At 45.4% G+C, this 72,089-nt stretch overlaps 2 protein-coding genes across 2 annotated transcripts; one reads left to right on the top strand and one right to left on the bottom strand.

Annotated features, from left to right (window-relative positions):
- Positions 1-6,212: 6,212 nt before the first annotated feature.
- Positions 6,213-8,188, bottom strand: LOC8038434 (malate dehydrogenase, cytoplasmic-like). Its single transcript, XM_002412609.3, has 2 exons — positions 7,329-8,188; positions 6,213-6,795 (listed from the first exon to the last, which is right to left on the bottom strand). Exons 1-2 carry the CDS (start codon positions 8,186-8,188, stop codon positions 6,213-6,215), a joined length of 1,443 nt encoding a protein of 480 aa, XP_002412654.2.
- A 45,416-nt stretch (positions 8,189-53,604) lies between these two features.
- On the top strand, positions 53,605-70,811 carry LOC121047615 (signal peptide peptidase-like 2B). Its single transcript, XM_040503002.1, has 5 exons — positions 53,605-53,746; positions 57,093-57,170; positions 60,189-60,343; positions 68,226-68,427; positions 70,510-70,811. The coding sequence occupies exons 1-5, from the start codon at positions 53,605-53,607 to the stop codon at positions 70,809-70,811; spliced, it is 879 nt and encodes a 292-aa protein (XP_040358936.1).
- The last annotated feature ends 1,278 nt before the right edge of the window (positions 70,812-72,089 follow it).

Here is a 72,089-nt window from a genome sequence, read left to right as displayed (position 1 = left end):
CATTACGTTTTTCCGGATCGCTGACAAGTAGCATAAGAAAGACGGGACACAGAAGAAGCAGAACGCAAAACGAGCGCTAACTTGCAACTAAAAGGTTTACTGAAAAATTCTGCCGAGCAAACATACCTAGTGCACACACACGTGGCACAATGCCATAGCTATCTTGATGAATAACAACACAGCCCATTCGGAAAAAAAAAATAAAAATAAATAAACAACAACAAAGTTATTTTCGTGATTCAAGGTGGCAATAGAAACAATTGTCGTGATCCATGTATGTGCACTAAATACAGCGTCATGATGTAACAGGAAGGGCGCAAAATGAGCATTAAAAAGACCAGAACAAGGAAACTGCCTGTACTCTACGCAACCAAAACAGAAAAAAGCCTAATCCCTCTTGATAAAATCACACTCTTTCCATTAAATGAACAAATGCGGCGGCTACACAACACAATTTGCGGCTCGAAATTAGTTTTCTTTCCGCTCGAAAACTGGACGGTTTGAGTCGCACTCACCCTCTTCTCCATGGTCACGTGCCGATTTCTATGGTTGAGACACAATCACCAAAGATAATCAAAGTCGTGGGTAATCGAAGGCACACACCCGATGCTAAATATAGACAAAAAATATGATGCCCATTTTTCGTGGCTTGTAAAAAGCTGCAACTATGTTGAATGAAAAAAAAAAAAGTTGCAAAACCATGTGATTTTTGGTAACTTTCTCTATATTTCTTCTTCCCCAGTCCAGTTTCGGTTTCAAGCAGTTGCATTTTTTTACTTTATAAAAAATATATGTGACGCTGTCGCAAAATATTGATAGGGTAGTCTTCCGACACCATAATGTATTGCCTGGCAAAAAATAAAAGCAATTTTTGGGGGGTGTCACTGTCCCTTTCAGAACTTAAAAGCCATAATACTGTACTCAAGAAACATCACAAAAAAATTGAAGTAATGCCTTATGTACATAAAATATTGCACAGCTTGAAAAGAGTAGCAGCCAAATTCTGTGTGGTTGTCATCATTACGACCCTTTGCAAGTTCTCCAATATCTGCAATGCTCGGGACCAAAGGTTAAGTTGCTGGTTTGTGGTAAGAGGCATGGTAATCAGTGCGGCCTCACTTATCAGTGGTTATGGATCACACCTGCCAATGCACTACAAAGCTTATGGATGTTCATCTGCATTGAACGGTGTGCAAGTGGCAAGGCGTAGGAAAGGAAGTGGAAAGGGAGATGCTAGAAGCGGCTCCGATACATGACTGACCAAGACTCGTGTATTCGCATCGCATCTGTTCTTTTGATAGAAAATAGTATTTTATTTTATTTTAAAATAGTATGATTTTATTGGTAGGAATTAGGCTTTCTTCTTTTTTTTGGTTGCATAGAGTGCAAGGTTTCCTTATTGCGATTTGTTTTTAATGCACTTTTTGTGCCCTTCCTGTTGTCACGACGCTGTTTACTGTGTAGTGCACATACATGAATCACGACAACCTTGTTTCTATTGCCGTCTTCAATAATGAGATAACCATTATTCTTTCGTTATGCTTCATATTTTTTGTTGGGTGTATTTGCACGCCTTGTGTTGCACTGCCAGTGCTCGTGATGTAAACTTGCTTTCGTGCTTGCCTGCTCGCAAGTGCAATGTGCCTGAAATAAATGGATGGATTTCTAAAGTTGTGTGCAGGGAGTTTTGTTGTCGGGTCTGCTGCATATATAGTCGACCATGCTGATCATCTGAGAATGTCTTGCCTCGTATATTTTCCCTACTGGTTTCAGAAAAATTAGGCATTCCATGATTTGACTGCACATGGCCCAGTGGAGGTCATGCAGCGAGAAGTGTCAGTATTCCGTAGTGGAAATTTGGGTTGATGGAACCTCGCAAGTGGTTAACATCACCAAGTTTGGAAAAGAGGACAAACTGAGATGAGAGTGCTTATTTTTGTAGCTGCTGGAAACAGAAACGTCAATGGCAATGTGCCCAACATGTAGTGCATCTTTTTGCGGCTGCATTTTGAAACCCTGTTGCTGAAGCAAAGTTCACGCTGGCTGACCTCGGTTTCCCTTTATGTCTAGACTACCTATTCACCAATGCCAGGTGCCAGTTTGGCCAGCTTTTTGTAGTCGCAAAGAAAGATGGAGGTCAGGCAGGCAAAGCCAGCCCTCGCACCGGGGGGCTATGTTGCACGTTTTGGACTCCCAGGAGATTAGGGAGAAGGAAGTGACGTCAACAATGCTCGCTGGATGTTGATTGGTGTAGTCGCTGATGACAGTATCTGCAGAAGTTGCTAAGACACGTTCATTCACACCTACGTCACTTCCTTCTCCCTAGTCTTCTGGGAGTCCAAAACGTGCAACATAGCCCCCCTGTGTCGAGCACAGGCTCCAAGTCACTCGGGCAAAACTATCCGAGGCTTGCGGACATGTGTGAATACAATCCTTTGAAGATATTCTGAGGTAAGCATAGCTAGGACAAATCTGACACCTGCTGTCTGCAGCATGCGTACGCATAACAGTGGGCATGTGGGCATATCACATTGCAGAGGCTAATTGGTAAGCACAGCGAGGACGACCCTTGACATCAACCAATTCGTTCACACACGTGCCCAGTCGTCGCTGCAGGTGAGGACGATGACAGTAGATGGCCAGTCGGCTTGTGGAATATTTTCTCACTGCCCGCTTCCTTCGCTAAATTTGTAATAATCGCTACGTCACTTCGCGTCACTCCACTGTGGGTGTACGAGTGCGTGCACGCTGCCCGCGGACATGCTTCAACCCCTCGAGTGATCGCGCAAAAAAAAAAAAAAAAGCACTGGTCGAAGCAGCTGCGTTCACGCTTTAGTACCGTTTCCAGTGGAGCACAAAAAAGCTGACATCGGGTATGGATCAATTTCGCCGCAGGGTTACAGGCTTGACAATGCACTTTTCCATTTCGACTAGCTGCGGGGAGCGCGATTGATTCTTGCAGAGGCGTGACAGTGTATATGCAAAGCACAATTCAGACGTGCACTCGCGGTCCAGATCACCGCTTGTGCTCCGTTGGCGTCTCATACGTACCTGGCGCGATTCCTGTTGAGGCCAGCAACGGGCGAATGATGTTACACCCGTGAATAATGCTGCCAAGCGGCGAGTTGGGCATCGCTGTAGGGCAGACTACACAACACCGCAGCGGCGCGTCGTTCGAATGAAATAAAACATTAGCTACACTGGACGTTTTAGCGAAAGCCAAACGAGCTGGGTTTATTTCCAGGCCGTAAATGACTTCGGAACGCTGGCAGCGGTCACGGGTCCTTAGGCCTAAACACACCCTTCCGCCCTGGAGTACGCGAACGTTACGGCAGAAAGCATAAAACGGCCGTAGCGTAGCCGCCCAGTCAGCATTAAGACCTGTGCGCGTATGTTATCCAGTTTCACACTAACGATACCTTCCAATATCTAGGACTGCACCAATGCACTTTTTCGACTGGGGCGTGGAGTGCTCCAAAACAAAACGGCAGGGCGTCTGCTCGCGTCGGCGGTAGCGGGGGGGAGGGGGGCTGCACGCAGCTTAGAACAGCCCGTAGCGCGCGCGTACCACGTGACTGCGCCAGCCAATCGCGGTACTCTTCCCTCCTCCCTTTCCTCCTCTCCCTTCTTCTTTTCTCTCTCGCGGGGCTCTGCCGTGGGGGGTCTCACAATACGCGTCCGGGCCTGGGCTGGGTACCACGGATTGTTTCCGGGCCGGGCACGGGCAGGTTAGCACGGCTTGTTTTCGGGTTCGGATCGGGCTCGGGCAATGGTGTAGCACACTTTCGAAAACGCTGAGAAGAAAATGCTAAAGTATAGATCATTAAGATTTTAAAGAAACCAAAAAGGCCAATAGCGAACTTGCTACGACGCCACCAGAAAATCTTTTGAAATAAAGAAACCTGTCTTGGAATAAGAAAGCCCACAAGAAGATACGGAGAAGGATCCTAAGGATTCCATCAGCCTAGTGGGACAGCTGCCAGCGGGCAAGAAAACGAGGACAAAAATCAAAGTAAAATTAGTCGTTAGTTGCTTATACAGCAGGAGGTTCGTCTGCCAAAACATGGCGGCAGTTACCCACTGTGGTTAAGCAATTTAGCCAGTGCAATACGACTGCTAGCCTGCAATCCGGTCACAAGGGACGGTCCGATTGGCTTTCTCTTTCCCTTTCGAACTTTTGAAGAAGAAAAAAATACGCCCTCTGGCTACCATAGACAAGCTATGTCTTTTGTGTTTGTGTAAACATTCGAAGATTCAACACGTGACTGCGATATGGCGGCATATTTCATGCAAGTTGGTGAACGAATCAATGCACAAACACCTTCCCAGGGCAGCTTTGAATTTAAGCATTGCCTCCTCTATACTCACAAAGCCTGGCAGTTCGATGGCGGAGCCACAGAGCGCCCGGTCGCAGATTTAGAGCGCAAGGATCTGGTAGCACAGAACATTTTTTGGGGAGTCCGGTAGGTAGCGCACAGCTTTTGAACGGCGAGGACCCGAATCACACTGTTCGCTCGGGAGAAACCGAGGCGACTGGCTGCTGATGTTGAGGCTACGGCGATTGCGGCCGCCGAGGCCTGCGGCCTCGGCGGCCGCAATTAAAATGTTTAGTAAAAATATCATTTAACGAATTCTTATTTTCGCACTCATTCTGGTTTCGTTTTCCTTTCCCGGCATGGAAACATTTTGTACTATTCAAAAATCATTCGGGAGGAGACTTTTTTTGGTCTTCCTAAATAAGGGAAACTGAAAACGTCCTCAAGACGTCTTTGAAAGGAACAGAATGTCCCAACAAGTTCCGGACGTTTCGGACTGCCCAGATAAAGCATATTGTTCTGAAGACGTCCTCAGCTGGTCGAAACGTCTTCGTCGGGACGAAGACGTCTTGATCAGCTGAGGACGTCCTCAGGACAATCTGCGTTCTCTGGGCAGTTGTGTGTCCTATGGCGCTTGGACCGCCGAAAACTCGAAGCAGGGGATAGTCTTTAGTCATTAGTCTTTATTTTTCGGCTCTGAAGAGCCGCGGCATCGCGGAAAGGGAGCAGCCCGTACCATGGAGGCCCGCGGTGCCGCGTCTAGTGAACGTGATTATGTGATGAGTATATACATGCATGATGATGACGACATGGATTGCTGGAATTAGGGAAGATGGCAGTCCGATTTGCAGAAGTCCATATTGGTGGAGGTCGGTTGGGCGGCTAAGCAGCCAGCCATGGGTATCTGGCACGTCGTTCGGTCTGTGCATGAAGGAGCCCCAGGAACATGATGGCACTGTTGCTCACTGGGGTCCACTGGGGTCGAAGCATCAGGCTCTAAGGAGGTAGCCCAGCCAAAGTAGAAACTGCCGCCTCCGAGGAACCAGGCCCAAAAGTCATCCTCTCAACGCCCGTCGTCGTCATCTTGCATACTGACCTTTCGACGCTGTTCCCGTGTATCAATATCTGTAATCTGTAATCAATTAGCCCCGGCAGTTTGGCGCACAATTTTGAGCGTAAACGAAACAGTCGAAACCGAAACTGAGGAACGGGGAAGGGGTGGCGTTGCATTCACTGTTCCATTTACCTTCGTCAACGGGAGAAAAATAAGTATGGTATGTTTCGGCGTCTCGCCGCAGCGGGCCGCCCGTTACATGACTCTTCTCTTATGCGTTGCTTACCGCTCTACCTTTTCACTTTTGGCTGCCGCGTCAAGTCACTATCTGCCAGACTTTGTCAGTATAGAGGAGGCTATGATGTAAAAAATGAGGCACGCCTCGGCCTCTCACCAGGCCGGGCCCGGGCCGGGCCTGGGCTGATCAGGTAGGCGCCCCATCAAGCCGGGTCCGGGTCGGGTAAGACAAAGAGTCAGCGGGCCCGGGCCTCAAAAAGTAGACCCGTGCAGGGCTCTATAGTCCCGGTGATTTTGCCAAACACTGACGTCACGCACATCAATCCCCGAAAAGCATCCCTCGTGTGAATATGCCTTTAGTATCAGTATTTTTCGTTAATAATCTCAAAAAGAAAGAGTTGCCAATTTATTTGTGCACCTTTGTCTATCTCCAGATTTTATATTTTTTTACTTAATATTTCTGCTTACGCAATGCGATCATGCTGTCACGCCTACAGGGTTATATTAGGTGTTCACATTGAGCGTGCCTTCATTGTTTTACTGATCCTTTATTCCACCCTGAATGCATGCTGATGGCAGCGGTTGACGTTTTGACAGTACACCCGTTACAAACCGAGCTCAGTACAGATTTCCACAGCCTGATCTCTCTCCTGTTCCAACTCTCTGGACGACTGGTCGAGGCAGGCACGCAAGTTGTCTCCAATGGTTAAGCCCTGGACGATCCTCCAGGTTTGCTTGTTGTCGATGAAGACAGGGTACGTGAACACAATGTCTGTCGCAACGCCGTAGATACCGTCGCTGAAGACGGACATCGACACGAACTGCCCTGGGGGTAGGCCGATCCACCAGTCCCTCATCTGGTCGCACGCAGCCTTGGCCCTGGACATTAGACCCGGTTGTTTGGTCAGTTTCTGGAGTAAGCTCTCTCGAAGGCGGACGTCCTCGGGAAGTCCTTCGTCCAGGTAGTCTTTGCTGATCAGGTCCGAGATTCTGTACCGCCGGGCTTTTTTGACGACAACGCTCCTGCTGTAGTCCGGATAAAGTGTGGTTCCCTTGTTACCCCAGACGATCATGTTGATGATCTTGTTGGGTATCACGCCAAGTTTCTGGGAAAGCATTGTCACGGCACGATTGTGGTTGAGTCGCGCGAGGCCCGTGAAGTTTTCGGATGAAATGGTTTTGGCAAATCTGTAGAAGAAAAACAAGAAAATCTTACTAGTTGCTTTTCTTGCTTCACAAAAATTATTTTACAAAAACATATTTAAATCAAATTAGTTTTAATGATAGAGGATCATTTGAAATGAGTATGCTAGAGTGAAAATGATCAAATAGCGCGTTGATCGAATGCCTCATTTCCCTACCGAAGAACCCAGAATAAATTTTCGCTATCTGGATTATGGAACTGGAAATCTATCTAGCTTCTATGCGAATTTCAGTTTTATTTTTTTTTTAATTATTCCTTTGTCTACATTGTGGATTTTGGGTTTCCAGAAACACATTGTCACTCCCATAGTCTAGATAGTGAAAGGTTATACTGGATTTTTTCGTAAGGTGAAGAATGAACAATACGGCAGCTGACACGTGTATTTGTTGGTATTTGCAGTGAACACTTAAGAGCGGTATTTCATAACCCATTTCTTGAGGGCCCATAGCTTCAGAAGGACGCCTGAACTCTAAAATTTAAACCAAGCACGATTACGTCTTAAAGGGCAATAACCTACTTCACACAGATGAACGTGTTAGTCTGGACGGGACTACCCGAGACAATAACCTTGACCGTCTTCTTAGCGTAGGCGTCAAGGGCCTTGCCATGCCCGGCATACGCTTGCACGATCCTCTCGAATGCGGGCCTGTCACCGTCTGCAGCCATGGAATCGTTAAGGAACGCGAAGTCCACGTTCAGGAAGGCTACCTCGTCTTCCCCCGTCGGAATTACTTGCTTAACGAGAGAGAACGAACAATCTTCGATTTCCATGGCTATTCCGTGGAGGTCCGAGATGGTTTCTCCTTCGTCGTACAGGTGAATAAACATACTCTGGTCGGTGCCGAACACGTCGCCGCGCGCCAGAGGAATGAGCATTAGGTACGAGAGGTCCGAAGTCGCGGCAGTCAACAGAACTCGAATGGGTTCCTTGATTCCCGTCACGTCCATCACAGACTTGGCGAGCGTCGAACTGCCCAACCTGCTGATGAACTCTCGTTCGCTCATGCAAGGAAAGATCTTGCAAATAGGGGATCCTGCCGACGGGGTTGATTCGCCAGATCTGTACTCGCCCTTTGTGCTAGGCACCCCGGAGGGAATGTCTTGATTCGGTACGCTTTCAACATTTTTCGGGGAGAGCGGAGATTTGAGCATGGTACTGGCGGCACCTTGGGCCATCTCTTCGTCGGACACCGGAGAATCGGTGGACATTCGGCGCCCTCTATCACTCGGAGATTTGTCCTTAGCGTCTGGATCATCGGTCTGGCGAAGCGGAGGGTCGGCGTCTTGGGATCCGCCCGGTATCGGTGAATGCGATCCCTCGCTGCCCACTCCCAGCGGCTCATTGGTTCGCTTCGCCGATTCCTGATCCTCGGACATTTTTGTCTTCCTTAGTTTGGGCACGGTGGACGGCGGATGTCACAGTGGCGTTTTCTTGGATGATCCAAATGCCGGCTCGGCAGACGCACCACCGGGCAAAATCTTCCTCTTCTTTTCTTGGTCACGTTGTGCAGAGTCGGTCCCCGCGATTAGTGAAAACGTTTATTGTGGCTGTTAAACCATGATAAATAAGAATTATTCGCAAAAAAGAAACGATTAAAAAGTCATTTGCTAAATTGGATTTCGAGTTTGTAGTTTTACGATGAATATTACTCGTTGATACCTTCCCAGAGCTGATCGAACAGTTATGCCTCCGATTACACGAATCAAGTGAAAGTGCTGCGCTGCCGGCCAGACCAGCGTTGCCCAGACAGGATCGTTGTTAATATTTTCGAGAGCTCAAAACGGACTTTAAAGGGGCGGTGCAACGATATTCAATTGGAATGTTTTTCACTTTACACGAGCTACTGGCACTAGTGGGACTCAACGATACTTGCACGCTACGCCACTGGCCAAGAAACTCTTTTGTTGCGCTGTAATTTCGAGGACAAAACCGAGCGTTTCCATTCAGTCTCTCCTTCGCAAAACCTGATGACGTAGCTGGGCGGTAGCAGTACCGCCCAGTGACGCTATTTGAATGCGGCTCATAGATTGGACCCGAGCATGGTGTGGACACTCGATTTGGGCTCGTGATAATTGATAGCTCGAGAAGCATTCGGGTAGTGTATTGTGTCCAATCGCTGCAATGACGACAACAGCCGAACCAGAACAATGACTGGAACTCAGCGCGTGTCCTGTGCTTTGCCAACCCCAGCGCGTGGCTATGACCACGGCGGCATACAATCGGCTCCAGATCACGTGGCCGCTTGTTCTGGCTGCGAGTTGAGGGAGTGAACTCTGCTCGTTTTTCTTCATTTTTCCCTGCGACTTCGATTGCGTGTGGCGAAAACCGAATGGGTATTTCACACGTCATTAACGTCAGGGATCCGTTCTAATTGATATTTGCGCAAAATACAAAAATCGTTGCGTCGCTTCTTTAAAAAGGCCAAGAGATCGTGCTTTGTCGAGAAGCACAACTTTATAAAACCAGCTTGCGCCTGCTTTTTTGTTTCTTTTTTAACCCGGCAGGCGCGAGCTTTCGGCCACGCATTCATCCCGTTCAACCGGCCGCGGAACATGAAGAAAAAAAACGTTCGAAATAAGTACTTAGCGCAGATAACTGATTTTCTGCAGCGCCTAATATTTTTACGACCCTTGCGCAAAAAGCATGCATGCTTTGAAGAGCACGCAACACGCGCTGAAATTCATCACCAGCAGGTGATGAATTTCAGCGGCAATCGTATTACTACGTATTATATCTGCTTTGGCTGCAGCCAAGGAAAACTCAGTTTCTTCTTTTTCTTTTTTTCTTTTGAGGGAGGCGCGTGTTGGTTCATGCCCTCTGCTGCCGGATAACATTCCACAACAATTATTCAGCTGTGTCGCCACAGTTACGTGAGTATTCTAATATCATTCGATGAGAAATAAAGATAACAATTAAAACAATAGGTTTTTTGTATAATATTAGCTTCATAAAAAACGCTTTCCTTCTCAGAGCGGGAAAATACCTCAGATTCCTAAGTTTATTGAGACTAGTAAAGCACGTTGTAAGCCAAAACGCTATATATTTTATCCAGAGGCCTTGACATCAAGATTAAAATAATATAATCATAGTTGTTCGTTAACACCAAAAAGTTAAAACATTACAAGAAGGGTTGCGCTTTGAATGAATCATCTAAACCTTTTGGGGAGCAAAAAAATAAGGGGGTGGGGGTCATGATGAAAAACAGCGCACAAAGGACAGGACAACAGAAAAGAAAGAGATAGAACACACAGCTCATGTGTGTGCTATGTTTGTTTTTTCAGTCGAGGATCATTCCATGCCAAAAAAGACGAGGCAAGAATTTAAGATAGCCAGAAATCGCGCCAACGTGACGTTGGCGCGATTTCTGTCCTTACGATTTGCTCTGTCCTTACGCTCCTCCCCGTCTGGCAACCTAGCGGTCCACTGTGACAGATGTGCGTGCTCTCCAATGTTTAATGAAATTAAGATTTTAGCCCGACATAAAACTAAGTATGCTCGGGAGATTTACGAAGTTTTTTTTTATTGCCAATCATGACGCAGGCATGTGCATTAGTGTTCCATCACTTGCTCTGGTTAGTGATGAAATGAATTTTATCAGAAAGGCGGGGAAATACGTCTAGCCACGTGTCGGCTTGAAAAGGAGGATGACGTGTTTTCGGGCCGATTGCTTTTATGTTTGTCTCCCTTCAAGTTTACTTGCTGAATGGCGCAGCAGTAAATATTTCAGTTGTAAGTCAGCGCTGTGTCTGTGTGTTTCCTTTTACTGGTCCTTCGTCTTTTTTGCGCTGATTTAACCCATCCAATATGAACATCAACCAACTCGCCCAACTTTCCACCTCGTTGAAAAGCGTAGCTCCCTCCGGTCTCCTTCTCTGCTTGGACAGGCAGGAGTTTTGTTCTTTAATGTCCGACCTCAGGTCCAACAAACCGGCCAGTGGCAACAGCATTGGGATGGGTGAGCTCCGAAGAAACTTTGACGCCTTATGTAGTGTGATACTCATCATTCTAAACGAAAATACTAACTTCTGGTTGCAAACCTGAAGTCTGCAAGAGTTAAGCCGTTATTTCAAGGTAGGACTAGATAAAAGTTTGAAAGTTATCGCCCAATATCAACCTTCCTTTCGTTGTCTACTATTTTGGACAACCATCAGTTCAACGTTATGACCTCAATATTTGAGAATCTTAGCCTTAGGTCATCCTTCCAACGCGGTTTTCTCCAGGGTCGCGGCACACAACCTCTACTGGAGGAGCTATTGGACGTGTTTAACACCAGTTTTGACAATAATCAAATATCCTATGCTTTGCTTCTTGGTGTATCCAAGGCGTTCGACACAGCTAGTCATAAAGTACTGCTTCAGAGACTGAATCTTCATGATTTCAGAGGTCCATTTTGTTTTTACGTCTTACTAACTTTTTTACTAACAGGTCTCAGATGATTTTGGTTGATATTAGAAAATTTGCTTGGCCGAAAGCGCGAGTACCGCAGGGTTATATTTCGTCTCCTCTATTATTTGACATATATATTTTTGACGTGCAATCTTGTATTTAGAACTGTACCCTTTATCAATACGCGGATGACACCCTGCTTTTATCTTGTGATACAATATAGTACTGGAATAGATATGCTGCAGGATGACGCTATACGCCTCTTGGATTGGTTTGCCTATGATGTTATTAATACCAATTGCTCAAAAGAAAACTTGTCTGGTTTTCAAGCCAGCTAAGGAGTGTGTGCTTATATAGGCCCTTGCTTCTCAATACGTCGTGTTGTGCAGATTGTACATGTGTTCCGGCTGAAAATGTTTGTGATGTTAAATTCATCGAAATTGTGTTCGATTCTCATTTATCCTGGATCACGCAGATGGCAAATATTTGCAAAAGAAAAAGTTCGTTTTTGTAAATTAAAAACCAACACGCTCAACCTCCACACAGTAAAATGATAAAAGTATCCCGTATGTTGTATTCTATTAAGGTGTTTGTCACGTTGTCAATTAGGATACTTACTATGCAGACATTGGGATACAGCATTTTACGTAGGGGTTTACACATAAAGTTACATCATTACTAACGCGCTCACTAACAATATAGTATTTTAAGGTATGGCATTACTTTATTTGGACGCGGTTTTAGGCGATAGCATGACGGGATTGATGGTGTCTCGAAAGGTATGCCGAGAAGCGTAGCTTACAACTCGGAATTTCTTGCAGAGGACAACTTGTTTAAATCGCTTCAGTTGCTTAATTTTGAGACTGTATTCAAGCACACCTTTACCACCAGGCACTACTGCAGAAGCTTCTTTAAGAATTTCAAGTGTTTGTTTAGGTCTTTTAGGAGCAATCAACGGTTTGAAATGCCCGGAAAAACAACACGTTACGAAGAAAGCGTAAGATCTTTTTATGTATCAAAGATATTTAATGAGCCTCATGAAGACTTACATAACATAACGTCAGTACAAAAATTAAAAAAAAAGCTTTTAAGTGTGTTTGTTAAGGCATCTCAAGACCGATAGAGAAAAAAATTGTATCTTGAATTTATGTGATGTTTTGTGTATTTCTGCTTTAGATTTGATCGTAGTGTGGTGTCAGATACTGTGAGTAATCACATTGAATTAACGTTTTTTACCTAAGTGTATCCGAATGTTTTTCGTTCGCATTTGTGATTTCTTTTTGACTTCACGAGCAGCATGCTCATCAAGGTGGTGTTCACCATACAAGCCCCTTTGATGAACCCGTGTCTGTACCTGGTTTTGTGTGTTCGTTCAATAAACACTATTATTAATATTCTTCTTCTTGTTATTATTAAATTAGAGACTTTCCAAGTCTCTTATCTCAATTGAATGTTAGGATTCCTAGAGTGCCTACAAGACTGAATTCCCTTTTTTATACATCTTGAAAATTTAGTAATTTGTGCCCAATTCCCATGTTATTGAATTTTTGCAACGGTTACGCTGAAAAACTGGACATATTTGACTCTAGCCGAAATAATATCAACCACTAATTTAAAAACCTTTTCTAATTAAGGCAGAGCTAAAAGTACTCAGATGTTACAGTGAATCGCACGGGGAGTTTTGTTGTTTCTTGTGACTTTGTAGACACGTTGTTTTACTCTTGAAGCTCATGTAATCAGACATTTTATTATCACGTTTGAGCTACCCTATAATAATTACAAATGGTGTGAGGGATACGTGGCCACTGATATTTGCAAGAAACTTTTTCAGTTTAGACATTTTTTTTATTATCACAGCCAAACTAAATCAAAGATATCTAAGTATACTTACAACACATTAGATATTTATGTTTTCAATATTATCTATTTGTTTGCGCTTTAATGTAGCTAAGGCAGCTTAGATTTCAACTGGCATATAATCGGTTTTCGCTGCCATTTTGATTGCAGACAGCACACGGCGCCAATTACCTCGACAGCGGCGTCCTGCTTGTGAAAGCTGAAAACCTTTCCGATGTCATATTCTGCGCGTTTTACGTTCCCGCCATTAAGGATATCCCAAAGAAAGAAGAAGAAGCGGTGAGTAGCCAGAATCTCGTCTGAATGAGAATTTGTTTAACCACCTGTGACTGGGTGAAGAAATAGAAGAATACAAAGTGAAGAAAAAAATAGAATGAGAGGGCAACGACTGATACTCCTTAAACTAGAAGACTCCAAAGTCAAAGAGAAAGGAACAGGATGATAGAAGGATATGTCTCAAAGGCATAAACGAAAATAATCCAAAGTGAAAAAGAATGGAACAGAAGGACAGAAGGCAACGTTTCAAAATTTCCACCCAGCCTCTTGTTTTTTTTTTGTTTTTTTTTTTAAAGGTAGATTTACACCAGCTCCCCTGCGCCATCACTAGTTTATCGTCACTCGTCTGAATTCTGAAGTCCGTAAATTCCACGTTCAGATGTACCAAAAGTTTGGGCAGGCGTGTACTCAGTAGTGTTGGAACCGGGAAGGCAGAGACGGCAATTGCACCCCCACCCCACTGAGCCAAGCAATTTTCCGACATATTTGTGCAGACATTCGGAGGAATGCGAGGTCAATCCTTCTCTCCCACAGCCATAGATGATTGCAGGCGGAGCTCTACGCAGCCTCACCAGCTCTCGCATGAATTCCCTGCACTGGAACGTACTGGGAACGTCAATCGTCAGTCTTTCTTCTATCAGCATAGTTTATTAGAATGACGAGAAGTTTCATGCTCTACCCATATTGCAGTCACATGGCAAAAATCTATTGTCATTTTTGCCATTGAAACTGCATGACTATATATTGGCTACTTGCGCGACCAAAAGCGTCGCTGTGGGCAACTTTCCCCGATTGGTCAAGCGCTCGACTTGAGTACGATCAATACTACTTTCGTTAATGAAAATAAAACGAATGTCCAATCGTGAGCTTTGACGGTGTCGGTTTAAGTACGAGATGACTACAAGTTTACACCGTGCTTTTTAAACACATGACCAAAATTGTCGCTGAGGCTCGATAATCCTGGTCGAGACGTGACGGATAGGAACCATAAGAAGAATCATTAAACTAGTTGGCTCTTTGTTTGAACTGATTAATGCAGGCCCAATAAACGGTGCTCGAATCGCTTCGCAGTGCAGTATTAGTAAATTTTAAAAATAGGCCGACTGCGCATTGGTAGTAGTCGCGCAGTGCACACAAGCAGTAGCAAAAAGTTCCTCTCAGCGCCTACCATTGTGACAGTTGGGTGTGGTTCTTGAAAGCAGTTTATAGTTCGAGCTTCCCTAGGAACACAGCCGGCATCTTCATACCCAGAAACGCCGATATATTTATAACTCCAGCAATTTATTCGCAAGACCAATAAAAACGTTTTTTGTAAAAATAACTGGAAACGAGACAAAAAAAAAAAAAAGGGGGGGGGGGGGGCGTTGGGGAGAGGTAAAAAGTCAAGTCCCGAACTGGAGGTAATTTGACTCAGAATTATTATATTAGTTTGCCCGGACTTCTCTTCTCTAGGACGCGTTCTTCTCAGGCTGTCGAATCATGACTATTTTGTGTCCAGCTGCTTGTCAGTTACGTTATTTATTGTTTTGAAAATTATTTCTTCTTGGGTGCCTTGTAAACGAAGCTCTTTGTTTCTTTCTTGCTTACTCCGACTTTACGCGCTTTTGTTCCCCATGACTCGCCCAGGAATTCCGGCCCGTGCTGAACTTGCTGAACGACTCGGAATGCGACTACCAGAGGCGAGGCTTCGAGGGCAAGATCGTGCTGCTGGAACGCTGCGACAACTCGACCAACGATGACATCTTCCGCCACGCCAAGAGCGCCAAGGCGGCCGCCGTCATCATCGTTGTCACCGGAACAAAAGTAAAGCTGGTCTACCCACTTTCGTTCGCATGAGACGGCCCGTTCACACATTTGCGACTTCTTAGGACCGTGTGCATTGAAACCTCTTGTGATCTCTTACGACGAAGGCAGAGCCGTAGATTGGGAGAGTTTGGCCAATGGGCGGAGCGAAGGCCGCCGCCAGCTCCGAATATTTCCCCCACGATTAGAGCAGAGCGTAAACTAAAACTGCGACACAGCGTCGACCAACCAGCAGACCGCGACGTCACAACATTAGAAACGACAAAGCGCACAATAGAAGCGTTCAATATCGTCGTCTCGGTGACAATGGCTTCAACAGCAAATCAGCAGCAATTATCGCAACTACGCAGTTTGCTTTGGTTTGCAGCGCACGTTCGTTTATTCTATACCGTTGAATAGGGACGCGACGAAAACCTCACATGCGGCAAGTTTTTAGCCACCAAGTGTTATACCTTCTTACTCTAGCGACACTAAAACATCTCAAATTAGTCGAGTCACATTTTTCGAGCTCACGACCATCGCTAGGGGCTGTTTCCCGGCCTGTGGCTGTCCACGAGACGCTGGCCTATTCAAACCAGTGAATGGCCAAACTCTCCCAACAGACCTTATGTTATATTACCCAAGCGCCAAGAAGAATGCAGGGATTGGTGTTCCACGCGCCACACGTGCTGACTTCAGCAGTAGTAGTTTTCTAAAGCAAATACCTAAAACAAACGGCATCTTCCACGCGCGTTCATCAACGCTTTATTTTGGTTATTTACTTCGAATCTGTTATACGGGGAAGGCCTGCGCGTGTGGCGCGTGGAACACCAATCTCTGCATTCTCCTTGATGCTTGGGTAATATAGCAAATGGTCTATATACGGCTCTGGACAAAGGCAATAAACGGCTCTGGACGAAGGAATACAGTGACGCCACCTATAGGTACCCGGGGAACACTGGATGGTTCCGCATATTTCATATTCTTTTAGAACATTATTCTTTATTTTCTGGTTTGAAAAACTCTTGTCAATTTATAAACGACCATTTTTCATAAGTATAGAACGTAGATTTGACCTCGTAAATACCTCGAAACCCCCTTTCTGGTGAAATACAGTTTAAGGGCCACCGCATAGATGGCGCCAATCTGACGGTGTGTTCGCTCGTCGTAAGAGATTTTAAGAAGTTTTAAGGCACCCGGTCCTAAGGAGTCGCAAGTGTGTGAACATCGTGATGTTTATGATGAGAGAACACACTGGCATGCGCCGCCATCCACTGGGTGGCCTTGGAACTGCATCTTGCTAGGGCAAACGCTTTGCAGTACACTCTCAAAATTTTTGTAATGCCAATCAAGAAAGAATGATTTGCGGAAAAAAGTATACAATATGCGAAAATCGAAAGTGTTCCACGGCTACCCGATACATGGTGCCAGTGTGTTCTCTCGTCGTAAGAGATCACAAGAGGGTTTAGCACACTCGGTCGTAACTAGTCGCAAGTGTGTGAACCGGCTCCTTATGAGCATTACTGTGCGAGTCAAAGAAATCGTTAGCCCTTTGAAGGGAGCGCATAAATTTGTTTCTTAACCTATCGAGCTACGACTTTGTCCATGGGTGCCGAAGATAATGCATTTAGTCCGTCAATAGTTTGAAGATTAAGCTCACCTGAGTAAAAAGTAACGAAGTAAGAGCGCGAATTTGCCGCCTGCAGCTCCGTCTGCTAACGAAAGGCGTCTGATTAGCGCAATAGCGGATAGATGGCGGCAGCTGTTTACGTGTAGCCGAAAAAGGTCGCAAAAAAAAAAATCGTGTTTGCTTTGTGTTTTCTTGCAAAAGTAACAAAGTCATGCACTACAGCAAAAACACTCACGCCGGAATTAAGTAAAAAAAAATTGCTATCGGGGATCAGTTTGCGCCCTCTTTCTCACTTGCCTCCGTCTATCGGCTCTTGTGCCAATCACACGCTGGTGATTGCTGCGCCGCTAGGTGAGACAGCGGCGGGGGCGGGAAGCTCGGCACGGCCCGTGCTTAAATCACGTGTCCTGTCATCATCATCATCGCCCTAGCTGCGGCCCGCGGATACCGGTTGACGACGTTAGACCACAAAAGCCTAACGTTAGGCCTAACGTCAGGCCAGCGCATACCCGCGTTCCCCTCTCCCGCTGCGCCGCCAGCAGTTCGGCTGGCTCTTTTCTGCTCCGACGTCAAGCGCGGCGAACGCAGCGTAGCGAAGAAGGTGCGCCTTTCATTGGTTGGCAAGCAGGAACTTGATATAGGCCACCAATTAGCATCTGTGCGCGCTGCGCTGCGCCGCGCTTGCAACGCTCGACGTCCAAGTGAAGGAGATCATTTCGCAACGATGCCGTTGTTGCTCTGGATTCACATGACGCGTCACAGCCAATGGGAGTTTAGGTCCCGTTTCGCTGAGAGGAATTTAGGCGCCGTTTATCACTGCTACAGACAACGATAACGCCGGCTTCACTCAGATAAAGCCGGATCACTCCACGAGCCATTTAATGCTTTCGCATTTAATCAATATTTTAATAAGTTTGGCAAATACAAAGTGCGAGCGGTGTCAAGAGCCGTTGGCCCCTTTTGCGATTGGTACTTTATGACAAGTGGAGCCCGATTCCGATTGCTCCTTTCATTGGTTAAAGTAGTTAAAGAAATATAATGATCTACGCTGGATTTTGAGTTTATGGCAGAGATGTACGTATATATAGGCAGAAGCGTCTGCCAAGAGCCGCCAACTCTGCTCCATTTCCCTTTAGGTTCGACCGACTCACTGTGGTGATTGGACTAGTCGTTGATAGCGAACGTACAAAGACGACGGGCGCCGTGACGATACAGTTTTGGAGCTGCTTGATTGATTTGATCGGATCATAGCCTCGGCTGTGGTCGAACTTGGCGTGAGGTGGACTATCATTATAGGGATCTCCTTTGTGACCGTTCGAACACCTTAGCTTGTCGCTTTAAGGAATGAAACGCTTTTTCTACGCTACGCTTTAATCTATTTAACTTTGTGTGTCCATCCATCGGTCCTTCCGTGGATTTCCCGCTGATTTTAGCGGGAAAATTGATGTCATGTGACCTATACACCAATGTAGTTTCCCCTCTACATTTTGCGGGGAATTGGCGTCGGGTAACATGACTTTGCGTGACCAAGACAGCAATGGAGTTTACCCGCTAAATATAGCGGGAAAATTGACGTCACGTGACCCAGCGTCACCTGACCTTTACTTTATATATATACATATTGATGCAACGTGACCTATACAAGACTCTATATTGTCTTAGAAACAAATGAAAATAATCACTGCTTAAATTCGGGATTTTATGCATTATAGAACTTGGAAGGTAAAGGACGCTGCGAATTTGTTTCTTTCTAGCAATTTCAGAAGGAGTCGATGGAGACCGACATACAGAAGCTAGACGTCGAGGCGGTCTTTACCTCGAACGCAACAGCACATCGAATTGCGGTGAGTGTCACCGGCATTTTGGACACCGCATCGCGCTACAATAGAGGCATGTTCATGTCGTCTTTTTTTAGCGAGTTATGTAAGATACTTTAGGTGAGACGCCCCAGCTGCTTCTGGTACACCTTGTAAAAGCTACGTGATGGAGTAGCCATGTCTCGAAAGAGAGAGCTAGCTTTTCCACTCAGCTGAGCAAATATTGTCATTCGCAGCTGTGGCGGCGAGGTATGCGGAGACCTAGCTACGGGCCTTTGTGTATGTAACGAGGTGTCGTAACCTCAATAAGTGATAAGTTGGAGGTGCGTGGTAACTGGATATCCGTCGTTGCACTAAAGATTATTTTACCTTTTCTTTTGGGGTGCGGCACTCAGACGCATTCTTTCTGAAAGTTTGATGTAAAGCGGCAGGTAATGTACGCTTGCCTATCGCCACCACGGCGATCATAATTATTTTTTTCCCCCAGATTTGTCAGCAACGTAAAATAGAGCACAAGTGATAATTCTTTGCACTATACCATGCCAAAGGCTACCATACCTGCGCAAAAAGTCCCTGGCATGAAGAAGTGATCCCTTATCGAAACAAAAAGTCTGACTTCAGTTAGTATAATAATTAGTAAAAAACAAATAAATCAATACAAGATACTATGGTACTATATCAATGAAAAGTGTTTTGTCACGTGCGAGGCTTTCATATAGCAAGCTTCAATGTGCATGTACTCTTGTCGTTGTTGCTTAGGCCACGCCAGGGTTTAGTCGTATGAATAATATGAAACATATATTCGATTGCACTAGGCATTCAGCTTGACTGGCAATAAATATTGGCAATCATTTAAACACTTACCGTTGCTCAGTCTTATCTTAAAAAAAACAAACAAGCAGAGTTTGGTATCTTGAGTGTTCATGAGGATTGCCATAAAAAAAAAAAAAATCTTATCAACTATGAAACAAACATGCCGCTAACAAGCGATCGCGCGTGTAAGAATTAAAATAGGCGGGAAACACTTGCCTTCAAGTATATAAACTACTACATTACAGAAAAACCCGGTATAAATTACTGGGTTTTGGCACTGGAAATCTAACTGGAATTGTTTCTAAAAGCCTGAAATTCAAATTGCAGAAAAAGAAACTATTTCTAAAAAATTTAAATTCATACAGAATTCAGATAGCTTTTAAAGTTCCTTAATCCGAATAAGGAAATGTTATAGTGGGTTTTTAGGTAGAGTAACCGGGACTCAGTGAATGCCTACTACCACGTTCAACTATACATATATTTGTTTTAAATTCTACAATTGAAAGGGACAAAAGAAATTAAAAAAAAAAGTTGTTGGAGGTCATTCACGTAGTCAGTGTCGAACACTGTGTTTCTTGGCTGGATCCCAGGAGCGCTTTGTATTTCCCTAAAATAAGCTGTCATATCTTAATTCCAGCGATGTTCCTTTGCGTAATACCACACGTTTCTTCTTTTTCCAGATAGGCTTCAAGAAATCTTTACTATACGAGGAACTGTTCAGTTTTCGTGAAGAAGTTTGTATTGAGTCATCAGTCGCACTGATCTTAGCCGAAGTTTACCTAAACTCTCTGGATCGTGCAGTGCACGGTAATTTACGGGAGTTGTCTGCCACTGCTGCTGGGAGACTCGTCGCCACAACGGGCGACGAGTCTCCCAGCTGTAGATGAGCAATTTAGCCAGTGCAGTACAACCGCTAGCCTGGGGTCTTTAACGTGCATCACGTAGTCTGCACGCCGGTACGATTCTCATCCAGATCGAAACGGGCAGGGGTGGGGATTGAACTCAGTATCCTGGGTTCTGCAGCGCGAGCTTTCGCCCCACGTGCTCCAAGCTGGTGTGCGCTAGCCCCCTCAGCCACCGATCCCCCTTTTTTATCTAGTTTACTGATCGTTCGGAAGATTTTTTTAACAAATACAGAGAGCCGACATGTCGGCTGTTTTCTTTTAGACAATGAGCAGCCTGCCCGTTACATCATTCTACGTTAACACTTCACATGCACCATTTCTGGAGACGTCCCCCTATGGTAATAGTGAGAAGATATGTAGACTACATCCCGGTATGTACGTTTACGGAATGTCTATCAGAAATGATATAAGGTGCGATAAGGTCAACGGCCCTAGATGTAAAATTTACAGCGGAAACACCGGAAGAAGATGTTCTGCAGTTTCTGGATTAACGTATTCACATAAATAGAGGGTTATGTTGGCAATACGGAAAAGGAAATTCGAAACCGGTTTGACAAGAATGAGTTGGCATTCGAAGACCGTAAAGGCTGGGATCGTAAAATCATTGGTCAGGAACGCGTCAGAAAGGTCGTGTGTTCATCATTTGTCCCAAATGACAAGGTGAAGGAAAAAGCAACAACTGAGGAAACTGAAAAGTTTAATGGGACGAACTTGCGCCCAAAATAAAAAGGAAACAGAAGCTAACAACAGAGCGCCGCGGGCGTCGAAGTCGGCGTAACAGCAGGATCGAACGCTGGGGTGAGACTGACGGCGGCTAGCCACGCGGAGCACCTTATGTACACGCGTTGGCTTCTCGAACAATCGGCGTCCAAGGCTCGGCGACTAGAACATTCGGACCTCGAACAAACCACAGCGTTCTCGAATTTACCAGAACATTAAACTCAAAGAATAAATAAAAAACGCGTAACTCCCAAGAATCCAGCCCTGGGCCTCCGCACAAAAGTCAAGCGCGGTAACTACTCGGCCACGCACGCGCTTGCTCGCCCACGCGCGTGGCAATATCACTGAATTGGTAGAAAGTCGGCGGAAAAGAATGATTAGTGCAGGATACGATGACAGTTTTATCAAGCGGCAATTAGAATTGTGTATCAAAGGCGGAGAGAAATAGAACAGAAATAGAGGAACCGCTTTTGCTGTAATCCCATATTTTATGAGATTTCTCACAACCCAAAGGCAGTTTGGATTGTACACGACCTTTAGTTCCGATTTTTGGTTAAGTAAATTGTCGCGATTTTAAACAGGTGTGATTGAGTGAAAAAAGAACCATCGGGAAAAATCGGTACGTTGCGAGAATGGTGTTGTGTATACAATACCATTGGAATGTGGGCTTAAGAGCGTAGGACAGACGTCACGCTGCATCAATGATAGACTAAACGAACATAAAAAAAAATTGCGAAGAACAATGCACAAAGCTCGGAAATCGCAAAACATATCCACGAATGTAACAAATGCACGGCGCTCTGTTCGGAGTCTGCAAACATACACGAAGAAAGGAACGATGTAGAAAGAGTAGTAAGAGAGACTGTGCTGATAAAATCTCTTGGTAATTGTATAAGTGAGACTTCGACACAGTTTGGAAGCAATTCAAAAAGCTTTTTTTTAAAAATTTAATGTCAATTTCTTTTGTGAGTGTTTTAAAGTGTGAACTGAACACGGAATTCTAACTATAAAAAAGAACATCGTGTGAACTCGAACATCGGCCGTCGTGCCCGCCGTTCCACAAGTCGTGGGCGTTCCGAGTACTCCGAGGAGCAGTGTAAGTAAGCGAGAACTTATTGTCAGCACAAATGCATTGAAGGAAGTAGCGCAGTCTGTGCATCCTGAATACCACTCATATTGTTTTTTTGTTCTTCTGGATCGCACTTGCAGCGCATGGATGAGAAATACAACGGTACGCTGGTGGCCAAGATCTTCGGACGGCCTGCCACAGTAGACTGGGGATTCGTGTTCATCTGGCTCATGGCTGTAGTCACCGTGGTTGGCGGTGGTTTTTGGGCAGGCAACATTCAGTATGACGAGTACGTTCACATTTTTGCTATGAAATAGTTAAAGGGCTAGTTGAAACACTGCGCCACACTGTTAGCGCTGTCATAACTTGGACATTTCTTCGCATTTTATTTCTAGAAGGTGCTGGCTCAATCGAGCACTTTACGCGACACTAGTAGGTTTGATAACTACCTTTCAATTAAAAAAAAAAAACAAAAAAAAAACAAGAACTCCGGCGACTGCTTGTTCGCTCTAACAGTACCGTGCTGGGGATATACCGGGAAGCGATTAACATAAACACACACGCACGCACACACTGTAAATAAGGAATATTTTGTTGAAGCACTAATTGCTTGCGGCATTTTCGAGAAGTGGCGGTAACGAACGTATGGCGAATAATAGTCGTAAAAAGTTAAGGAGTTTTATAAAGCAAGGACGTGTGCTAGCCAAATGCGTGTACTTTTATTAGAGTGTAGAAGATTCTAGATAGCAGCATGGTTATTTATGAGATTAAAATAGAAGAGGGTTGTAACAGCAAAAGCTTCTCATCACTGCCCCAAATGTGTGGTCATATTATGGAAGTGACACAATAAACAGCCGTTCCGTTCAAATATTTCAAATCGTACGCGAAATGTGCGTTTCTAATATGGACACTGATTGAAGGCATCTACGCTTAATTGTTTAAGGCTATACTGCCGCGGAAGTTCTCCTGTCCTTTCCTGAATACTGTAATAAAACGGCAATTTCAAGGCATAAATCCAGTGAAGGAATACTAATTCAAAGTGTACGAAATTTATTCTCGTCAAAAGTTCAAAATAAAAGGCTTCAGAGTCTTGTGACAAGACGCGAACTTGTCCTAAAGAAGAATTGAGTAGCCACCGAACATGCGGTGTCGGCAACGAGCCACAGACTGCCGGACTTATGGGGTGGCCCGGTTTTTTAATGCGATAGCATTCTTTAGCTACTTCACCCGGTTTTCACGATACGGTTTCGGGCCACGAATGCGCCGGGCGTATGCGCGCCTTGCGTTTGCGCTGTGTGCGTATGCGCCGCCGTATACGCAGAACGTATGCGGGCGTCGTTCTCGATGCCCGTCCTATACTCCGTTCACCCTTAAGGGCTGTTTATACTCCGACGTTGAGCGCAGTGAACGCAGCGTAGCGCAGAACGCGCGCCTTTCATTGGCCGGCGACCAGGAACTCGATATCTGCGACCAATCAGTATCTGTGTGCGCTGCACTACGCCGCTCCCGTCGACGTTACGTTGGAGTATAAACGCACCTTTAAGCTGACACTGCAACCAATCCGACAAGCACCAGAGCACGAGGTCCCTGATTTGAAACGTTCATCCGCAGCATGAGCGCTTGTGCTAAAAATGCACGTCTCAAAGCCATGAAGCGCGGGCAAGCTCGCGCTCATATATCTTTGGCTGTAGCCTCAGTTTAAGGGTGAACAGAGTAGAGGTCATCCTAGACGTCATCTAGGACGTCGTCCTCGACGTTTTCCTAGACGTCGTTCTTGAGGTCGTCCTAGAGATTGCCCTAAAGGTAGTTCTAGAGGTCTTTGACGTCGTCCTCTAGGACATCGTCCCAGACATCGTCCTAAATGTCCTTCAGGTCGTTCTAGAGGTCGTCCTTGCGATCGCCCTAGAGGTCGTCCTAGAGGTCGTCCTAGAGGTGGTCCTAGACGTCGTCGGCAAGACGCACACATACACATATGCACCCAAGCTGCCAAAGCATCACTCATTGCTGCGACGCGAGCAGATAAACCTTCGCCCCGCATACACGGGCCGGCAGTAAGCAAACATTCACATTTTCGCCCAAACTACGAGGCGATTATCGGTTTGAGTTGAGCTAGTTCGTACATGCTCAATGATGGTGGTGAAACAGCTTGAACATTAAACGATTTCACAGAGACAGTACATGAAATACACAGGAAACTGCAATGAGTTTGAGGAAACGGCTGGAACATCAAACGATTACACGAAGACAGAAGATTAAACGATTACACAGAGACGAAGCAATCGCTCAATTTCGAAGTAACGCGGTGCAGTCGCGCTAACTTTAATGATTGCGTCGAAAATCATTCATAAAATAAAGCGTTTACTCAAACACAAATAAAATGTTTACTCACAGTGAGCTGCGTCACGAGTTTCATGACGAATGCTCTCGCGATTCATTGACAACCAACAATAGTGGTTTCGGCTACCAGTTTGTCTTTCTCCGGTCGAGGAGTTCCCGGGTTCGCAACACTTTTATATTTTTGCGGTTAGTATGGACAGTCGGAAAAATGGTATAAGTATTAGACGGTATGCTGAGGGATGCCTTATGCGTGCTTGCAAGCACGTGCATAAAGCGAGAGAAAGAAACCTTTGGCAGGCCGCGCAATTGCACATGCATGCTCACACGAGCAGAGCCATTGCGGCTGCCAAATACACTGCTTGCTATTCTGTAGACTGTCGCCTCGGTGATATGGTTAAAAAAATTCCTACCTTAGAGGTATCTTAGAAGAAGACACGTGTTTGGGTTACGCATGAAAAAAAAAGAAAAAAGATATATTTATATTTGAGAGCATTTAACCTAATCGCGGATGTTGCCGGGGACATGCCTTGATCTTTGTTTTAATTCTACTTCATTGAAACAACGGAGCACAGAATACGACTCATCCGGGCACCCCTCTTTTATTTTTAAGAGTGATTTCTTGTCACTCCAAGCAATAGGCCTGATATCGTGCCTATATTCTAAATTTGTCAACTTGAATGCTACACTTTGTTTTGTTCTGCGCTGCTAGAGTTTACAATCTGAGACGAAGAAGAATGACATTCACATACAAAAGGCGCAGCTAACAACTGGTTTATTTTTACTTTCCAAGCATGACTGAAAGAAAAAAATACCACTTTGAAAAGATAAAATAGAGACAGACATAATCAGATCTAACGCAGTCATGGAAGCGCAAATACGTCTCTTGACTAGACCCTGGCTGCGGCGGCCAATGCACGTGTCCACTACCCATCATGATGCGGTATATTTTTACAGCGAAGCTGCTTATGGCTAGGGTTCCATGGATTTTCATGTGCGTCAACAAAACCTCTACGCTCGCACCGCACGGCTTTCCCGTATAAAAGATTTGAAGTACATTTTTAAAAGAAAGCGTTGACGAACGCGCGTGCAAGATGTCAGTTGTTTTAGGTTTTTGCTTTAGAACAATTGACCGTTTGCTATATTACCCAAGCATCAAGGAGAATGCAGGGATTGGTGTTCCACGCGCCACGCGCGCACGCCTTCTCCGTACATAGGGTTTTAAGTAAATAACCAAAATAAAGCGCCGAAGAGCGCGCGTGCAAGATGCCATTTGTTTTAGGTATTTGCTTTAGAAAAGTTACTACTGCTGAGGCCAGCACGTGCAGCGCGTGGAACACCAATCCCCGCATTCTCTTAGATGCTTGGGTAATCTAGCAATAGGTCTGCATACGCCGGCGCCGCACGCGCACGCCTTCCCCGCATAAAAGGTTCGAAGTAAATAATAAAAAAGGCGTTGACGAACGCGCGTGCAAGGTGCCATTTTTTCGGTTTTCGCTTTAGAACAGTTACTGTTGCAGACGCCGGCACATGCGGCGCGTGGAATACCATTCCTCGCATTCTCTTTGATGCTTGGGTAATTTAGCAATAGGTCTATTCAGTAGATTAGTTATCAATAGGTACCATTTCCAAGATCAGTAGACTCTTAGGTAGATAATAAAGGTTTCTCAAAGGTTAGCCGCTGTGCGACCCGCGTCGGCCATGTCTACGCTCGCACCGCCCTCTCTTTGACGTCCTTCCAAGCGCTTGCGTGCCTAGTTTCCTTTCCTTCCGTTCTCCCAGGGTAGCGGCCCCGTGCAGGTGCCTTACTTTCCACCGGGTGGCGGTCCCGTCGCGCGTGTCTAATTTCCTCTGGCTCCTCGGGGCGGCGATAGTCGTCCGCGCGAAATAATGACCACCGGTCGAGGCAGCAATAAATCTGTGTGAATACCTTTCGTCACGATGACCACCGATCAAGGCAATAAATGTGTTCGTGCCTTTGTTCAAAATTCTGTGTCACACTTGTCGTGTGCTAAACAGCTTCGCTGGTCATCCACCTCCGCAGAGTGGAATGGCTCATGATTTCTTAGCAAGTCTATTTATTTTTTTGTTAAGAGAAACCGACGGTTCACTAACGCACGTTCCGTGCTTTCCTGACGTCGTAAAAAATATATCCATGATTTCTCGCTTCATCCTTTCACGCCATCCTTCTGTGATAGACGTTGCTCCAAATAACGCATCGCAGAGTCATCTAGTACAATGTGCTGCGAGATTCCCTGGAGCTTGCAACGGCACACGTATTTGTGCTCCCGTAGCCTCCCATTTAAGCACCTGCCCGTCTGCTTTGTGTAAGATTTTTCACATGATAAAGGTATTTTGTACACCACACCCTCAACGCACTCCACAAACAGGCACCGATGTCAAGTACGACACCAGTGCCAGTTTGTAGAGTGCGTTGAGGGAAAACGGGCAGGTGCTAGAAGGGGCTATACAACTTAAAATTATTCCTTGGCATTTATTATCTAAGAAACACCGGTTGGTTTTTATCTATACGCAAAGGCAATCGCAGAAAAAATCCAAGAAAAACGAGCACCATTTATCCCCTGAACTTGCAGCCAGAAAAGCCGGCCACGTGATCTGGAGCCGATTATTTGCCGCCATTATTTTTAACATAGCTACGCTCGGGGGTTGGCAGAGCACAGGCCACGGGCTGAGTTCCACGCATTGTTAAGGATCGGCCATTCCCGTCGTCCCAGCGATTGGGCACGACCAATACCCGAATGCATGTCGAGGCATTCCTTGTCTCATTGTCACGAGCCAAAATCGAATGCCTTCGCAGACTTTGTGTCTACTGTATGAACAGCATTCAAATATCGTCACAGCGGTGATCGCATAGCTTGATGACGCACTCGTGGGGATGGCATTGTGGTCATTAGACAGTTTTAGTATAGCGTTGCTGAATCTTACGTACGCAATGCGCAATAGTATAGCGTACGCTAAAAATGACCTGCTCGAACCGAATTTAGTTGTGCGTTACGTTTTCGAGTGAACACCGCGCATGATCTTGGTTAAATTTGCTAGAGCCGTAGGATCCCGCGTGCTTATAGCGCAACCATGCTCCTGGAAAGAAATATTAAAAAAAAAAAAAGTGTCCAATCATTTTATTTCAGATTAAACCCAGCCACAGCGGCCTCGTCAAGCGCGCTTTTCTGCGGGGTAGAGAGGCTACGAGTACGAGTGCGTAGCCAAATTCGATCACGGAGCCTCCGTCAGTCGTCCCGTGGAAACGGCACCTTTTATCAATGCTATCGCGGAATGAAATTCGTGACCCTGATGTCGAGTGCATAGCGAAACTTCGGCGATTTCTTTTAGAGTAGTTCGTCCGTCGGCGATGAACTGTGGGAATAGGCTTAGCGTTAAGCAGATCGCAGCGTCGACGCACACTGCGAGCGGCAAACATTTCCACTGTGCACTCCTTCAGCTGCGGGGCGATCTGATTCGACCGCGGTAGGTCCTAGAAAGAATCGCCGAGCTGAACACTACGCAATTTCACGTAACACAGAGCTTCGAAAACACCACGTCACCCTTGCTGCGCCAGTCCAGGCAACCGCCATCTTGAAACTGGCGCTCTCGTTGGGTCCGAGATCTCTCGAGAGCGTCCCGCAAGGCCCGCTATAGCCAGCAACGCAAAATCCCCAGCGTTGCGTGCGTACGCAATACGCTAGCCCTTCTATTGCGTTCTGCGCATGCGCACTCACGACCCGCAATCTCCTTGCGTACTCAAAGCTATAGCGTACGGTCCACTAAAACTGTCTATTGTCCCCACAGCTCCGTCAAAAAGTTTCGCGAACGAGAGACTGGAAGAAAAGCTCCGCTTTAATCCTTGAAATTCCACCTCGACGAAGACGCTTCTTGTTCACTGGCGTTGCGTTCGAGTATTCTTGGGTCTTACTAGTGCCAGTAAGATGACGTAAGTTGAAAAACTTTCCTACCCAATATTGTTGCACATCCCCTTTAAATGAGAGGCAACGGGAGCACAAATACGGGTATGAGCAGTTGCAAGCTCCAGGGAATCTCGCAGCGCATTGTACTAGATGCCTCTGTGAGGGGGATCGGTGGCCGAGTGGTCTAGCGCACATTTTAACGCACACCAGATCGAAGCACGTGTAGCGAAAGCTCGCGCTGTAGAGCCTAGGGATCCTGGGCTCAATCCCCACTTCTTCCCGTTTCGATCTAGATGAGCATCGTACCGGCGTGCGGTCGTGTATCACTACTGCGTGGAGCACGTTAAAGACCCCAGGCTAGCGGAATTGTACTGCACTGGCTAAATTGCTCATTTACAGCGAGTGACTTGTCGCAACTTTGAAATGATGGCTGACCGTTTACACGCTGTATAAATATCCACACAATTCCCATTATTTATGCCTCTGCAATGCGTTACTTGGAGAAACGTCTATCTTAGAAAGATCGCGTGAAAGGAGGAGGCGAGAAATCATGGAGGCATTTTTAGTGACGCCAGGTAAGCACGGAACGTTCGCTAGTGAACCGTCGGTTTGTTTTAACAAAAGAGCACTAGACTTAGTAAAAACTATAATAAATCATGATGGGTAGCGGACACCTGCATTGACCGCCGCTGCCAGGATCCAATAGAGAAACGTGTTTACACTTGCATGACTGCGTTAGATCTGATTATGTCTGTCCCTCTTTTATATTTTCAATCTGTTTACTATTGCAACCATGCTTGTTTGATAGGAAAAATAAACAAGTTGTTAGTTGCGCCTTTCGTGCGTGAGTGTCGTCCGCCTTCGTCCCAGATTGTAAACTTAAGCCGCGCGGAACAAAAAATAATGAAAAAAATTACCGTATCTCCACGTGGTGAATGATGTTGATTGCGACGAAGCTCTGGTGGTGCTTGTCTGCGTAGACGCTGAGCCGCAGCATGCCGAGCCTTTCGTTCGTTTACATTCATGTCAGAAAGAGAATGTGTGGTATGGAACGTGGTTATATACGCATTTGAGCGTTTGACCGCAGCCCCCTCTCGTCTATAAACGTTGAGCCAATGCACGCAAAGTTTAACGTGATTATATACACATTTTACCGCAGCGCCCTCAGCTGTTATAGACGTTGAGCGGCTACATGCAACGTTTCATCCATGACATCCCCAGCTCTTGAGTTTGTACCACATCTCAGAGCCCCCTACTCGTCCCGCAGTCGTGGCCGAGTGGTTAAGGCGATGAGCTAGAAATCCATTGGGGTCTCCCCGCATAAGATCGAATCGCGCTGCGATCTTTCTTTTTCATCGTTTTTTTATTCTTTAAAATATTTTGCCCTACACGAGCACATGAGCACGTGAGCTCACGAGCACGATCCCAAGCACGAGCACCAGGAAGATCGATGTGAGCGCGGACGCCGAACGGACAAGGCTAGACCCTAAGGAGCTTCGCCCCTAAAACTAACTAGCCCAAACCCAAGCTTTATTGAGCGCTGCCATTGCCCCAGTCAAATACGTGAATCATGTGAAGCAATACCGTTAGATGCAGAGCTCGAGGGGGTTGATTGTACAACGCAGTCACTATAATTGAAAGCAATTTCGTAAAATAAATGCATAAATGTAAGAAAAGGAAGAGAAAAGAAAAACTAATTGAGATTGGAAAAACAAATGGTGAGGATATGGGTTTCATTTTTATTCACTCGTTCGCATAATTTCCCCAGTGAAGTCAGGAGGCCAGTTACTGCGATCTATGGATCAACGAATGAATACACACAAAAACTATTTTTGCAAGAAAGCGTTTTTTCTTCCTTTCCGATTGACTGAGCACACGCTCAATTAATTTCCAGTTTCTAAATGCTGCTCGGGGAAAGTAAGCGCACAAAATGTTTTTAAGAAAAAAAAATATTACCTTTTTCTAGTTATCAAACAGCACACTGTTTGCAAGCGTCACAGTTATTTGCTGTAAATATACATACAACTCGGTAAAACACGCACCAATGTCTGTGCTGCATCAAAAAGTTTTAAACGAATACTTTTGTAGTATATCCTTTATAAATTTGACCAAGAAAGCAGTGTGTGAAGATCCACACTCTCCAGGGATCTCAATTCGCTACCTCAGTTCGATTAAAGCCTCCAGGCTTTAATCGTCAAGTGAACAGCAAGTGATTAATATACCACACTTTGCCTAAGCTTTCCTAGGTAAATTTTTGTTTTGCCTGGAGCATATATTTTTGACAGGCAGCAATGATTCGAAGGCATAGGCCATAAGAATACGTAAAGCCCAAGGTTGCAAGAACGTGCAATTCGTCGTAATGCTTGGCAACTTGAATCGTGCTAAGTGGTCCCATTCTTCGTAATTCGCGTTTTTAGCAAACAATATAAGATTACGTTTGAGTAAAACGATTGTTTTTTTTTTCAGGCCAGTGAAATCATAATTATTTTTAAGTTTTTGTTTCCAGTTTCTTTCTAAGCTATAGCTTCTGCCTAATTGGGGCCTGACAGTGATGGCCATAAAAATAATGATCGCTTTAACTAATTGAGAGCAAATAGTGTGGATGCATGCTGATTTCAAGATTAAAAAAAAGAGTTATACTACAAAGACCTAGAGAGCTGAAGGCTGCTCCCACAAATGTTTCCTAGATACCAGCTGTATTTACAACAGAAAAGTCCGCAATATACGAAATTCCGAAAGCTTCTAAAACATTTTTCATGTTACCTTATTTTTTTTATATGTTGCCAACGAACACAACTTAAAAATAAAATATTGCGTGAACGATTACACGACGTGATTCGATTGGAGGGTGCCAGCTGATGCGACATTTCAATGATATTGCTTCGTGGGAATTTCGGTGATGTTGCGTCGCGCGATTATAAACCGTTTCGTTTTTGTTTTGTTTTTTGCTTCACGTTCTGATAGCTACGTGTGTGCAACGTGCCTACGCACGAACAACAACCTTGTGGCAAGCCGCCGGCAATGACACCGGGTTTCGCGCAAACCACAACCGGTCACACACAGACCAACATGCACCAAACAGGTTCTCGCGGAAGCGCAGCACAAATTGATCGGTCGGACCAGCGTGTCCGTTCTTCGCTCGCTAACGTCCTCCCCTGTGTGGCGCTTCACGTTCACGCACAGCACGATCTTGACGTCGAATGCGTTTCATCCCAACACCTGGGGTTAGACCGTCGGTGCTTACACAGCGACGACGTTTTCTCTCACGGGTGTGTTTACGCCGTTGAGCAGCCGCCGCTTGCTCCGGCGTATGCTTCGCCCGCCCTATTCTTGCGCGCGAAAGCTTAGAGCGCCGAGGGAACTGGCGACCGAAGACAATAAAGAGCAGGCGGCGAGTGACGCGATCTCGTCACCCCCAGCGCAATCGTGATTGGCCGAACGCGTTGCGCCTCAACCGCGACTATTATCAACGAAAGACCGAGGGTACCACTGCTCTATACTCGTGCTCTGCTGGCGCCAAAGCCACCTGCGATAAACGCTCACCTGCTACGTTCGTTTTCGGCAACGCTCGCTCAGTACAAGCCCTGTACAGGCCGTAAAAAAATCTGGCCAGTTATCGACTATTTCCAAGTTTTAGGCCATACACGATGACCTATAGTCAGTGACAGCCGATAAGAATTGCCGAAGGACAAATCACGGTGTCAGAAACGTCAACATAATAAACTCCGCCTTGCTTTCTTTGCACTGTCGGGGACGATACAGAATAGTTTCTTTTTTAGTTGCACCCAATTTTTAAATGAAGAAAAAAAACGTTATATGAATGCGGTTTTCGCAGCGTGTTTATACGCCTCGGCGGATATTAGACCTGAATGTAACCATTCCTATTATCAAACTAGTTAACTAAAGTTCGTCAATTAACTTTTTATTCACTCTAATTAGAATATATGTTTATGTTACAAACTTTAAGGCGGTCGTATGCCAAGACTGTTCAATTTTGTAGAATTCGCGTACCAAGCGCGTGTCCCGAGGTATCTGCCACTGAATTTCTATTTGATCCGATTTTTTCCCCACCCAATCAGGTAAACCCGCGAAAGGGGGCAGGCACTATAGCCGAACTTTGCTACGTTAGCCGGATAAAATTGCGAAATATGGGGACGAATATCGCTGAACACGGGCTGGTTGCAAAAATTCTTCACAATAAAACAGTCTTGACATACGACCGCGTCAAAGTTTGTCCTTATTATAGTATTTAAAAAGTTAATCAACGAATTTTTGTGAATTATTCCCAGGATAGTGATGGTTACATTCTCATCTTATGTCCGTCAAACCATATAAACACCCGGTGAAAACTGAATTCATATAACGTTTTCCCCTTTTATTTCGAAAATCGGTGCAGCTAAACAAAAACACCTAGTGGAATTTATGCAAAATTGGCGCCACTTTCGCCTTGTTTGGAGCGCTTAGTGTTGAGCTTGAGTGACGGATCCTTCGTCGAAAACAAGGAGGCGATGTTGTTTACCAAATACGTGCTAAGCTTTTTGCCTGCCAGTTTACTCCGTAGACTCTTAAAAGCGCTGTCACTGTACTCGAGTACTTCTTCCGCTCGAGGAAGTTGCAAACAGGGTCTATAAAGCTCATCGAATTGCTCGAATCCCCTCATTGTCTTAAAACCCTGAACCAGTAGACACCGGACGTGCTGTCTGCGTGTCGGCTCCCATGGGAGCCAGGGCTTTCATGCACATCGCGACGGCTTTTGTTAAAATTTCTGACATGGCTCCTCGGCTTCGGTGAACAGCGCCGTCATTGTTTGCTATCCGAGTCCTCGGCCGTATCAGTCTTCAACGCGTGCGTCGAAACAAGCTGTTTGTCAAAGATAGATTCTCGAGCATAGTTAATTTAAGAAATTCAATAAATAATTTGAGCAGACATGCTTAAACATGAAATTTTACTGACGTGTCGCGCACAGTCCTGAGGGGTAACAACGATATATAAAAACAATTTGATAAAAAAAAAAAAACGGAAATATATGTTTGGCTTTGCGCAGCGCCAAATACACTCCGAGAAGCTCCTCCACTATTACATTGTCCCACTTTGAACTGGTAATATCATTCAGTGGTATTCATTCTAATGCGAAAGCATCAAATGTCTGATGGAGCAAAGCCGGTGTCGTCTGTAAGAGTCTGTAGCAGTGAAACGGCAGTTGAATTTTCATTGGCCGGCGAAATGACAGCTAAATTCCCATCGGTCAGAAGCATAGCAACGCGAATACTTCGCCACAGAAACCGGCGAGGCCGCTCGAGGTCCAAAGCGGACGCTCCTCAGAAATAAAACACAAAGAAAAGCACAGCAGCGCAGATGCATAGTCACCGAAGCCGTGGAGCGGGCGGGGTTCACCGCGCCTGCGCAATGGGGAAGTGTGATGTCACCGCCAGAGCGCCGTGTGAAAAAAGGAAGACATGGCACGCTGCTTTTAGGAATGCGCTGTGTGTAAGAATGCTTTCGCGTTACTACATGTAAACAGTCTTAAATGTCTTCTTTAGTCTTTTATTAAGTTATAAGTCTCCTGTAGCTTACAGACTAAGTAAAACTTACCACCCATAAACGTGACGTAGCCGTTGCAATTATGACTCGAAAAAGCGATCCTTCAATTTTTTAATCCTTTAATGTGTAACCGACAACCTCCCACGTTTGGCAGTACGCTCTATTCAACTTTAAGTTCGACCACAGCCGAAGCTAACGATCTGACGCGCCAATCAAGCAGCAACGAAAGTGCATCGTCACGAAACTCGTTGTCTTTGTGCGCTCGCCATCACAGACAAAAACAAAACACGTCATTAAATGCTCCGTAATCCGCGCTTACGTTTTCTGCTTCTTATAGATCGTCCGCATACAATCCGTGTACATTAAAGTGGGGATGCATAGATCGCGCGTGTATATCTAGTGGTACGCACAAATTCGTTATCTTAATTATTATTTCATAGCGTCGACTAAACAAGAACAAAAAGGAATTGACACACGCCGCTGTGTTGCTGTGCGAATGGCCATGCGACTATGACACGCTTTATTATACTCGATGAATAACGAAAATAACCTCGGTAGTTTGAAACACATAAATAAAGCTTCGTGTTTTTTCAATAAAATGCATAATGATAAACTATAGAACTACGACCTGAGGCCATGTGACACGCCGTCCGTTCTTATGTTGTTATGTCTAGGCGACGCGCAGCAGTTGTTCATCTTTAATTGAGAATAAAAAAAAAAATTGACCAGGCCATGATTTCTTTCTGTAACAACATGTGTGTGAAAACAACTAAGGAGTCGTTCAAACTTTAAAACTGTAACCCTAATTTAAAACAAAATTTTGCAAATGTCAAAATTAATCTTAAAAATTTGATAAACATCATATAATGGAATACATACTTATCAAAAAAAAAGCATGATCTTTTTTTTGTTGAAGTAAAACTGCAATGAGCTACATCATTCAGACACGTAGCCAAAATTTTTTTTCGGGGGGGGGGGGGGGGGGTGGGAGAGGCCGGGCCCCATCCCCCCCCCCCCCCCCCCCCCTTGGCTACGTGCCTGGCTACATTGTAGAACACGGTGGTCACGTGATGAACGATTGCCTGGTCACGGTTATCTTTCATTGACATCGGTTAATCTGGTGGTACTATGGTATCTTGTGTATAGAAATGCGCGTGTTTGAAAACTAAAATAAAAAGGTGTATTTAATTCGAATATTGCCTCGCATAGTATTCTTTTCTCTGCTTAAGATCACGTTGATCAATAATTAAATTCGTTCATCACAAGAGCCCTCAACTTCAGGTATCGGCCGAAAGCGGAGCCAAAGACCAGAAAGAAGCAGAAGCGTACCAGTAGAAGTTCTCACAAGACCAGCGAGCCTTCCTCCAACAAGTAAGTCAAGCGCAGGTCCGCGGTGAATGAAGTGTCCTGGTATTCTTTAAAAATGCCTGCGTGTCCACTGTTCCGCAGGGCAATCAGACAGCGAATTACTGCGATGTTCAAAGTGATTTCGGCGAATGACTACGTTGAAAATATCTCCAGCCCTTGCGCCACATTTGTTTTTTATATTTCTTTAGGAGGACAGGTTTAAATTGATTTAGGGAATTTATTGAGCTTATAAATATTGTATGACAAAGTTAAGCCGGCGAAGTTGACGTTCTTTTACTTCGAGAGGGACGCGCGTTCTAGGAGATTCCACGTTTATTTTTTAACTTCTCGCAAGGTATGAGCGAAATAAATCTGTTGTGGCATTCGCGTGACACGTAATGTGACAAGGAATGGCACAGGCGCACACCTTTCCTAGAGGTGTGAAGTGTCGTTTCGCGTTTTATTTGGAATGCACATCATTAAAAACACTTGCATCGAAAAAAAAAAAAAAACTGGAGAATTAGAGGGAGGCACAAAGCCTATAGATACAATTTTTTTCTTCCAAAAGTGGCAGGTGGTGCGGCGGTTATAAACGCGCTACCCCATATCTGTGGTGCAGAGCTCAGTGTATTTTTATTTAGAGTAGCAGCAACGGGACATAGGAAAAAAAAACAGCTAAAAAAAGGCGGGACACAAAATGTAAGATGGACACAGGGTATATGCTTTTTCCCGTCTTTTTTGCGCTATTTTTCACTATGCCGTTCCTTCAACCAGCCCAGCAAGCTACCCTGTTACAATCACTGGAATTTTATTCACAAAATATGTTTGTTTTGACCACAGTGGTCGACTCTTTGCATCCTGGGAAAAATAGTGTAGATTTGCATAATTCTATTAAAACACGAGTGTTCCGAGAAGTTGCTCGTGGCTGTCGTTTGCGCAGGAAGTCGAGCGTGTCGGTGGCCGTGCCCGTCGAGGTGTCCGACTTCTCGGAGAGCGTGCAGGAGATGGACGAAGAGTTCGCCGTGGCCCTATCGCCGCGACTCGTGCTCATGTTCGTCATCCACATGAGCGTGATGCTCATGCTTCTCTACTACTTCTACTCCTACCTAGGTAACGATGGGCGCTGCATGCTTTCATGTCTCTCTGTCCAGTTTGGTATTTTTCAGCATTCTTGCCAGCTTTAACAGTTTACTCGACACACAGAGAATAAAACAAACTGTGAAGTCAGCTATACCAACACGCTCTACTGTTCATTTGGAATTAAAGAATGTCATTTGTATCCCGTACTAATGAAATGTGTGTGAACCTGTTTAAAGTGTAAACTAGAAGTTTGCCGAACATGGCCCAAAACGGCCCATGTCTGTTTGTCTTTCTCTCTCTCTCTCTATCTGCCTACCTTAAAACCTTCCTTCCCTGTATCATAATGCTCTACTTTGTTGGGAGATGTTAACTGTGAGTTCCTTCTTCAAGAAAGTGTACACTTTCTGATAAGTATTTATTATCATCATGAAAGTCAAGAACGGACAAAAAGCTGCAGCAGTAGCGAAGGTTTTGTTTTTGACACATGATTCTGACCGGAGACGACGGACGACAAAGAGGACAAGGGACAAACACACGTCACAATTGAGACGTGGGGGAGTTTTTTCCTTCTCCCCTTTGTCGACCGTCGTCTCCGGTTAGAATCGTGTGTCACGTTAACCCACTCGCCTGTTTAATAATATTCTCTTTTAGGTTTTATTTACCAGATTTTTAGCGAAAAGATTGTTTCTTTAGATAGGAATGCCTCTTACGAAAACTTCTAGAAAAACATGCGAGAAAACTGCACTTACAAACGTATTCGTATTTGCTAAATCATCCCTTAAGAACCATGGGACCCTCGAGCATTAGTCTTCTATTGATATAACGAAGGTCCATAGCAGGCACGTAGCCAGGATTTTGTTTGTTGTATGTTGTTGTATGAAGGAAGGGGGGAGAGGAGGCCCCAGCAAAATGAAAGATGGTCCATGGTTATATTTATTTCTGGTGCACTGCGGGTAGCTGAGATATCGGCTGCACACTGAAGATTCCCCAAACGTTTCAAAGAGACCCATAACTAAAACAAAAACAGCGCGAAGACGACAAAGTAAAAGGCTACCGACAAAACACAGCGCTGACTCTCAACTGATGTTTATTCATGTTGGGTTCATCTGTTACCTTTTAGTTTGTCGTCGTATTCGCGCTGTTTTTGTTTTTATTATATCGGTATACGAACTAGCCCAAACTAAACGCTAAACAAAAATAAATAATTTTTTTTTGCTGGGGTGTGCGAGATTTTTTTCGTTGGTATTGCACCCCCCCATTATTTTAATATTATTTGTATCTTGCTTCCACAAGAAAGGAGTCCCGTTCGCAAGGCTGGAAATATGCCATGTTTAGCGTTAATCTGTCAGCAGTGTGGCTGCTGCAGAGAATTTCTATGTTTCGTGAACGCGCTGTTACTTTAGGCTGTCTGCGCGGAAAAGGATAAACCCAGGGACGCCTGAATCTTATTTTCGCGAAGATATCACTTTTGATGGCATACATAACTCTAAGAGCGCGCCAAAAACAATAATATAACAGCGTGTGCCACTACTGTGGCCACGCCTCGACTTATAATAAGAGCGCCAGGATAATTTCTTTTCAAGCTCTTTGAAGCAAATGCAAAAAAAAAAAGGAAGTCGCATCTAATTCAATAATTAGATGACAGCATTATAGGACATTCGTTTACTCATTAAGGTACACATATCAAGTGGCAAATTTTAACATAGACTGTGTTCTATAGCTAACGTTTTGCGGTTGCGCAGCCTTGCAAAGGAAGACCGTCACACTAGCGCCGCGTTTGGCTGAAGCTCGTGTCTCGACTGATTGGCGCCAGGCAAAGCGTTGACGCAGAACTGGTGTCTTTATCCCCGCGATGAGCTCCGGTATGTTACCTACAGAAAATCCAGCACTGCGCCCTTGTCAAGGCCACACAGCAGCGTTTGACTAGGTTACGTCATATGTGTTTCAAATCTTTCTCGAGTAGATGCGAGCTCCCGAAATACGTGACAACAGCGATTGGGCGACGCTGGACGCGAACACGTTTCTGAACGCCAAAGTAGAAACATTTTTACTCTGGAGCACGCTCTGGAGTGAGATCGAGTAAATATTGTAACACCGTCGAAGTCATGAAACTACGAGTCGCCAGCACTTCCGTGCTTCACATGTTACGTGTCAAGCTGTCGTTGACTGATAAAAAATTCTACTATTTGAAGAACCAATGACGCTGGCATTTGAGGGGGGGGGGGGGGGTGTTTTTAGACCATATCTTTAGTGTTGTGCCAAGTGTGCCTGCTTTTATATTTTATATCTTTTTAAAATTCTGCCATCTAAATAAACAATTCAGTTGAAAGTTACACCGCGTCCTGTCTAGTTCTCCCTCCGTTTTTTGTCCCTGTTGTTTTGGCGTATTACACTATCAAGCGATACAGCCTTTCAGCTTGTAGGCAAGCTTCATGCGAAGCACGGATGTTCCGATGACTCGCGGTCGCAGCCCGACGTTATCCTCATAACATAGCCTAACGGTACTTCGTGAATGGGATTTAAATTGGGAAGTGAGCGAAGGCGCTCGGCAGACAGGATGAGACATTGCCGAGAAAGCGAGAGGTAAGTGAATAATTACTGACTTGGGGCAAAACGTACAGTCAAGAAATAGCAGAGAAAAAGCTGAGGTGTGCGACAGCAAGAGACGCAAATTTTGCGTCTCTATAGGATATAGGATCGCTCGGGGACGCCATTTGGTACGGTCACGTAATATTGTGCCAATTATAGACCACCGATGTTTGTCATAGCCGCGCGCTAGGGTTGGCAAAGCCCAGGAAACTTGTTGAGCTCTGGATATTGTTAGGGTTCCGCTATTACCGTCACCGCAGCGAATGGACACGAGCTACTACCCGAGTGTTTGCCTGGGCGTTGATCCAACCCAAGAGCCGCATTCGACTATTATCACCAAGAGATAAATCCCATCACAACGTCATCACCGCAATCTTCGAAACTAAGTCATCAAGTTTTGCCAAGGGGAAACTGAAAGAGATAGACCGCTTTTATCCTCGCAATAACACCGCGACAAAGAAGCTCCTGGGCTGAGGCTGGACAAACTGCGTCGTGTGCCAGTATACTTGGGGAGCACAGTACTTCATTTCACCCACCTAAAGTCCAGACGCAGCCGACGCTACCAGCTGATGGAATCAATCAGACAGGGTGAAAAGCGTACCGTCATGGTTTTCGTCGTGTTTCTGTACGTGCTTTACCATCGCTGAACCGATCATAAACAGAAAAGGCCCAGTGATTTGCACTTTTGACGCTGCTTGATTAGTCCCATTGGGTCGTAGCGTCCGCTGCATTTGAACTTGAGCTGAAATAAATCATAGTGTCAGTATTCTGTAAACTCTGTGGGTTTCTTCTTTCTTGGGGGTACCACGTAGGAACACAGTTGGTCTGTGGGTCCATAGAGTGGCGTGTTTATTGACTCGGCCTGCCAACACGTTTTGCTCTCAATAGGTCCGAAGTATCGGCGCTCAATCAATGTGACAGGATCGCCGGTCGGACTCTGTGCTGTCGCAATGCGTAACGTCCAGTTCGTCTGCTACTCTTGCAGGAGTTGTGGTGACGTCAGAATGTCAAGCTCAGATTGGCTCTGATTGAAGAATAGTGGGTAGACCTTAAAGCAAGTTGCCTTGAGGTCTACCCACTATCCTTCAATCAGGGTCAATTGGAACTCGGCATTTTGACGTCACCACAACCCATGCAAAAGTAGCAGACGAAATCGCGCTTCGCATTGACAGAATCACAGAAAGGGGAAGAGCCTCAAATAGTGCTCCGTGGAGCATGGCCCTCTCCCGACGAGAGCCCCCGGCCGTTCTTTTTGGCTGGCTTATAGACCAACTCATGTTTACAAACAAACCGTAGCGCCCCTAGCGGGCGCCACCTGTGCCGCGCATGCGCGATGGAATAGGGGCAAGAAGCTCGCCGTCACCCATTAAGAAACCACTGAAATGCGATGTTGTAGGTGTCAGCGTGAGTCCCCGTGCTCTTTTTCGCGTTGGAGTTGTTGATTCTATGCCTTCCTGGCAATGTCTGACTGCTCGAGTGGCGTCAGCGAAATTACCGAGGCTCGTTACACCGTAAAACTTCGCGTGAATAATGTGACATGCGGCGATTCATTCCGCGTGGACGCCGCAGAATGGATGCTAAAGCCTGAATCGCAAGATGAGATTCCGCTCGCTGTCTTGTCGCGACGTCGCTCGGGTTGCAAAAGCGTGAACCGTAGCTGAGATAGCCGACGTAAATACTGCATATCGCAAGCAGGATCGGACCAAGTGAATCAGGAATAACAAGTCGATTATGGCCACTAGTAACAATGATCAACATCTCCTGGTATCTACTGTTTCAACAGAGTATGGTTACACCAACCAACCTTCCAGCTTAAAAGTATTTTGAGGCCTGCACTTACTTTTTATCGCAATTAATGGGCCAACGTTTGGTCTATGGGCCAGTGTCGTCTGAAAGAGCAGACGACAAGTAGAAATGTTTGAAAGAGTAGACGACAGTTCAATCAATCAAGTGGTAGTTCAACTTGAAGACGCACTGAACGTAGTCCTCAGGTGGTCCGTTAAACTGGACAGTTTTCCCACGTTCATGTTGGAACTAAACAAATAGATCTGATGACCACAAGTATCCGTGAGTTCAACCTAAAGTGCTTCCCGCCCAAGCAATCGGGGCCCGACGGCGTCTGGTTTTCCATTTTCACGGCACATACCCACGTTCTCGGACAATCCGAGCACATGAAAACTGACCTTCAAACCTCTCTCGACTCTTTTGGTACAGCTTCAGTAGCAGTGTCTTGACGAAAAAGCAGGCTTTTGTCTTCTTTCTTTCTAAACAACGCAGAAATGCACGTCTCGCATGGTGACTTTCACCCACAGCCCCAGACCGGAAGTGCGCTCGACGCGCCACCACCACGCCGTGACGTAACAGAGTTGAGTTCGTGTATAACCTGCGGGAATGGACGCGCCCGGGTTGTCGGTAGTAGGTTGGCTCCCCGGAGGGGCGGATGCGTCCAAATATTAAGGTCCCAAAGAGTGTGCTTGAAGCAAATCACCCGAGAGGTCGAGGGAGGGCCGTCCACGAGGGAATACGGCCTCGCCTCGCATCCGTGAAGCGCCCCGACAAGGTGACGCCACGCGGCCTGCCTGAGTTAAGCCTAGATAGGGATGCGGGGAACGCGTGTTTCCCACAAGTGAAACAAAACAAAGCTATCGAATTTAGTATGGTTGCACTACCCCTTTAACAAAAGACGAACGTTTTCGTAAACCTTCTACGAGGTCTACGAAGTAGACCTCGTAGAAGTACGAAGTAGAAGTCAGGAAGTAGACCTTCTACGAGGTCTACTTTCTGAGGATCCTCCTCCCTGTATCCACTGTGGCGACCACCCAAATACACATCACATCTTATGGACCTGCCATCCCCCGCCTCCACCCCTCCCTAACCCCACCTTCCTGTCCTTCCCCCCCAAGCCCGAGTGGCTGACTACGGCCACCACATTATCGGACCAAATTTACCTGGCTGTGTACATCCAGTCCTCTCTGGAGTACGCCACCAGAGGGGGCCTGGACTGAGGCTCCCTGCTCATATTCTTTGGGCATAATAAAGTTTCATCTCTCTCTCTCTCTCTCTCGAAAAACACAACGCACTTTTTTTTTTCTTTTTTTGTGAAGTTGGTTTGTTATAACTTCCGCTTATCGGCCAAACTCGCATAATAATCGGCTTTTCTATCAAGTCGTCAAGAGTATTGACATAAGGGTAATGGCGCAGGCTAGCTTGTGAACGATCACACTTATAATTGCCTATGCTTATACTTTAGAGTATATATGGTTACTTTAACATCCCCTAGACTAAACATGGCCTATATGCTCCAATATTGATGCCATCCTGCTACGACGGAATGCATTCACATATTACTTGAGCACGAGTGTTGAATAAACGCACTTCAGGCACTTGGATGCAGTCACTGCTTAGGAGGCCGGTCGACATCGAGATCGGGCTCAGTCGTTGAGGAAGTGCCGTCGTGGTGTGGTGACGTTTCATAGCTGCACAGTTCAAACAGAACAAAAAGAAACACAAAAAACGCGGCATTTGTAATTAATGGGGACTTTTAGCATACCGTTACCGTGTTCCTTGTAACGCACCAGTGGAGGCTTTTAAAGGGATACGGAATCGAAACTTGAAATATAGAGAAAACATCAAGAAATGAGTTCAATATGATCAGCTAAGCCTGTAATGAATAATCGCACGGTCGTATTTTGAGCAGATGGCTATATTTTATGCTCTAAATGCCGCGATTTTGGCAAGCGCTTCAAAATCAGCCATGGAGGAGCGCGATGCATCTCGGGAGATCCGGCAGACGTCTTGACGTCATCATGCCTCGGACGACCAAGCGTACCGTAGTGACGAGTTTTGCCACTTGGAGGCGTCAACGCGTTACAATCTCGCTTTGTCGAAGTACCCAAGGGCTGTAGAGATCGCGGGGCCAGCACGCGCACCAAACCTGAGAACAACCGAAGCACGCGTTTGCACGTCGCGCGAGAGCTGAAACCAAGGTGGCTCACTTCGTTTTGGCTCTTTCCACCAAGACGCCTCGGTATTGCGTTCAGGCCTAGGCAATCTATACCAGTGAGCGGACATACCGCTGCGGCGCTGCTTTCAGAGGCATGTTGTCGTCACGACATTCCATTGAAGCTTCATAACCAACTACCAGGTGGTTTTTGATTATCGTTTAATTCACTTTAAAATATGTTTTCTTGCGTTTTCTAGCGCAATATTTATGTTTCTGTGGTTGTGCTGCTACCTGCGTCGTGTTGAAACAAAGAAATGAGCTCCAGAATTTGGTTTCCGTACCCCTTTAAGCATGCTTTTAAGCGCGCGCCCCGCGGTCACGGTATCACCCGGGCGCGCGCTTAAAAGCATGCTTCAAAGGCTGCTATATAGTGCGGTACGCGGAACACGGTAATGGTTTGCTAAAAGTTCCTAGTAAAAGCGAGAGTGTTTTCGGTCGCTTGATTACGACGCACGAGGAAATAATTTCTATTAATCTGTCTGGCGCTTTTTTTTTTTCTTTCTTCCCTACAGCAGATCTACAAAAACGCCGATCATAGATTCATTCTTTTGCAGTGTATCTAATCCTTTTCGTGTTCGCTATGGCGTCGTCTACTGCCCTCATTTCCTGCCTGGAACCTATTGTGAACCGCATCAATATCGGAACTTCGAAGTAAGCATTTTTTTCGATATTAACTCCTAAACTACCGTTTATATTTTATATTGTTTTTGTTAATTTTATAAAGATGCTCTGAGGCTTGACTTGTTAGGAACTCTGCCTACGAGGTCAATTAAAATCAAGCGCGAATTAAAGTCTCTCACGGCTTAAGAAATACAGGGTGTGGCGAGTCCCGGGTAGCTTGATATGATTCCGCAGCCAATGAGATCGTGGCGTTAGCTAATATGAACGCCGAAGATCCAATCAGAAAGCGAGAAAAGAGAACCTACTAGGCCACCCCATTCATTTCTTAATCTGTACGCGTGACTCTGCGTAGAGCAAGTCGTCTGCTTCTTGCGCAGGAGTTACGGTGACGTCAGAAAGACGCCGGGCTCTGATTGGCTCTGAATGAAGGATAGTGGGTAGACCCCAAAGCAAGCTGCCTTGAGGTCTACCCACTATCCTCCATTCAGAACCAATCAGAGCTGAGCGTTCTGACTTCACCACAACCCCTTCACAAGAAGCAGACGAACTTGCACTGTGCATAGAGTCGTTTATTTTTGTTCAAGACTGCGTTCCAGATACTATGTACAATTTACATGTTTGACTGACATGACCTCTTAACATTGTAATAATTTTTTTCAGCATGCCGAGGGCCTTGACCTTGTGCTGTCAGGCGCCCATAGAAATTCGCCAGGCCGTCCTGATCGTCTTTTGCGCTAGTGTCGGCCTATTCTGGGTCTTCACACGCAACTACTCTTACGGCTGGGTGCTTCAAGATGTCCTGGGCATCATGTTTTGCATCAACATGCTCAAGGGAATTCACCTGCCAAACTTTAAGGTAGAAAGACGAAAAGACAAATAGGCGTTAGCCCGTACATTGGCAGTCATAAACTTCGAGCAATTATTCTTTCCTAAATTACACGCAAACGCTCGCTAACAAAAGAACAAACAAATCAATTAAACAATTTATATAAAACTTTTACAGCATCAATCTTCATAACTTCTGGATTTAGACAAAGTATACAACTTTTTTTTTGTTATTAATTTTGGAATTGCAATTGTGGAGTTCGTTTGCTGTAAGTGGCACTAGCCTTATCTGCGAGAGCGCTAATCTCAATAACACACGCATACCTGTCTTTGTAAAAAGTCCATCCCGCAGATTTCTACAAAGTTGTGCCAATCAAGGCTGAGGCACGTGAGCCTAGTACAGTCGAATACCATTGTTTGCTTAAAGGGCAACTCCGGTCTATACTTTCGATTTTGGGATTATGGCTGTTTTTAGTGCAGTTAGCGCCCCCGAATTGCAAGGTGTAATTTTTTTCTCGTTATTGTGCGTAGTTTTAAAGATATCGACGTCTCAAAGTTTTGTTTGGGGCACGGCCGACAAAACCGAAACTAGCCGCTCGAGGTTCCGGCAACACTGGAAATCAGCCGCTATGTCGACGTGACGCCAAGATCGTTCTCGTTCAGCGAGTACGCAGTCCAAGCGGCACCTACCTCTGTTGCGCTAGCCGTCTAAAGATAGAAGGTAAGCTGATTTTGTTTTAATTCTGTATACGTGGTAGTTATCCAGCATATGTAGCAAGAGTTAGTGCGTATACCCAAGAGCTAGCAACTGGAAAACCCGTCAACTCGTTCGGTGGCGTACTCGGCGGCCGCCGCCGCTCGTGCGCTATGCCGTGCCGTATCCGTTACTTGTATACCCAAAAGCTAGTGACTGGAAAACGAGTGAACTCGTTCGGTGCCGTACTCGGCAGCTGTCGGCGTGCGTGCGGTCTTCCGTACTCGTCGCTAGGCCTAAATTGTCATCGGGGCTCCGTGGATGGAGCGGCGTTGCTCTACGCCGCGCTGCCAGTGAAGTACAGTGCTGGCGCTTTCGCGCGGCGGGTCAGTCCCAGACACGAAGCTTTGAGGCTCTCCGGCGCGTTCCGCAACAACCGAACAGACGTGTGTCAAGCTGTAGACGTCTGTTTTTTCGTTATATTTTCCTCAGGCGCGTAAATGCCGAATTTGTAAGCTACGACACTAATTCACCACATAAGTTCGTCCAGGTAGTAAATCTTTGTACAAATAAAAAAAAAAAAAAACTTGCCGCACTAAAAAAAAAAGTTCTATGGGCTGTCATTTTCTTCTCAAAGCTAGCAAAAGTTTTTGTGGGTGATAAAGAAAAACAGAGAACGTTAGCAAGGTGAGAACACTTTCTTTCCCTTCCGCATTCCCACCCCCACGCAAAACTATTTTTTTTATTAGAATACATAGGATTTTAAGTTTTCCTTCGTAAATTTTAACTAAGGCAAGTGTTGTTTTTTTTTTGCATTTTTAAATATTATATTTACCTGCAGCCGAACTCGGGCAAATTAGAGAGTTGTAACTTACAAATCCGAACTTTCGCGATTTCTTTAAAGTCGCTTGTGGTATTCACAAGCGCAATGTTAATTAATGCTAAAAAATAGTCAGAGTGCAGGCGAGCTGGTGTAAGTTGAACATGATTGTAAACCTGAGACTGGGGCAGAAAAGAGACCACAACAGAAGGTAGTAAAAGAGGAGGCAACGTCTCAAGCAGAAGGTAGAAAAAGAGGAGGCAACGTCTCAAAACGTTGCCTCCTCTTTTACTACCTTCTGTTGTGTTCTCTTTTCTGCCCCAGTCTCAGATTTACAATCATATTTAATTAATACTGCTGCGTAACGGGTTCGAACGATTGGGAGGCGAATGTTTATATCGCATGAGCTTCACGCGCCGGCTATTCGCTAGTGGTCGTCACGGACCTGAATACTACGCACGAGATTGCGTAGTAAACAAGCACTGACGCAAAGCAGAACATTGTTTTCGTTTTCATTACAAACTTCAGTGTCTGGAGCTAGTTAGTGGTTGTACTCTACATGCCCACCATTCCCCATTCAACAAACATTCAATGGAGCGTGAATGCTCAATCTTCAACTCTGCACTTGACAATGACTGTTTTCTCTATTGATCAGGATACTTTTATCATGTTTACCTTTTCTGTACATGTACGATGGGCAAAGAGCGACGGCACGGCATCTTTTTTAAGCCTCGACCCTTTCGCTGACAAGCCACAAGCAACCAACACCTGTAGGTTTTGTTCGTAACTCTCCGGCGAAAAATGATCGGAGCAGAGCTTCGATCAGGGGGTCGACGTCCAAGGCTATCCAAAGTCCACTGGTCGAACAGCGTTCACCCACACCTTCTCCAATTTTCGATCCGTTGGAAACTTGTGAAAAAGCACCTCCGGGTTGCGCAGCAGCTTGTTTGAGCAGCCCACAGCGCTACAAGTTGCACTCGACATCTTTCGAGGAACAGCTGGGCAGTCTTGACGCACCGAGTTGCTCGCTAAAACGAGTCTAGGAGTCCTCACAAGGAAATTAACAAAAGGCTATACCGAAGCTACACGGGCTACAGGTAAAAGCAACGGCTAAACACACAATTACAAGCCGAAGTAGCGGTAATAGCGGCACAAAGAAGCGCGCGCGACGGCTGCGCCGTGCGCCCGTCCGGAACGGAGGAAAAAAAGAGACGATGTTGACATCACGGCCCAATGTTGCTTTAGCGATCGGCAACCCGCTGGCTGCCCGCTAAGGAGCAGCGGCTCGCGGCGGGTCGCGTTTTTATTATCGGCATTAGTTGAGAATGCGGCGTCCCACGGACGTGAAATTTTGGCTGGGGTCGTATTTTGTGTCACTAAAGCGATACCAGTAATTTAATTCATATTGAGTTTTGGCCGGAGTTGCCCTTTAACAACTCGCGATCGCAAGAAGGACATCTGGCTGCCGCAATACTTCTGTTCATGTCGGCGAGCACATGCAGTTGTAAGCCTTTCAAAGGTCTCTTCACGCCTCTACCGCACGCGCTGGCCCTCATGAGATACCTGCCGCAACGCCATGAGGCGTGCGGCTGCTACCTCATCGTAACAACATCGAGATCTTGCGACGGTTGTTAAGGCCACGGTCCCACTGAATGTGGCAGTTTAGGTACTTTTTGGCAGGTCATTACTCAACTCCTTTTGAATACTGTTTTGTGGGATTGATGTCATTCGAAAAGCAATGCAATCCTCTTTCATTTGATATTATGTGTGTGTTGGTGTTTACTGTTCATGCGCATTTGTAGCGTTGCGAATATGATGGCGCGGACCCTCACTTGCTCCGCTAGTTCATGTTTTATGAACGGTCCATTAAAGATAACACGGTTCCAATATTGCAGTTTTGTTGAGATGATGTCGGAGCAGAATGTAACGATACACTTTTTTGGTATTTGCACTACTTTGTTTTTTTCATCCCTCCAAATATTGCCCTAAAATTGACATTTTTCAGCACAAATATTTTTTTAATGCCAAGAGTTAGGACAATGAAATTAGCTGGAGATGTAGTGCTTATAATTGGTAATGTGCAGAAAAAAATTTAATGTTGTGTAAAATTTTTTTGTTTAGATATTTTATATCAAACGTAGCGCTTTTTTGTGCTTCGAGTCATGGTACTTCAAATGCCGCTGGGGAAATAATTAAACTATCATAAAATGTTTTATAAGATTTGGAGCTACAATGGTTGCCCAAGAGGTGGACGATGGCTTTTTTTCATTTTTGAAAGTCAAAACGCTCCAGGAGCCCCTCAAACTTACCTGTTTTTGACGCATATCTTTTTTGGACATCAAACAGATTTGTTGGCATCTAATAACATTTATTGTTTGGAATAGATATACATTGCGATGTATTAGATTCTCAGAATGATCTTGCTTTGGTTTTTATAGGTGTAGAGCTTAGCTAATTTGAAAAAGGATTAAGAACTGTTTGGGTGTTTTGCTGCGCTACCTGGTGGATGGCAGACAAACTGCTGATTTCTACTGTTCAAAAAATTTCCGAGGGCGGCGTTGGCGTCTGTATCATCATCAATCTCCGTGTCTTTTCACCTTCACATTAAAAAAATATATTGGAAGATTTACTATCGATAAATGAATGGTTTAAGTACTGGGTCAGGTTAATAAATCTAAGACAAATAATTACACAAGCGTAGCGTGATATAATGTGTTCATTATTCCATATGATTAAATCAATAAACAATAAAGACGAAGAGGAAAAAAATACACCGGAGTTCACTTCATGCCTAGAGTCACTAAATGACCTCTAAAGTATCGGCACTCCGTTCCCCAAAATTGTTTTAGGCGCCGCCATTTTGGGTCTTGTTCAGAGCAAACGCAACTGCCGATTGTCGTGATCCAAAAGTACGACTTCCTCAGCGTTAGATGCGGTGCAAGGAAGCTGATGCAATATCCAATGCTCTGTCGCGGGTTGTCTAAACATTTGTGGGGGACGGAAAAGCGTTTCCTGTGATTTTAGATAAAGCTTTAGATAACTGGCAACCATGATTTTAGGCCACAATATGGCCAAGTGTCGTTACTCTGAACCGTAGCTAATTTACTGGCACAAGCGGGAACAATGAGGAAGAGGCAGGTGTCAAAAGGTAGTGGCTTGTAGAATCCACGGGGCTTACGTCATGGCTCCTCCAGGTATTGCAAGCCTCTTGAACAAGTGCATGAATAGTGTCATTAAATAAGCTACGCTTCAGGGTAGCGACACTTGGCCATACTGTGGCTTAAAATCATGGTTGCCAGTTATTTGAAGCTTTATCTGAAATCACAAGAAACGCTTTTCCGTCCTCTACTTTAAACAGTTTGCGACAAAGCAAAGCAACATAAATGAGCTTCCTAACACCGAATCTAATGCTGAGGATGTCGCACTTTTGAATCATGACGATCGGCAGTTGCGCCTGCTCTGCTCATGCACGAAAATGGCAGCGTTCACAACACTGTCGGCGAAGAGAGTGCCGATACTCTAAGCGCAGCTCATTTATTGGCTCTACTTCCCTCAAATCACCTTTCCCCTGACTGAAACTGAAACTAAATATGAATAATACACTATTATTATACCTTATTTAGTTATAACCAACTACACATAATGAGAGGAGGAAGCGGCCGGGTAGGAAAAACGCGGGTTTTATGTGCAACCGTTCTTACCGTCTCAACAGAAAGAACGCGCGAGCTTGCGCTGGTTTAAAAAAATACGATCCAAAGAAAGGAGGCGGCTTGCTGTGTTCTTTGTGATTGTGCGTCTAATTGCAAATTGTTGCGGGTATGTTTATACAGCCGGAAGTTAGTCTGCCTTAGTGGGCGTCTGGTGTCTCGGCTGTATATGAACAATTTAGCCAGTGCGATACAATCGCAAACCTGGGCTCTTTAACGTGCACCACGCAGTAGTGATACACGACCGCACGCCGGTACGATGCTCTTCCAGATCAAAACGGGCAGGGGCGGGGTGGGTTCTGCAGTGCGAGCTCAGAGAAGACTAGAAGCGCGAGCTCATAGCGTTGGTAGCTGCTCTTAACATACGAGAGCTTGCGCCGCCGAGATGTGCCCCAGAGCAAGGAGCTCGCGCTTGTACCTTTTATTGCGGTACATCATAAAGTGAAACAGAGTAGAGACCATTCACTTGGCCACCGATCCCCCCCCCCCCCCCCTTTGTGCATCTAATTTATATACAGGTAGGAGTATTTGAAGATCGACGATGGGCGTCGATCGTCTCGAGGTGATGTAAGGTAATAACATTATATAAACGAGAAACATATTGCAGGACTGAACGACTCAATTTTTGAATTCATGGATTGCAATAAAGTGGTAGCCTATTGTACTTACTGTTGATGAGGAGCAATATGAGGTGACGCGGTAATGATTAAATGATGAGGCTCTATAAGGACGATGACATTAGCGGTTGTCGAACCACAACGTGCATTGCCAGACTTGTTTCAAGTATCGTGTACCCAAAGACCTTTCTTCACCCGCAATAGATTATGGTAGAATCAATGACGATGCTGCTTTACAACTGTATGTGGAACAGGAAAACTGCACTGTGCAGAAGTGCGGCTTATTCGTTAATATGAGAGACGGATTTCTTGCAGCACTCCCTGATTGACTGCTTGGAACAAATGGCTTCGTTGACGGGAAGTGTCCCCGTTCCAAAATATTCTTGAAGCCTGCTGAAACCGCAAACGAGTATGAGGCGAAAAATAAGAAAAATGAGCCTGGTGTGAAAGGTCCAAATCACCACTATAGCTTCTACTACCAAATACAAGGGTAGTTACACAATACACAAAGAGAGTTTTGTGATTTCTTTATATTTACACTGAAGGGCATTGATATCGAACGTATTCAGAGGGATGACGCCTTCTGGTCAACCAACAAAGAGCCTTTTCTACTCAAGTTTTACACGGAAGGCCCAACTTCCGCTGAAATTCCTCAGGTAGACGAGTTGTCCGACCGAATAAACTGCCATTACTCCCGATGTGGGAATCTCTCGATCTTCGTTCGCAGGCCATAGTATCATGAGATCGAGGGGTGTGACTTTTCGTCCGCCGAACATTGCTTCGGCGGGTGTTTTTACCGTGTAAGATGAGACCATCGCGTGTTGCTGGAACAAAAAAATGGCGATTCTTCACTGAAGTGTTTCTTCCGTAAGCTGCAAGAGGGCTTTCTTCGTTTCGCACACCATCTGTTCTGCTTGCCTGTTGGAGGATGGTATGGTACACTAAGGTGATGCCTGATGCCGGTTTTCTTCTTTTTTTTTTTCAAAACCTTGTTTAGTTTATTTGAAGCAAGATTTGGAGCGTTATCAGAGAAAAGTATTTTCGGTAGGGTAAAAGTAGGAAAAACAGCGTAGAACGTCAATGACGCGTTTGGCCGTCGTGGCAGGCATCGTGTAAACTTCCAATTACTTAGAGTACGCATCGACAATGACTCCGCAGATGCGGATACGTTTCGCCACCCATCGACCGAATAATGGATCGTTTTCAATTACTGTTTATGATGGCGCTAGGCTCGAGGAAGACTTTGAGTCTTTCCACAAAGTTAGCCCAGCACTTTTGTTAGAAGCGGTAAGTGTTCGAAAAGTCGACAACGTCGGTAGCCACGTGCTGTGCTTGATACTGGACGCTTACCATTCGCTGAGAAGAAACTTGCTTGTTCGTCTGCCACGAGTCGTCCGATATCAGGTCATCACCGCTACTCCATCTCCCGACAAAACAGGTCTTCATTGTCCGCATGTCCATAGTTAGCAATCACGTGAACTGATAAATTCCCGAACGCTCATAACTTAGCGTCGCTAAACGCCGTTCATTCATACAATCTTCATTGCAAATAAACGCCTTCCTATTTATTCTGATGGTTTCCATCACATTCCTCCTGAGCTGTACTTACAACATTATGTGTCGGTCCTTCCGAACATATTGGAACGGCGTTTGTTTTCAGGGAACTATAATGTAACAACCTTTACAACACCTTACGGATCCCGTGAAACACAATACTTTGTGACGTCACTATTCAGTCGTCATTATAATGGTGAGGTAAGTACTGTAAATCGCGAAGCAGTTTACTTGACGTCCGTGTCCACTGGTATTTTGGAAGATTGAGTCAACTGAGCGTGCATTCCTGCAACGAAGTTTTCAATGATATAATATTGATACGTCAATCAACAAGTGATTCCTTCTTGGTAATATTTATTGCGAAAACCCGTGACAACCGCCGAACCGCATTTATACCCAACCTGACATTCTCGCATACATCCGTTTGATGGGCCACGCTACTTGAACCAGCTGAGCTCAGCCAGGCTCAGCTGGCAGCGGCGCGAGCAAGGCCACGAGGGGAACGTGATGGTGCTCGAGCCATCCCACCGTGAACCAATGTTTTGGCCACCCCACTAAAGCCCCTTGATAAAGGTGTTTTCACAAGTACCGCCAACCATTGTTGCGGAAATGCGCAAGACACGTGCCACAAGCGGGTGCTCCGCCGCCATTCGCTTCCAAGGGCCGCTCATTTCAGTGCTGCGCCGCCATTTGCTTCCAAGGGCCGCTCGAGACCTGGACCACGTGGCTTGCGCATTTGGCGCTACTTGCAAAGGCAAACGAAAACATATCGAGGGGCTTTACACCCCACGGGTGCGTGTCGCCACCTATTGGTTGAACTAACGCCTTGTTCAAGATGGCTGCCGTGGGACCGCAGCCTTAAGGTGTCTGATTTGCCGTTCATTTAATCAGCCTTTGACCTCGAGTCTGATTCTGCGACTATTTCCTACCCTGTTGGCACGTCCTCTTAGCCTCATCACGAGAGAAATCTAAAAAAAAAAAAAAAAACAAGTTTAACGCCTTGAATCCAAAAGTCGGCAAAATCAAAGGGCACGTTGCAATACGCGTTTTTGTTATGGTTTCCGTCTTTCTGGTGTCTACTTCACGGCGCAGGTAAAGCCAGACCTCCACGTTTCCCCGGGACATTCTCTTACCCCTTCCTGCTCTCCCTTTTTTATTTCTTATCTACCAACAGCGATTGATAGTAGAAGGTGTAATTCGGTTAACCAATTATTGAAACTAACCCTTCACGACAAGTCGGCACGCGAGCAGTGAGAGAAAGTTTAGGTGAGAGTAAAGCAAAAGGAAATTTCTTGACTGATTTTTTTTTTTTCAAAATAAACTTTTATCGTAGTCAAAAATTGCTCAAACCTTTAAAAATCACTCACAAAACGCAGAAAAGAAGCGCGAGAATTAGAGGCTTCATAAAAGTTTGTCTAATGCCCTATATTTATTTTTTGTTAAAATATTTGCACATAGAGAAAAAACTTTACAACTTGATCGGTTCTCTATCGCTAGGACACTTCCACCCATGCTGATATGCTTCCACTAACGTACAATTGAGTTAATAAAACTAATTACGTGTCAGAATACTGTTCAAGCTCATCGCCAGTTATACTACCGTTCTTTTGTTTTACTGGCGTGCTTAAAAATGTGGTAAAACAATTCGCACATCTAATTTATTGTATTTGTGGTTCTTCCTAGATTGTTTGCTTGTTTTTGACACTACTCCTGGTGTATGACGTCTTCTTCGTTTTCGTAACGCCGTGGCTCCAAGCGGTGAGTGAACCCGGGGATAAACAAAGGTTTTGTGGTCGTCTTTCCTCCGCTGATATTATTCCGGTTCCTGAAACGCATGTATCGTGTCCTGTTTTCGCGTTGACATCAGAACCGCGAAAGCGTGATGGTCGAAGTGGCCAAAGGAGGCAAGTCCACAGAGCAGCTCCCGATGATCCTCAAGTTTCCGAGGCTGAATCGGTACAAGTACAAGCAGTGCTTTCCCTTGAAGTTCTCCATCCTTGGTCTCGGAGACATTCTGGCTCCAGGTAAATTTCCCACCACGGGATTATATGCAGTATTAGTGTATCGACGACCCGGTCTTATTTGCGTAAGAAAACACTGAATTCTGTTCTTCGACTAAACCAAAATTGTGTTTTTTGGTGCACGGAAAGCTCTTATGGAGTACTAGGTGTTCACATTTACTTTTTTTTTTTATCGCTCAGTCCTTTGCGTTTAAGTGCAAACATGGCTGATATAATAAATTTTAAACGTGCCGGCAAGTAATATTTGAAGTCCGTTCGCCTTAACGTGTTAAAAAAAATTTAATATGATTATGAAATAACTTGTGCACCTTATCCGCGAGTTAAAATAATAATAATCGACGCAGGTAATGACGTATTGTCCCGTCAAAAATACTGCTCTCATTGAATCAAGTAGAAGTAAACATTGTCGAGTTGAAAATGTTTCTTTCTGTCATACGTAATTGATGTCACATTTCTATAGAACATTCCAATTAGCGTATAGACTATAGGGTAACGTTTTCGTTTTAAATTTTTTTTTCACTTTTTTTTACTTTTAGATGTTGCACGAATCTCATTGTGGACACGCCACTACATTTTCTTATTTACTTAGGTGTCTATGTTGCGCGCGTTTTTCTTGTCTGCCAAAATTCTGGGTTCACGCGTGTTTGGCTGGGATTTTTGCACGGTCGACATCGATTCAGCGAGCACTGGCTCAGGAGATAGCTTCCAGCTGCGGCCATTTTCAGTGTTGTTGCGTTGTGTGTCTGCCGCATGCACAGTCCTTGCGAAGTAATCAACTCGGGTTTTAGGTCGATCCGTGACGTTCAAACGCTGGACTATTTTGAAGCGTCGGAAACACCCGTTAGCCGCGGGTCGTTTGCAAAAATCTGCCCGGAAGTTTACGGGGCGCGACGCCCTCTCAAGTGCTGTCTCGAACCTCCAAACTAGAGCTGCTTCGAATTTTTTGATTGCGGGAGAGAAAACACAAGACCCGAGTGAGGCCCGTAAACCTTCTGCACTGCGTCTAAAAAATGATGCGCGGCACAGCCGAAGAAACGCGAGTGCGCGCTTAGATCAGCAAGATGCTTTATTACAACGAGCACGCGCGCAAAGGGAGCACATTCTTAAGCAACCAACCCTCACCCGTTCTTCCTCCGACTCCGCCCACAACTCTTGAGATAAAGTGCAGGCACCGCGAAAATGAAATCGCCGACTGCCCAGAGTCAGAAAACATAAGGTATCTGCCGGACATTTTGAATGTCACCGCTTTTGTAAGGATGCAAAGCGCGCGTCTATACGGAGCGCAAGTTTGTCTGCTTCTTGCAGAAAGGCGACAGTGACGTCAGAACGTCGAGCTCTGATTGGCTCTGATTGGAAGGATAGTGGGTAGGCCTCAAGGCAGCTAGCATTGAGGTCTACCCACTATCCTTCTAATCGGAGCCAATCACAGCTTGGCATTTTGACGTCCCCGTGCGCTCGCGTCTCCTCCTCTCCCTCACTTTTTTGGTGCATAGAGAAGCCTGGCGAGAATAGACGGCGTCAATATTTTAATTTACGTGCGAGAAATTCTATTTTTTTCATGCAATTTGTTGACTTTTTTTTGTCTGTTAGGTGATCTTACATTGCGCTATACAGTAAGTGGTGAACTCAACGTCGGCGTGTTAACTGCATTTTAATCAGACAAAGTATTGACAAGGCACTGAACTTTGCCGTCTGGGTTACTGCCATTTATGACATTTTTCGGCCACACTAGTAATTTTTATGGAGCCCTTAAATTAAAATGAAAAAATTGGCAACTGCTGGTTTGCGTTATCAGTGTCGCGCAGTCGATTTTGTCGATTTTTATAAAATAAGCTTTTTTAAAAAAATATTAAAGCGTATTTATCTAGTCAATAGAGACTTTTAGTAAACCGTACGCTAGAACTTGGCGCTGAGCGGGAGCTCGTGTCGTCACTTAGAAGCCTGAATTAAGAACGCGCCCGCCGGGCCTGCAATCCGGAGCGTAGAATCTGATAAAAGTTTCTAATGACTACGAAATATTGCAAGTACGAACCGCGTATTGCGTTTGTTTTAAGCATTGTATCATTTCATTTCGGTCTCAGTTAACTTAAAGAACCTATCAAGCAAATAAGATAGGTTCGATTTGGGGCCGGGTGGATAAAACGAGTCCAGAATATGCGGAACATTGCAATGGGCTCCAGTGTGTTTCCCGCTTTGGAACTCACTTAAAGTTAACTTTGGTACGTAACGTGCCGAACCAGCAAAGTGCATCTGGCACACTCTAGTATAGAAATGATAAGGTGTGTTGGACGTGCAACTTAAAGCTAAGTAAAAGGGAGCTTTCTCCGCAACAAGCCTCTGTAAAACTGCCGACACCTTGGCCGGGATCGCATACCCGTCGTCCGTAGACTAGTGTTTTGCCTGGGAGCCACCGATGTGGCTAACAACAGAGACTATTTCCTTCGGAAAAAACAAGCAAATAAAATATTTGCCTGTATTTATCGAACAGAGTCGATCTTTCCGTTACTGACCTTTTGTTCAAAAATCAAGGCCTACGAGAAAAAAAAAAGAATGCAAAGAGCAAGCGAAAACTTCTAATTTGGCAATTAATATATTTAAAAAAAAATTCGTTGTAGTATCAATCAGTGAAATCCTTCCCGCTTAAGTTCCAGCTATTCTTCGGCCCCGATAATGCTCAAAGAACAAATCAATACGCTTTCTTGGACATCTTATATTTGTTGTTTTACTCTCCCTCTTTCTTTTCCTACTCCAGGGGAGATCGACTCTTTGATCGATAAAGAAGAAACCCTTCCTCCTATCCACCTGGATTATACGCCTCGATAAAACGGGAAAAAAAGAAACATTAAAGGCAGCGAACAAAAATATTTCATCGTGACGTTCTTCGATGCTTTTAACGCGTTTCTAAGAAAATCGTTTTAGCGCAGATTAGCTTCAGTCTCAGGAGAGACGCGGCGGCAGAAAATGCGACCAAGCTCTTAGCAAGATTTTTTTTCTCTCCTTTCGCTCCCGCACAGCTTTCATGTTTTGAAAACATTTCCTTTTTTTTCCCCCTTCATATTCCCCCTCACTGCCAATTAACCAGAAGCTCTTTTCGTGCGCAGATATATTAGCGTTTGTTGTTCTTGTCGTTGATGTTGTTTTCCCGGTGGTGGAATCTAGCGGAGTGCTGCCGTCGTCGGCGCGGTCATTGCTGTTGTGCTTCGTGTTGCCCCCTCGACGTTGAAGCCTCGTCGTCTGGGCTTAAAGCCCCCGAAGCGTTGTTTTAAGGCTAGAACAGCGCTCAGGAGAGTGGGGTACTGGTCGCCCACGCTCATGTTTTATTCAGACAACCTCCGCGCGTTCTTCGCAGGCCTGCTAATTTCCTTTTGCCACGCTTTCGATCTGTTGGCCCTGGGAAAAAGGTTCTACTACTACGTAGCCTGCGTTGGTAAGTAAGCAGGTCCACAGTCTCGACCCTAAGGGTACTTCGCCAAACACAAGCACGCTGCACCCCCCTCCCCCCTCCCTTTCCCCTTCTTTTAAGCGGAAGTCAGACTGCCTACACGTCGGCAAAAGAAGAGACGGTGTTAGATACAGACATGACGACTGAAGTTTCTGGGGACACGCCCGGTGCATGTTGGAAGCAGGCTTGCTTCGTACGTAACATGCTCTGAACAAGTCTGCAGACCGTTTTTTGTATTAGCAATGTGACAAAACTGATATGCGAGAAAGAAACACGCCTTCGCGAAGTAGCTGCAGACTGTCTGATGTATTACGTATTAGCAGTGTGATAACGGCTCTGGTCTATCGGTTTCATTTCTGTTTTGTTGACTGTGAGCTTGTAGTTACGTTCTATTCTATGTTGGCTACTACTAGAAAAGAGGGGGTGGGGGGAACACACACTTTTATTTTAGTAAGATAGTTGACCGAGATAAAACGATGGTTCTCAAAGGATGCCCGGGTGTGGAACCTGGGGCCGCTTGTGCCGATTTAGTTTATTCGACTCTACGCACATCGAATGCTTGACGACTGCGGCTTTTGCGGAGCTCTTTTTGGTAAATAAGACAGCTTGCCACGAGAAATCTTCGTTTAAAGGGGGAAATAGTGAATCAAAACAATCACGAACTTGGCGTCTTTTCGAGCGCTTCGGCAAATTATGATCGAATAAGACGTGTGCGCTGCACGTCAGTTAAGAATTATTTGCGCTTGATCATCGGCTCATCGAAAAGAAAAATTTTCGATTCACAGTGCGCTTTTTTTTTTACTCGCGAATTTGCATTTGCAACTTCGCTCACGTGACAAAACGAGCGTATTAAAAACGCCGGTGGTCAACGTGGCAGATGAAAAATTGTACGAAAGGTGTCACCGTATGAAGCAGGCTGAAAACATATATTCGTACTTTACAGTCGCTATCTTTTCAAACGCAATTAACATGACGCGATTTTGCTTGCGATTTCGCAAGTGCGACGATAAGCGCCGTAGCTTCCATCGCTTCTTTTTGCTGCACGAGCGACGTCGCAACTGCGAGATCGCAAGTAAAATCGCACCCTGTGAATCAGGCACACAGATCTCTACGGCAATTTCCTGGATCGCATATCCCCGCTTGGTCGCTGCAGGGAAAGGGCGTCCACCAGAAGTTTCCGAGTCTGCCAGGAGAATCGATGCAGAGGCTGGGTAGCTGCGTGCTGAAATACACGCGTTCTGCTTATTCGCCATCAGTCGCCGAAAAAGCTTTTTTTAAAAAACAACGTGTAAACTGTCTCAATTGCCTTCGAGAACCAGTGGGAGTTTTTATGAAAGCTCAGCACCGCTGGAAAAAGGCTCAACTCGTGAAACGCAAGTCTCGCAGTCAGGCGGCGGTCGCGCCTTGGAACCACGAAGTGCTCCGCGTCTCTGTGCCTTCGCGCGCTTGGATACCGATTAAGAATCGACACCCCGTTAAAAATTCAGAAAAACAAAATCGCAAGTGCAACGTGCATGAAGGTGTATGTGCCTCTGGAGCAGCGTTTTACTTTACTTCGACGACTGTTTTTGTAACCTTCGGCATTCGCGTACTACAAACGAGGTTGGTGCAGTGGCGTTTGAAAACGTATCTCCCGTCAAGCGCTGCTCTACCGCTTTTCTCTCTCTGTGCTTCCACGTGACGTGAGTAATTCGGATTCATCAAGTAAATTTCGAACATAACCATGGTTGATAGTGCATAATAGCAACCACAGATTTTTTATTTATTTAATAATACCAAGTATTGTTAAGTAGCTTATCAGAACAGATGGGCGATAAAGAACTCCGCGACCGATATGTATGCAGTAAACACATGTACGCGTAACAAAGCTTTAAAAACTTTCCCGAAGGGTTAGCACATTTACACGGCGTCAATTCTTGATCGGTTTCTAAGATTGCGAAGGCGCAATGACGCAGCACTTTCGCGTGCCAGGGCATGCCATTTGATTACGCCACCTGACCTCGAGACGCGTTCGATGTGCTGAACCTTTTGTCTCTAGTGCTTCGTTTTCATCAAAACAACGTCATGTTCTCAAAGGCAACTATGACGGTTTACACAGGGTTTTTAAAAACTTCTTTGGCAAATGACGGCGAACGTAGAGAAAATTTGTCTTTCAGTACGCAGCCGCCCAGCCTCAACACTTCACCCGTTATATTTACACAGGCCCAAGATGGCTGATTTTGAACTTCCGGTGGCCGTATTCGCGGTGCGGAGAAGCGCGATCCCGCCATAGAGTTAATATAGTGCGCGCTAGAGGTTCAAATGGCGCTAGTGTCCATGGGACATCCGGTTTCTACATGAAGCAGACGGCAAGCAGTCCACTTTCGCAGTACACTCCTACGGGAAAACACCCGTACATGTCGTCTATTTGCTAAAGAATAACAAGATTACCCTTCGTTACTTGAGTCTTAGCGTATAGTAGGTAACTTTATTAACATTATAAAAGTGAAATTACTTTAGTTACAATATTTGTGCGATTTGTGAGCGATGTTTACCTTCCCAGTATTCCGGGTCCGGTCAAACGTTCCACGGCGACTGTGTAAAGACAAGCGGCGAATCTAAGTGAGAATAACAATCTAAAAGAACGTAGGACTTGTTTGAGAGGCGCAAGCATCCCGATGACGCTAATAGTAATAATCTGCGAGGCTTATATGCAACTAAAATGACCCCCATTTGCGAGAGTCCTATTATCGCTCAGCCGCCAATGAGTGCATCAGCCGATGAGAAGTCCCAATGACAAATCATCAAGTCAGAAGCGTGATTACAATAGGCCAGGTCAAGAGATTCTTGAGCGTTCATTGACTACAGTGCCCGGAGAAAAGTAGTTTATTTTGAGAGATAAGCTGTTTGGATCTCGTGTCTTATCGGAACCGTTGTCCCTCCTTTACTCTGTGCCGAGAACAAAACTTGCGAAGACTTCGAAGTGTGTCGTTCTTATGAACGCCCTTGTCGGGGCCTGTGCAGCCTACGGGGTGGGCATGGTGATCACGTTCCTGGCGCTGCATCTGATGCACATTGCGCAACCCGCCCTCCTCTACCTGGTGCCGTGCACCGTTGTGGCTGTCGTCGTGTTGGCCTGGTACAAGGGACATCTGTACGCCATGTGGAACGGCGTCAGGGTACGCTTTCTAACAAACTTAGCAAACTTCGCTAAAAAAAAGAAAGAAAAAGTACGCGAGCTCATTTTTCTGCAGAACATTAAGACGGTTAATCACGGCGAACAATAGAAGCATCCCAGCAAATGAAGAAGCGCAGAAAAGATCTGGGAAAAGGCGATGCGCGCAGGGACAGTGAGCAAGACGTTTCACTCGCTGAATGTCCCTTTGCGCATCACATTTTTAACACAGAATGTTTTATATGGCTGGCACCTAACCATATCCGGTTAGGTGCCAGCACCGGAAGTCGACAGGCCGACTGCCATCCGTACACTGACGCAGCGCTCGTCTGCTCGCTGATTGGACGCCGATGTCAGCCGAACCTCGTCCACGAGTGCCTCCGTGTTTTACTGCCGGAGGGGGTAAAACGTCACGTGATCAGGCCTACAGCGGCGCTCTCCTCCGTGAAACGAGCGTGCTCCGGGTTTCCCCAGAGAAAGAGACAGAGATGGAAAGAAGCAAAAAAACAAAAATAAAAAAGAACTACTTTGCTGCAGCAGGTTGAGGTAGTTTCTGGTGTTTGTTGCTGGTGAGGCTCTGCTCGGCGCTGCCGATTTCCAATTGTTCTGTTTTCTCCACGCAGCGTCTACCGCGTCTCAAACTGCGACAGGTTCTGGGCAAGCCACATTTGTGTGGTGGCCTTGCACCCCACAGGGCCGTTTGGCGCCATTTAGTCTCCACATATGCACGCAGCATCTCCACAGTAACCTATCGCATTCTGTTTTACCACTGCTTCTGACACGCTAACGCGGCAAAGGGGCAACTTTTTTTTTATATATCCGTTTTATAAGCTTTGTCCTTCGCTGAAAACCAAACATTTTTCACCGTGATTGGCGTTCTTTGTGTTCTACAGGAGAGCGAACTCAGATACGTTTTTTAGTGTGTTCTGCAGAACCCAATTTTTCAAAATCCTCATTACGAGGACTGTTCCTCACGTTCATTTTTAAAAACTAAAATGGCCAAAAAGGTGCGCTTGACATACGTTCGAGTAGTGTTCAGTATTTATAAATCTAACGAAGCTTCGTCCCATCATGTACAAATTTCTTTGAACAGAAGACGAGAACATCGAATTCTTTTCTTTTTATTTTTAATGCAGTCTCCTTCTTCACCACTGCTGTTTTAGTGTTCTGTGCCTGGCGGCTTATTAAAAGTTCTGCTTTGTCTTCTCGTGCGAGGTCGTTCTGAAATTTGCCGATTAAGTCTGCATTAGCCCCGCGATCTCGTATTGAGTTACATAGGGAGCCGCCTGCAGACTCGTCTGCATTTTAAGAGGTTGTGAAAGCTCTTAAAACGTAAAAAAATCCGTATAAGGTATTCAAATGAGCAGTAATACTAGATATAAGACGCTTTTCTTTCGGAAGTAATTTGTCCCGACATTTGATGGCAAGAAAACGCGCAATGCAGGCCCGCGATCCATAAGATTTAGTGCATAATCTCGGAGTAGATTTAGTTTCTGCTTTTGACTTGAACATGGTTTATTTGTTCATTCACTTTTACTCTATCCTTCATTTATCTGATCGTCACATATTTTTAGGCGAAGCTGGACGGGCAATTGCATAAACCAAATAACTCGTCGCAGAGAAATTACCGCGACAACTCGCTTACGATTGAAGCCTGCGTGTATCATTTATTGCGTAGTTTCCGGAGGGAATTTTTATATTTACGAGAGGGAACTGCCAAATTCTACGAGCATAAATAACGTGCGTGGCTCCGGCCAGCGATTTGTAGTGGCATTGCGACCCCGACCTTGACATGATCCTAATTTAACCTCACTTCGCCTTCGTGGTATCAAATATTTTCAACGGTCGTGTCAATCGTGTATCTCTCTAAGTAAAGCGGCGTGACTAGTGCGCTGTGAGATTCGGAATCGTATTGTACGTTGTATAATATAAGCTGTAGGAGAAAATTCACTGCCAAATATTTCGAGTGAAATAAACAGCAACAAAGATTCGTGTTTATACGTCGTAATGCTTGTTTGCCTTTGACATGAGGCGACACCGGTCTACGCTGTAGATAAGAAATTTAGGCAGTGCAGTACAACTACTAAACTGGCGTCGTTATCGTGCATCACACGACTGACTGCACGCCGGTACGATGCTCATCCAGATCGAAATGGAATAGACCGATCTCACCAGCTAGTTTGAGTACGCCACCGCTGCCGATATGCGTCGTGGGAGCTGTAGTCTTTCTGCACGCGCGACAACCCTGCTAAAGGTCTGCGCGAGCAGACCACGAGGCAGCATGAGCTCTCTCGTGAACTGGCGTCTGCCTCCTACGAACTACAGTTATGGCGGCGTCACGCATGCGTGGAACGCTTGGTGAGATCGGTCTATTGAACCCAAGATCCCTGGATTCTCCAGCGCAAAGTTGCTACGAACTTCAGTGCGCTAACACGCTCGGCAAGCGATCCTCATGTTTTGGGAAAGAAATTTCGTCACTGCGCAACTCATTATGAACCAGTGGTCCGAAAGTTCCTTTTTTTTTTCTGACGTCCCGAAAGAAGGGGAACATCCAACGGCACCTTTTTATTCCAACACTGACGTCCGCACATACAAAGCATATGGTCTAATTCCCAATGTGTCTCCGCACACCGGGCATTAGGCAGAGCGCTGTTTTTAACTCCATAGCGTTAATGAGCTTGTGTCGCAGAAAAGCCGGTGTCCCTAGCGAGACGCGAAAATTCTCATTGGTCGATGGGGTCACAACGTCAGAGCAACATGACCTCGGGCGGGAACTTGAAACAACCCACAACGCTAACGTGAAGCGTGACTTCACGCTGTGATAACGTGATTAACTGGGCCAGTTCGTTAACGTTACACATGATAAGAAAACAGATAAGAAAACGCGGACTACGAAAAAGAACAAACACGACCGGAGAACGCTCTACTCGTAACTGAAGAATTTTAATAGAGGAGAAAGATTACGAAAAGCATATACAGTACTCTTTAAAGATTGCGCTAAAACAAAGGGCCACATTCGAAAACCGAAAGCGTGTCAGTATAATCTATAATTTTTTTCCCTAATCTCTCTCGTCACCCCCTCCCTGTTTGTACTCATTGAGGGCACTCAGGAATTTCTACATTTCGACGATGAGGCTAAGCCCACTTGGTACGCGCATCGTAGCAACACAATTGTTCGACAAATATTTTTTGCCAACAACTGAATATCACAATTTGGCAAAGAAACAAATGTTAATAAGATGCAATTTAGGTTCTTTAAAACCCATATATACGCCTCGTATAAAAGTTTCTTTTTTTTTTTTCTGATTAGGCATCGCATAAGTACATATAAGCGCTTTTGAAATTTCGTCGAAACAGTAATAACAAATTTGTTCGACCCAAACATATTAAGACGCAAATTTAATCCCAACGTTTGATTAGTATATGAATGCCAGGCACACATATAGTAATAGTTATTTATGCATATTAATTATTTTTTCCGGCACAAATGTTTTCTATATGATCTGAACGGTTCGGTATTCAAGACAGAGCGAAAGCCAAACGCGAAAGCTCGAGTCCAAATATAAGCAGTAGAAGGCAGCCGGCGGGGGTATTAGCTTTCCCTTGTTTGATTCTTAAAATGTCTGGTTTCATTCAGGCACTACTCCTCTCTGCTGCATTTTCTTTGTCTGTATTTTAGATTGTGCCAAGCGGTTGACTGTATATAAGATATAATTCCTAGAATTCCTTTAATTTCACCGGCTGTTTTAAGATGTGCCTGCGGCGCTTTTTTTTTATTATTTCTTTCATTTGATTATTTCTCTCGGAGGAAACACGGGTGGCCGATACGAACCTTCACAGTTCGACGCACACGTTCACTTGTCGCTCTCAGATTGCGTTTACGCGTGAAGAGCACGCTTGCAAGTTGTAGACAGGGCTTTTGTCTGCGCTCGAGAAAATAATAACAAAACTACACGGAATGTTATAAATGATCATGTTTTGATTGATAATATCTTCTTCTTTTCTAAACACTTCATTTTGCAACAACAACAACAACAACAACAACAAAAATAACAATCAAATGCGTCCAGTGAAGAAATGTACAAGTCCTCTTACGCTCCATCGGAGATACAGTTAGTTTTCTTCGATTCCACATTGTTTTACTGTCACCTTCTTTGCTACACTTGGAAACAGACTATGTAGACTTAAAAATACCTGAGCATGTTCCGAACCGAGATACTGTAGACATTTCCAATGTTTATAAAACCGGAGCCCATCGTGCGATCTTCACATCTTGCGCGTGTCATGTTCGTCGCTCCGCAAAGCGAGTACATCACGCGCCACACGAACGAACGCTGAAATTGGACGGGCAGGAAGCCGTTTCCTGGAATGGTCTATCCAAGATTATAGTCCGCTGCAACATGAGGTCTGCATGCAGAAGATGCTGCGGCTGTGCATTTCCCGAGAAAAAAGCTCGAATCAACGGGATGAGAAACCAAGGGGGAGGAAGAGATCAATAGTGGACGGGGACGTTAGAATGGTTGGAATGATCATAGCCTCCTCTATACACCAACTCATCTCTGTGACGTCACGGCGCGGTGGTGGCGCCGTGACGTCACAGAGATGAGTTGGTGCAGATGAGTGCGCGTGCAATTGTACTGGATCTTTATACAACCGCGCTCGCAACCGCTTTGCGAACGCGGATCCGCTTCCAGTGTGAATGAGCGGTAACATATGTTAGTTTCCACTGTGTTATTGCAATTCGTACTAGTGCGATCTTGTTTTTTTTTTTTTTTAGAGCGCAGCTCTTAGGCGCTTGTTCCCGGATTGAGCGGCGTCGGCGTAACCGCGCGTTGCATTATGGGACGTTTTTTTATAATGACATCACACGTGACGTTACGTGTGAAGTCACGATGATAAAATTTTCCCGCTAAATTTGGCGGGATTTTTTTTTTGTGCTAAATTTGCCGTGTTGACGTTTTGTGAATGAATGTGACGTCAAGTGACGCCACGTGTGACGTCACGTGTGATGGCACGTGAAATTTATGGGGAAAGTTTTACCGCTAAATATAGCGAAAACATTTTCTAACTAAATTTAGCGGGGAAATCGGCATGACGTGACCTCACCACCAATTCACTTTCCCCGCTAGACTAAGCGGGAAATTTACTGATAATTTTCCGCTAAATATGAGGGGAGCGGGAGAGCAGGAGGGCAGGGTATGGAGGGGAAGAGGGGCATACCCTCCCCTCCGTACCCTCTCCTCCCCCTCAAGAGCTGCGCTTTAATTTGGCATTACAGAGAATTATAAACATCTTTCACTTTTTCCTCTCTCTCTTTTTCGTTTTTATGCAGTTATATTTTTCTCGTATATTATGGCCAACAAAGCTAACAGGATTTTTGTTTTACGTTTAAGTAGTTTTTCTTTACGATCGTGTATTAGAATAGTTATTAAACTGCATTCAAATTTCCACTCGTTAAACTTCGATTCATTATACCTGTGCTCTTTTAAACAAGGTCGCCTATTGTTTCGCTACTCGCCCGCTCCTGAAAGAACCATTATCCATCGTCCGTCCCGTCTGATGGACGCATGTGATTGGGGCATAGTTTCTCCAAGTTGTGTTTTTCTTCTCTTTCTTGTACTTTGTATTCTCCACTTTTTTTGTAAAGACTGATTGTTCCAACTTAGCGCGAATCTCTCTTGTGAGAAGAAAATCCCAGGAATAGCGGCCAAAAACCTGGAACCGAGAACGGAGCGCGCGAACATTTGCTCAGTATAATTTATTTACATGTACAGGAGATCCCCAAACGCTTCCTTTCGGCCAAATTTTATTTTTATTCGTCTCTCTTTATCTCTCCCTATAGTCGTTGCGGGTATTGTGCTGAAAGTATGGGCGAAGAATCTGAAAAGAAATATTGTCTCAAGGTGTGCCGTTTCCCGATCGATCTCGCGCTCCTGGAACACAAAGGACGAGAGGATTTTGATCTCGACAAAAAGGATGACTTTTAAGCGATCGGGGAAAGCTCAGAAAGGCGTGCCGGGCTTTGTACTTTCTTTCGACTATCCCTGTCGACAGGAACGCCAAACAAACGAACGCCATTTTAAAGTGTAGGCAGGCAGTACTCATTTGTTCCTGTTCCTTTTCTTATGTATAGATATACATTTTTTTTTATTTCTTATGTTTGTGATGTCTTACAGCTCTTTATTTTCACTTGACGTCGACACGGTTCCGGTGTTTTCAAACCCGAGGAACAAGACAGATCGCATTTGTATTATGTCCCCAGGGACACAAATAAAAACAAAAAGCGAAGGCCGACCGACAGTTGCGGATTTGCTTGATGTATGTTCGATGTGAACGAGCTTTTTTTTTTTTTTTTCTTTCCGAGCTTTTGCAGTCAATTACCGACTTTCAACGGGTGAAAGTAATTAGTTTTTACCGCTATTTTATTACAGTTAAAATTTAAACAGGTACAAATTAGAAAGAAAAGCAAAAAGCAACGCTTCCTGATGTCGCAAATCTTAATCAGACTAACCAGACAAACCTCTGATGATTCTCAGCATACACGGACACAAACTATGGCTCCAAGTATGCACCTTTAGTTCTTATCGACGAAACTTTGCACTGCGTCATAACCATAAAATGGATGTTTCATAGCGCACAAAATAAACTTAATAACGCTTTGCCGTTTTCATCTTGTCAGAGACCTTATGAGAGTATATCGCATCATTATTTTCAAATTTTCCCACGCCCCGTTATTTACGACGGGCATGTCGTTCTGCAGTAGCAATTGTATCTCCCGATGCATCGTAAGAACAACGGCGCTTTGTCCTGTCGCATTCGATATTCTACACAACCGAAACAACCGTCGGGCACGAATCGACGTATGAACTTAAATGGTGACAATTTGATATACGATATGTGACGTAAATCGGGAGAGCATACAGTGAGTTCACCACCTATCGACGGGCCATGATAGCCTTTCGGCCAATGGTGTTTTCAGCTTTGCGCTTGGGGGCACTGTGATCAACATCAGCTGGCCGAGTAAGAGGAAACATGTCAGAAAACAAAAATACGAAAAAAAAAAGCCACAACACAAGGCGCACCAACCCACCTTATTATCCAAACTACTTTAAAGTTCATTAATATTAGAAAAAAGAAACGCAACACCGAGTGGGGTAAAGCTGACCGGGGGGGGGGGGGGGAGGGGGGGGGGGGGGGAGTCGCAACTTTAACCACGCACCGTCGCCGTTCTTTGCATGCCAACACCATCTCCTACTTCGTTTTTGCACTTCTATAGGGAGGGGGAAGGACAATTACTGCCAAAGGCGCAAAGCTTATTGAACAGGACTTCTGAAAATGTCAAGCGGCACTATCGTTGGTTATATGCCGGAGTCACCGCTTGCCAATCTTTTCGCACCCTATATAGAATGGTTGCTGAATAACCATACCGCACAAAACCTTCCGGGATTTTTTTATTTCTTTTTTATTACACTTTGGTTAGAGTTTTAAAGTTCAGTCAGTCTCTTATTTTCCTAACCAGAGACATTTCTTTCAAATATGTTTACGCTCAAACCTTTATTTCGGACGTTGTCTTCGCTGGGTGCCTACAGGCACCGATGCCAAAAGCTGATATGCAATATATATATATATATATATATATATTGTCAATGTCATAATAAAAGCGACAGGCTGCGCCTGCGCAATTCAGGTGCACGAGAGAAAGAAGCGTTGTTAAAGGTAGGAAGCTCGCGTTTTGAAGCTTAAAAACTGAAGCCCCTCCGTGCTGTTCTTACCTTGTCGATGGCTGTTGTGTAAATGATGACAAAGTTACGTAAATATAAAATTCTACGAAAAATGTTTTCTTTTTTTTTTTTTTAATTCTTGTTCCCCAATTCTGACGCTCGCAGTTGGAAAGCGTCCCCGTGAAACCCGCCAAGCAACCGGCGGTGTCGTCCCAGACCAGGGCACCGGAGGAGCGGCCCTTCCGCGAGCCTTCGCCGGAAGACTCGGAGACGGAGCTCATCCCCGATCGTCCGACCGAAAACACCTCCGAGAGCAACAAGAAGTCTCGAAAGGGCAGAAAAGAAAGTGGCCAAAGCGACGACAAAGGTGCGCGCCCCGCGTGTCTCCAAGGCTCTTCCTGAAGACTCAAAGGCTCTCCCTGATGGTCACACATTTGCGACAGCTTACGACGGAGTGTTTTGCGATATCTTACGACGAGAGAGAGAGAGAGAATACTGGAACCCTCCATCAGGTAGTGTTTGAATAGGCCAAAAACAAGTACACGAGTCGTGAGAGCTTCACGGTAAACTGAATCCACCACATCGCGTTCTGAGCGCTGCCGCCTACTCCAACTAAGAGAAGGTAGTGGGGAGGGTAACACAAAAGGGTACATAGGGGAAGTTAAGGACGCTTGGACATACATATAGGAAGCAGAGCGGCGTATACAGAGAGTGTGGTCAACGGGAGGCGCGGACAGTGCCAGGGCGTGTACCAAACGCAGAAAGTGGGCTTGACATGCCCCCTTGGCCAACCAGAAGTCTAAAAGAATCCTTAACGGTGGTAGCGAGAAACTGTTTTGGTCGAAGGTATATGTTGGTATATGGTTTTAATAAGCGTGTAAGAGTGAAGTGAGGTAACCCTTCATGGGTGAAAATAGGGTGCATGTGATGTTTCGTTCATGATCGTGCAGAAAGATGAAAGAAACGAAAGCGCCGCTCAACTTTGTTTTGCTTGGACAGAGTGTGACCGCTCGGACGGCAGATTCCCGGCCTTCGGCGCTTGGCTTACGGATTATGTCGATCGTTTCGCTAGTCACACTCTTCCACCATGATTTTGGATGGCCATGATCGAAACATCACGTGCATCATATTCTCAGTCACCGAGAGTCACTCCGACGCACGTATTTGGTTTGTTTCTCGTGACCAGCGCCAGTTTATTATTTCCGGCTTCTGGTTGGCCACATTCGAATTTGTGAAGACGCCCTGGAACACGCCCAGCCCGCTTTCGGCCAATGGCGCCTCCTCATTTGTCTCCTATACTTCCCAACGAATGGCCAAACTCTTTACATAACACGGCTCTCATACGATAGTATTGACATGCTGTCATCAGCACGAGCTGTAGGTAAAGCAACCTATCATTTGCCATGAACAAAACTTTTGACATTCCGATGGGCATCTGGAGAACACTCGCTGTCAGCACGCGACTAACTGGAGGGCATGTCCCACCAGTGAATATGCCCTATACGAACATGGGTTGCATTGACGTCATATCAGCAACCGTTGTGATGGCTTCGCTGCTGAGCCCGTGCCATCTGCCGCATACATTTTGAAGCAGGGATTGTTTTTACTCAGAAAAAAACAAGCAAGAATGGCCACCAGCATGGTGCGATGGCATCACGTGCAGGTCACCTATACGGAAGGGTAGACGCAACAAAAGGCGTATAAATTTAACGCAACTAACGTAACTAGTTTCAAGTCGAGGCAATACACGAGAAAATGAATATTGGCGGCCCAATCGAAGCACTGAGGTTTCATTCATTTCACAGTGGGATCTTTCGACGTGCGACTACAATTTTAGTTACAAGGCGCCTTCGCAATACGTTGTCGTGAAACGGCGGAGGCTTATTGCGTGATAGTATAATCAATTTTCCTATCCAATAATCAAGTAATTTGATCAGGTACCCTTGTGCATTCAGAAAGTAAGAAAGTGAGTTGCGTTCAAGCACGGGTCCCACGAGATTATTTACTTCTGAGTCGCGCACGCACAGTTATGTTCCCTCATTAAGTACTCACAGCCTAACGTCGTTTCAAGATTTGTTTTGAAGTTTATGATTAGAATTAATCCTGTTTAAATTAATATATTGGTCCACCACCCGCATAGTGCGGTCTGCCATTAGATTTAATTTCTTTTCCGTGAAGAATGTCAAATCTGCAGACCAAGCTTTTTTTGGTCACGAAAAATTCGGTGGAGGAAGTGAATAACAAAACTTTTGGGAAACCGACGGTTTACAACAGACCCTTAGGTTTTGAAGTACTTCACGAATTTTTTAGAACACACTTCAATGGCACGAATTTTCATCAGTGTAGATGTCAAAGATGTCGGCATGGTGTTCACTTTGTACGTGATCCTTAATCTGTTTTTTTTTATATCTCTACTTGTTGTCATTTTCGCTCAATTTCTTCCCTCCAGGAGACAACGCCCCTAAGGCAGAAGTTCCGTCGCCTGGAGTAGACGGAACATCGCCGACCGACGCGGTCTTCGCCTGCGCCGGTGACGACGTGCTGGCGGAGGTCAAGCCGAGGACGACCTCGCCCGAAACGCTGCCCATCGACTCCCTCGATCCGGACGCGGCGGTGACGGTGCGCAAGCGGATCTCGCACACGAGCGCGCTCAGCTGGGAGGAGCAGCTGTCCCACTTCATTCTGGGACAGGGCGGCAGCAGCAGCGCTCGAGCCGAGACGGCACCCGCCGTCAGCCCGTTCCCGGCATAAGGCCTAGGGGCCCGGGAAACACGTGGCCTATGCCTCCACGGCATGCTCACGTGAAAGGGCGAAACTTTACAAGATCGTGCCCTTCTGTACGATACTACGAAGCGTTACTTTTTGCTCTTTGTCCCGCGCGAAACAAGAAATGAAAAATAAAAACACAATAGTGAGACAAAGGCAGGGTTCAGTTCTGTTTATTTTCTACCGATGCAACGCAGCAGCTGTGCATGGGCGTCGCCATAACCGACCTTCAGTTTTTGTTTCCTCTTGTTCCGTTTATACTTAACTTCATCATTGCCGTAGTAAGCCAGGTTATTGCCATTTTAGAATCTACCGTGCCCTTCTCCACAGCCTTGACCTTTGTGGAGTCTCGTCGACGACCGTCTCAGTGGCTCGGTATCTCGGTAAGACAACAGGAGGTCAGCAATGGCGGCTGTAATCTGGCTCGTGTGCAAATCGTCTACAGACCAACAGACTGTTTATAAAAACAAGGTCGCGTTTGCCGGGTGTGGGCACTGCGCGTGCTCGGGAACCCGATTCGCGCTTCTGCGCATGCGCCGAAACGACAACAGCGCCACCGCAGCAGCGTGACAGCAGAGCGGCGTGTTGGTGTGCATTCGACTGCGTTTTACTTTGCCGAGTTCCATTACTTCATTATGGTGGTTCTTGGTGGAAATGACGCCAGCAACAGCTGACGTCAAGTACACCAGGACTGTCTGCCGAGAAAAAACTAATGTGAGCGGAACGCGTCTTCTAGCGGTAGATTTAGCGTCTTATTTGGTTCGTTAGTACGAATATCCCGCTATATAAGCAAAATATTGGGAACAAACGTGGTAAATACATAGATTTTCGTCTCGCTATTATAAATAAATCTCGTTGTCAACAATATTTCTGGGAAAGGACGGGGTTTATTTTAACGATACCTTTGACTGTAGACACCTTTCCAAAGTGACTTGGCGCTTTCTAGAAGCTTATACTTTATCCTATGAGTTGCGTGCACAGAAGAGGCAAAAGCTCAGGCGCGAGCGCGTGGCTTTCAGATTTGATTTTCTTCTACGAGCACTCGCGAAAGGAAAGCAAACCCGAAAGCCACGTGTCTTAGCCTATGCCCCTGCTTTTGCTGCAGACAACTCCTGAGACGGAGTATATACAATTTCTGCGCAATGGCGGGACAGCTGACACCGAGGAGAGCGCAAGTCATTACATAAGGTGACGAACGTGAGGAGCGTAGCTAAGGCTATAGAAGCTGACAGTCCAATTAAGCAGCACCGAAATCGCAACGTC

Source organism: Ixodes scapularis, unplaced genomic scaffold, assembly GCF_016920785.2.
Source record: "Ixodes scapularis isolate PalLabHiFi unplaced genomic scaffold, ASM1692078v2 PGA_scaffold0__279_contigs__length_252992795, whole genome shotgun sequence".
Lineage (NCBI taxonomy): Eukaryota > Metazoa > Arthropoda > Arachnida > Ixodida > Ixodidae > Ixodes > Ixodes scapularis.
Note: the sequence above shows the minus strand (reverse complement) of the source record. Positions and strands in the feature narration are given on the sequence as shown.

Coding starts and splice junctions, on each gene's coding strand:
- LOC8038434 (XM_002412609.3), bottom strand. CDS start 8,188: ATGTCCGAGGATCAGGAATCGGCGAAGCGAACCAATGAGCCGCTGGGA. Junction 6,796..7,328: donor AACACGTTCATCTGTGTGAA/GTAGGTTATTGC, acceptor TTTCTTCTACAG/ATTTGCCAAAACCATTTCAT.
- LOC121047615 (XM_040503002.1), top strand. CDS start 53,605: ATGGTCGAAGTGGCCAAAGGAGGCAAGTCCACAGAGCAGCTCCCGATG. Junction 57,171..60,188: donor CTACTACGTAGCCTGCGTTG/GTAAGTAAGCAG, acceptor GGGCCTGTGCAG/CCTACGGGGTGGGCATGGTG. Junction 68,428..70,509: donor TGGCCAAAGCGACGACAAAG/GTGCGCGCCCCG, acceptor TCTTCCCTCCAG/GAGACAACGCCCCTAAGGCA.